At 42.0% G+C, this 60,948-nt stretch overlaps 1 protein-coding gene across 1 annotated transcript; it reads right to left on the bottom strand.

The window, feature by feature from the left end:
• Positions 1-288: 288 nt before the first annotated feature.
• irf7 (interferon regulatory factor 7) lies at positions 289-24,164 on the bottom strand. The gene is made up of 9 exons (XM_060838978.1): positions 23,831-24,164; positions 18,518-18,692; positions 17,314-17,450; positions 15,154-15,214; positions 14,175-14,351; positions 10,249-10,401; positions 5,961-6,329; positions 5,044-5,156; positions 289-4,243 (listed from the first exon to the last, which is right to left on the bottom strand). Exons 1-9 carry the CDS (start codon positions 23,993-23,995, stop codon positions 4,073-4,075), a joined length of 1,521 nt encoding a protein of 506 aa, XP_060694961.1. The 5' UTR covers positions 23,996-24,164; the 3' UTR covers positions 289-4,072.
• Positions 24,165-60,948: the final 36,784 nt, after the last annotated feature.

Here is a 60,948-nt window from a genome sequence, read left to right as displayed (position 1 = left end):
AAAACAACTTGGGGGCAGCCTGAGAAAGTGTCATGATGGGTCTGCAGATAACTGTAGGGGTGGAAATCTACTAGAAACACTCCCAGAGCAGGCTGCACTGTCAGAGGACTCGCCGCACTTGGGGACAACTGGACATGGTTCACAGGTTCTGTCAACACGTGTTCAAAATAGAAACAGTGCAGCTTAAATGATACGGGTGTTACTGAAAATGAATTGAATCCAAGAAAACACAGGAATTGCAATTTGTCTCTATATTTTAATAAACTTTAAGAAAATTTTAAACAGCAAATTTATAAAATATATAGTTTTAGAAGAATATATACACTTCACTCTTATAACCCCAATAAGACTGTACACGGTTTGCCTAGCTAGGAAAAAGGGTTTTCTTCTCAAAGTGCAGATTGAAGAGGTTTTGCTGGTTTGGGGGGGGGGTATCTAATTGTAGGTACTATCTCCCAAAGGGGTTCTGTGGGTCAACAACATAACAATTGCCCTGGAATGTGCACCTTCTTCATTCTGTTCCCCCCTCCACCCTCTTCAGATCAAAATAAATTGAGTCAGCAGGTCACCTGAAAACACTTCATATACCTGATTACGACGGGTGCCACATATGGATTGAATGTAGATTACTTTAGCACCAAACCTCAGGACCATTCTGATCCTGGAATGAGTACCACAACATTAGTGGTACATTAGATATCTAGAGAATTCAGCATAGCAATTCATCGATGCCCTGATCACATCGCCACACAATAAACTCCTCCCCAAGACATACAATCACTCCATTGCCAAATGAATATCTGCTACCAACATCTGGTAGACCAAGTTAGCTTGTTTTGGGATCTAATGATCCCATGACTAATAAAGAGCAATTCCTATCTCCATTAATAAGTACCCATTCCAATGCTGATTTGGGAATCCTCATCAGATTGATTTCATGGAGTGACAATTTAATTGAATCAGTATCCAATGATTCCCCAATTTTAACTGGGGTCAGATTCTGCCCTTACCAAAGAGTAAAATGCTCAAATACAATCAAATGGCTTTTTCTCAGTGATCTCTGCATTGAAGATCCCCGCTGCTTTGGGCTGAGAACAGGAGTACAACATTCTGCCTGGCCAGCAGGAATGGTATCCCACCACCACACCTCCCCCACCCCGGTCAACAGGGAGAGAAATAAAGTCAGCTGGATCACAGGAAATAAAACCGGGATCTAAAAGATTATTCTGAACTAATCGACAATCGTGAAATGAAAGTGATCTTAAACTTCACTTTTGTACAAATTAACCTCTAGAAATTTACTGAAGTTAAGATGCTCTAGACTGCTTTCACATCATCGCCCTGTGTGATCAGATGAATGCGTGTTGTTCTTAATTCATACTTTAAATGGAAGCCCTTAATCATTCTTGTAAACATTTTCTAACACCATCCTACCAGCGGACCATTGACTCACTGTAACCATCGCTCTCTGAAAACCATGAGTGTGGTTACTATGCCTGAATTCAAACCATCATTGACCAGCACCAGAGAAGCCCTCACTGATGAGATGGATTATCAGGTATTCTGCTTTAACTTTTTTTCAAAGTATAAAAATCAATGACTTACAAAAGGGATTAAAAGTTTCTTGAAGAGGCAGCAGCAATAAAAATACCATACAAAAACAAAATAAATATTTAACAAGCTGGGAGAGTTGTTTCACATTTCCTGACTGTTCATGTTAAATTCTGCCTTGAAGTTAATGAGTATTAGCTTAAAGAAATTTAATGTATTTTTGTGAAAAATTAGTGAAAAATCATAAGAACCACTCCCATATGTTTTCTGTTTAGAGCAGATAAAGGAATTTAACATTAATTAGGCCAGCATTAAACTTTGTTCAGCTCACTGAGTTGACATCTACTTCTTAGAAAGATATCTGAAATTTAGAAATTGATATTTGAAAAGGCGTTTTCAATGCCTGTAGCCTATATCCTCTCTCACTACGGACCCCGAACAGAGTGCAATTCAGACTGGAGTTTAATCAAATAGCTACAGAGGGACATCACCACCCAAAAGATGACTTGCATATTTTTAAGAAAGGAAACAGACATTGGTGGATCTTCCAAGTCATTCTAGAATATTCTGCTGTGCTTAAATTCCAGAATTTGCAGGCCAGCTCCTTTTTAAAATCCCGAATTGAAAATGTGCCAATGTCTGTTTTACACTTCATGATGTCATTAGGTGAAGGAGTGGAATGAGTCCATGTGGGAATTGTGAGTGAGATTATTCACTCCTAGATATTGGGCTGAGTGACATCAAAATAATTAATCTTAAAACGTATAAACTACAGGAAGGAAACTCTGTTACGAGAGGAAACTCTATTATTAGCTTGCTTGCAGTTCTCTCCCTAGGTCTAAGAACAGAATGATCTGCAACAATCATCTCCAATAAATCCTGGAGATTCCAGGACAATCTTTTGAGGAAAGGTATTGTTGGTAACGCATTGAACTACAAAACTGTTGCTGCTGTAGAACCATAGGCAACACCAGCTATTGTGTAATTTCAATTTAGGTTAACCAGACATATGGAAAAAAAGGTGGATTATCTTGTGTTCCACAATAGGTTCTCATTTTCAGTATTCACTGAAACATGGCAAGTTTTTTTTCCCCCAAATGCTTCTAAATTTCAATTAAACAAACAAGTTGGTTTGTTTGTTTTGTCTCAGTATGACTCCAGTATCAGAGAAATAGTTTGACTGCTGCTGTATTAGATCAGAACTCTCTTAAGCTTTAGCCATTGCTGTCCAGTCTCCAATCAGGAAGATTAACTGGGCCTTTGGGAATTCCTTTACCATTGTTTTGAAAATGGGCTCACCTTTTTGAAAGAATTGCAGATAGGTTCTCTTTTGTGGAAATAAAAAACCCATGCAGCAAATTACTTTGCAGAGTTTTTCTTTTAAACAAAAAGCAGTACTTCCATACTCGGGACCCTCACTACCTGTAATGGGCAACACAGGGCAACACCGCTCCCAAGTCACACTCCAAGTCGCATGCTGATGTGGAACTCTATCACTGTTCCTTCACTGTCACTACATCAACAGACTCTTTAACAGCATATTGAGTATCTCAACATTAGGTACGGTGATCAGGGACTTACCTCAAACTTCTCATCAGCAAAGGGGGATGAGCAATGAATGCTGGCCTTGCCAACTGAGGCAAGCATCCTAAGACTGATGAGAAAGGATTTACAAACTGATATCAGATCAGGACAGTGGACTAAAAGTGACTGGAACATCTGTTGAATAGGAGGGACAAAAAAAGGCATTTAAATTTCTAAAGATAGATAACAAAAGTCACAATTCCTCAAATACTTTTTCCCACTTTCAAAAAGAAAGCTTTGTAGTATGCAGGGAAGCAAAAAATATTTGTCCTATGCCAAATGATCTAAATCTGTGGCCCTACAGTATGCTTCATCTGGCCACTACTGTTTGCAAGATCATTCTGTACATCAAATGGCTGCTGTAAATCCAACATTATGAAAAAGTACTTTGAAACATCCTGAAGTTGTGAGAGGAGGCTACAGAAACGGGAGTTGTTGGAATCTTGATTTCCAATTTCCCAACTGAGCAACACACTGTGCAACAGGATGTGTTATTCTTCATGAAGATCAGTCTCTGCTTCTTTTGGACTTTAACTGAATCGGCATGGCAGAGAATTAAAGATGGGTTTGAAGTTTGATCTTCTGTCAATTTTCTTTACTAGCAAGCACCAGCTCAGATGGAAGCAAATTTTGATCCAGCTTCTCAAATGCTTGCAAACAGTCCAAATTCCTTGACTAGCTACTAGAAAGAAGCAAGATGCAATGATCATTCCTCTGAATGCCTAAAAAGATTATACTTAAGATTTGCCCAGAACTGAAATGCACAAAGATTAAAAGACAGTGTTAAGTTCTAGAAGATCCTTCTGGCTAAGCATTGTAGGAACTGGGTCAGAAAACTTTGCAGCTACATGCTCAAGTGTGATTAAGAGGAAGCTTTTGTGACAAGTTGACATTCGTAGGTATTTCAAGCACCCAATGCCTGGGACCAGTGTCTCAACTACTCTAGCTCCATCAGGTTTTCCAATTCATGGATTAAAGCCATCAAGTTCTCCATGGACGAAGTGCTGGAATTGTTAGACATCTGCAGGCTGACATTATCACTGGTCAGCGAGGATGCTCCTTCTTGTTGGGTGTATTCAATCAGACAGATGCAGATTTTAGGAACAATCTGAGGGTTGGAAACAGAAACAAGACAACATTGATGGAATGAGGTTCAGTCACTCAAAAGTGAAAAAAAAACAAACACTAAATTCTGCCAATATGACCAGGCCGTTTGAGTAAAGTTGCCAAAGGCACCCAGGATCAAGCCTTTGCTATCTCTGGTTCTCAGAGTGAAAAGCTTGGGTGGAACTGATATTGTTAGCAAAGGGACGGGTTGAAAGGTCTTAGCATCCCCTCTGCCCAGAAACAGAGTGAAAATACTCCTGTGATAGATTCATAGAATGCTACAGCAAAGAAAGAGTCTATTCAGCCCATTGTGCCTGAGGTAGCTTTTTGAGAGAGAGGATTCAATTGATCCTACTCCCCACAGAGCCTTGAAAAACCATTCTCTTTGAACATTTATCAAATTCTCTTTTGAAAGTTATGCTTGAAAACACCTCACCAACCCTTCAGCTGGTGCATTCTAGGTCACAAAAACTCACTCTACAAAACAAAATTCTCCTCATTTCCCCTCTTAGTTCTTTCACAAATTATCATAAGCTTGTGTCCTCTGCTTACTGAGCCTCCCGTCACAGGAAACACTTTTATTCACATTTTCTGTATGAAAACACTTCAGCCTATCCCACTTCAATACCTTTTCCCCGTTTGATTGCTGTGAAGAACCATCACAGGCAAATCTAAAATGTTATTTTGCTGGTTATGAAATGCTTTGGGACAAGCTAAGGTTTGGAATGGTACTATTTAAAACACAAATCTTTAAAGACATTTCTCCAGAATTATCTGTTGGATTAGTGAAGATCCTCTGACCTTGACCAGGATGAGTTTCTTCTTCTCATTTCCTATCCGGAATTGTTGTCCAAAGCATAGGAAGATGGAGCTTTGTGGCATTCCGCGTTGCTGCTCCATGAACTCCATACATTCTGAAGAAAAAAAAAGGAGACTGTATTTTAATCATTGTATTTTAACTGCATTCAGAGGCTGTGTTTTGAGGCAAATTTTAACAGAGGCAGGGGTTGGGGAAAATGCTGAATAAACAGCCTGCCTTAGTGCAGTGAGGGCTTAAACTCAGCGTTCTCTTTAGTTCCATCCCAAACGGATTGTGCTCAAAGGATTGGAGGTTGAAACCAACGAGGTAAAAACAATGACTGCAGATGCTGGAAACCAGGTTCTGGATCAGTGGTGCTGGAAGAGCACAGCAGTTCAGGTAGCATCCAAAGTGCAGCGAAATTTCGCTGCACTTTGGATGCTGCCTGAACTGCTGTGCTCTTCCAGCATCACTGATCCAGGATTGGAGGTTGTTCCATCATACATCATGGAAAGCGTGATTGCTGTGGCAGCTCTTAATCCTTCACTCTCTTCTTTTGGAAAACATTTGAGGAGTTGTGTTTTTAAGCAGAGGGAATGAGGTGGGTAATAAATACATATATGGATAACCATCAAGAAGCACAATCCCTCCAAAAATTAAATTCCTGAATGACTGAAATAGCTAATTATTTGAAAATGTTGAATGGGAATGGCAATAGGGAAGGAGTATTGGAGCTGCAAGTGTATCAGAGCACACGGACAAAGACATTAGCCTTGTACAGGTGTCTGAGAAGGAGATCAGGCAGTGACAGCAGAAGCACTCCAAGGTGAAGGTGGAAAATATCTCCAATATTCAAGATTTACAAGGAAGCCAGGGCCTTTAAACACCAGCAACAGAAAGCACTGAGCAGGAAACTCACCCATGTAAAAATCTTTCAGGCTGAATAATTTAATCTCCTCATTTCGGTTCAGCTTTTGTGACTCCTCATTCATGGTTGCCCCTGAGCGGGTCCAAAAGACTTGACACTTGCCCAGTCTCTTGGCGAAAAGATCTCCATTTTTATTCTCCAGAAGAAGTCCTCCTGCCATGTTTGACAAGAGATGATTGGTGAACTTTTTCTGTTGATGATCCTTTATCTCCTCTGTACTTGGGAACCTGATGTGATGTAGCTGAGCGAATCTTTCATTCTCTTCATCATGATACAAGCGGCAGCCATTAGCATTGCTAACCGTGCTCTGAAAGACCTTTTTGCCACGGTAGTAAATGGTAATGTCAAAATCTCTTAGAACTGCACAAAGAGAAAGAGAGGTTTAATCACCAGACAGCTTTTGATTTTGCCTTGCAATAATTTGTAATGTTTAAGCAGATCTAGTAATCAGATACCAAGGATAACAAAAAAGGGTAGAATTCTGAGGATGATTAGACTGCATGTGTACTTACTTGAATGTAGGGAATTTAAAAAGTAATCTCATTTAAATGAAAGAATTTGATAGAGTGGTTATAAAGAAAGAATTTTCTGAGGTGGGAGAGTCAGCACAAGAGGGTGTAACCTTAAAATTGGACCTCAGACACTTCTGGAGTGAGGTTGTGATGTCAGGAAGCACTTCTTCACACAAAAAGTAGTGGATTCTGGAACATTCTACTCAAAACGCTACTGAGGCTAGGGTTCAACTGAAAAATTATAGATTTTTGCAGGGTAAGGGTATTAAAAGATATGGAATAATAATTTCTTCTACTAGTTACTATCTCAAGAAACTCCAGTGGGTTTGTCAAACATAATTTCCCTTCGTAAATCTATTTTGACTGTCTAAATCCAATGATATTTCCTAAGTGTCCTGTTGTCACATCCTTTACAATAGATTCTAGCAATTCCCACAGTGATAATACTCTCATACTGTCAGAGAGTCATAAACACAGAAACAGACTCTTCGGTCCAACTCATCCATGGCAATCAGATATTCTAAATTAATCTAGTCCCATTTGTCAGCATTTGGCCCACATTCCTCTAAACCCTTCCTATTCATGTACCCATCCAGATGCCTTTTAAATGTTGTATTAAACCAGTCTCCACCACTTCCTCGAGAGCTCACTCCATTATGCATCACCCTATGCGTGAAAATGTTACCCCATGGGTCCCTTTTAAATCTTTCCCCTCTCACCTTAAACCTACACCCTCTAGTTTTGGACTCCCCTACCCTGGGAAAAAAAGACCTTGAATATTTACCCTATCATGCCCCTCATGATTTTTATAAATATCGACAAGGTCAGCCCTCAGCCTCCAACACTTCTGGGAAAACAGCCCCAGCTGATTCAGCCTCGCCCTATAGCTCAAACTGTCCAACCCTGGCAACATCTTTGTAAATCTTTTCTGAACCCTTTCAAGTTTCACAACATCTTGCCTGTAGCAGAGAGACAAATGCAGTATTCTGAAAGTGACCCAATCGTTGCCACAACGGGACATCCCAACTTTTGCACTGACCAATAAAAGCAAGCATATCAAACACCTTCTTCACTACACTGTCCACCTGCGACTCCACTTTCAAGGAACTATAAACCTGCACCCCAAGGCTGTGTTGTTGGATCTCCAGTATTTGAGGATGTGCCACATTATGGGAGGGAAAAGACAGAGGATGTACGGCACTAGTGCCATCTTTTGAATGACACATTAAAACTAATGCCCTATCTGTCCTCTCAGCTGGATGTAAAGACCTCATGGCTCTATCTTAGCGAGAGTAAGGGATTTCTTCCCAGTGTCTTTTCCAATGTTCATCCCTACACCAAACCACACAAGACAGATTATTTTGGTAATATCCAAGAAGGAATCATATAATGTTGCTAGAAAAGATAACAAGTCTGAGGATTGGGAGTAGTCTAGAATACAGCAAATGAAGATGAGGAGATTAATGAAGAGAGAGAAAAAGAAAAAGAATGAGACCAAAGTTAGTTGCAAGGTACATAAAAATGGACTGTGAAAGCTTTACAACTATGTCAAAAGAGAAAGATTAGTGAAGATAAACCTTGGTCTCTTATTAAGATAAAATAAAAACAGAAAATGCTGGAGAAACTCAAAAAAAAACTTTAAAACCTCTATGTCCTCAAAAAAGAAAGTACTTTTGGATTCAAAAAGATAATTATGTTTCACCCTCCGCAAATGCTGGCAGACTTGCTGAGTTTCTCTGGAACTTTATATTTTTATTTCAGATCTCCAGCATCTGCAATATTTGACATTTATTCATAGGTGTTTTAACAGCAGAGAACAAGGAAATGACACAGAATTAAACGACTATTTTAGTTCTGTCTTCATAGACAACAACACAAAATACTTCTGAGAACTGCTGGGGAATCAAGCTCAACTGAGAAGGGGAAATTGTATTAGTGAAAAAAAGTACTGGAGTGATTAACTGTACTGAAAGCTGATAAATGCCCAACCTTTGACAATCTACATTCCAAGGTATTACAAAAAAGAGATAAAAGGTGGATGCATTGATTGTCATCTTCCAAATTTTTGCAGATTCTGGAATTCTACTGCCTGATTGGAGTGTGGTGCCCTAATCCTAGCCTAAAATCAATATTAGGGGAAATGCTAGAGTCATTATAAAGGATGTGATAATAGGACACTTTGAAAATATCAATGGAATTAGACAAAATCAAAATGAATTTGAGGTAGTAATTAGTAGAATGGACGAAAAAGAACCCAGTGGATGTAGACTATTTTGCTTTACAGATAAAATCCCACCAAAAACAAAAGTGTAAAATTGAAGCAATTGGAATTACACGTCACATTTTGGCATGGATTGAGAATTGGTTAGCTAACAGGAAACAGAGCAGGAATAAATAATCTTTTTCAAACTAATGGCGAACTGTTGGGATCAGTGCTTGGGCCTCAGGTATTCCCATTATCCATCAACATCTAACACTTTCAGGTTTGGCACTGAAAGTGACAATGAGGATGCAAAGAGGCTTGGAGGTAATTCAGACAATTTGAAGGAATGAATAAATGCATAGAAGATGCAATACAATGTGGATAAGTGTGATGTTATCCACTGACATAGAAAGAAAACCAGAATGGCAGAGTATTATCTAAGTGGTGACACATTGGGAAATGGTGATGTACAAAAGGGACCTAGGTATCCTTTTGCAACAGTCGCAAAGCAAACATGCAGATGCAGCAAGCAATTAGGAAAGCAAATGGTGTGTTGGTCTTTGTTGCAAGAGGGTTTTAGTGGAGGAGCAAAGGAACCCTACTGCAGTTATACAGAGCCTTGATGAGACCACACCTGGAGTATTATATGCAGTTTTGGTCTCCTTAAGAAAGGATATACTTGCCAGTGTAGAGGGAGTGCAGCGAAGGTTCAGAAGGCTGAATCATAGGATGGCAGAATTATTGTGTAAGGAGAGACTGGGTCAGCTGGAGACTGCATTCACTGCAGTTTAGATGACTGAGAACAATTTCATTGAAACATATAAAAAGCTGCTTGAACAGGCTGGATGTATCCCCAGGGGTGGAGGTCAAAAACAAAGGGCCCCAGTCTCAGGATACAGGATTTAGGATTGAGATGAGAAATTTCTATACTCAGAAGGTGATGATCCTGTGGAATTGTCTACAACAGAAGACAATGAATGACAAGTCATTTAATATATTTGCAAAAGAAATAGGTAGATTTCTAGACATTAAAGATGTCAAGGCACATGGGGTGAGAGGAATGTGGTATTGCGAAGGAGGGTCAGCCATGATCAGGCTGAATGGTGAAATTGGCTTGATGAACAGCAAATAGCCTACTGTTTACTCTTATTTTCCATGTTTTTATCACACTGCTGTTTATAGGATCTTGCTTTCCACAAAGTACAGTATCTGGACAATTTTGTATAAATGAACTGTAACAAAACTTCAAGAGTATTTGAATTCTGACCATTCTGAAGGAGGGTCACTGGATCTGAAACATTAACTCTGCTTTCATTCCACACATGCTGCCAGATCTGTTGAGTTTTTGTTTTAGTTTCTGATTTCCAGCATCCACAGTTCTTCAATCTTTTTATTCATTGGTTGTCAATCATTTTGGGTGTTCTGAATTTCTGATGAGCGCTTTAGAAATGCAAGTTTTTCTGTTTTGTCTAAATGTTCCATTTAAAAAATTTACTTTGAAATAGAAAGGGCAACGATTGGGCGAGCTCGGACAAGAGTTCATCTGTTTCGCAGCTTGACATACCTTGTGGGAGTTGAGTTACAGTTGGAATTTCAACCTGTGTTCCTGGAGCTGGATTCAGAGGGACATCTGAAGCAGGATAGTGTACTGGTATCTCCTGGGTCACATTCTCCATTACATGAAATGTTGGAACAAGCAGAGGCTCACAAGTTTGGTCTAATATTAGGAACATAAAACACTGATTTTACTGCTTAAAGACATCAACTTAGCATGCACCATTTTTCAGCACTCTCCTCAAATAATGTCACATGGATTTGACCCCAAATGGATCCCAAGTGCATATCAATGGGACCTGGGTCTAGAGTGTGATCAAAGGACCCTTCCTCTCCTTCAGACTGCTGCATCTAGAGTTGAGGTCAAAGAAGTCATGATTCACAGCCTCACTAGTTTTGCTGAACAGGGCAACATGCCCAGTGTCTCAAGCCAAATAGGAGATTGTATTATTTCCTCCTCTGCCTATTGCCGGATTATGTGCTGTGTGATAAGAATTAACACAACCTGCTTTGTGTTTCTTGGCCTGGTGAAAAAGAGGGCCAACACCCCATGGCCATACCTTGGGATCTCTGGAGGTTATTCCTACAAAGCTCAGCCCTACGAACTGCCTGGTGACAAGGCCAGGGGGTAGGTTTCTGCCTCGTATCTCTCATCTGTACGGAAAAGGTAGCCATTTGGTCCATCCAAGGTTGCTAACATTCCAGAAATTGAGAAAGAATGTTGAGGGCACAACTGGACCAGCAATTCTCAGAGAAGAATCAAAGGAACATTAAAAAAAATCTTTAAAATCATTTTCTTTGAACACTCCTCTTTGCCAGACGACATTATATATAAAATCAAAGAGACTATTCAACACTCAAGAATCATCTAATTGTGTATGTATTATTTTCACATTCTAATTAGCATTAGGCAGCCATAAGTCGGAAGGACAGATATACCAATGGTAAAGGCCACTGTCATAGAGTCATAAAGATGTACAGCACAGAAACAGACCCTTTAGTCCAGTCATCCATGCCGACCAGATATCCCAATCCAATCTAGTCCCACCTGCCAGCACCTGACCCATATCCCTCTAAACCTTCCTATTCATATACCCATCCGGATGCCTTTTAAATGCTATAATTGTACGAGCCTCCATCACTTCCTCTGGCAGCTCATTCCACACACATGCACCACCCTCTGTGTGACAAAGGTGCCCATTAGGTCCCTTTTATATCTTTTCCCTCTCACTCTAAACCTATGCCCTCTAGTTCTGGACACCTCCACTCCAGGGAAAAGACTGTCTATTTATCCTATCCATACCCTTTATAATTTTGTAAACCTCTATAACGTCACCATTCAGCCTCTCCCTATAGCTCAAATCCTCCAACCCTAACAACATCCTTGTAATTTTTTTCTGGACCCTTTCAAGTTTCACAACATTTTTCCGACAGGAAGGAGACCAGAATTGCATGCAATATTCCAAAAGTGGCCTAACCAATGTCTTGTACAGCCGCAACATGACCTTCCAACTCCTGTACTCAATACTTTGACCAATAAAGGAAAGCATACCAAATGCCTTCTTCACTATCCTATCTACCTACGACTCCACTTTCAAGCAGCTATGAACCTGCACTCCAAGGTCTCTTTATCCAGCAACATTCTCCAGAACCTTACCATTAAGTGTATAAGTCCTGCTCTTATTTGCTTTTCCTAAGGCAGCACTTCACAATTATCTAAATTAAACTCCATCTGCCACTCCTCAGACCACTGACCCATCTGATCAAGATCCTGTTGTACTCTAAGGTAAGCCTCTTCGCTGCCCATTAAACCTTCAACTTTGGTGTCATCTGCAGACTTACCAACAATACCTCCTATGTTCACGTCCAAATCACTTTTATAAGTGATAAAAAGTAGAGGACCCAGCACCAATTCTTGTGGCACTCCACTGGTCACAGGCCTTGAGTCTGAAAAACAACCCTCCACCTCCCTCTGTCTTCTACCTTTGAGCTAGTTCTGTATCCAAATGGCCAGGTCTTCCTGTATTCCATGAAATCTAACCTTGCTAACCAGTCTACCATGAGGAACCTTGTTGAATGCCTTACTGAAGTCCATATAGATCATGTCTACTGTTTTGCCCTCATCAATCCTCTTTGTTACTTCTTCAAAAAACCCAATCAAGTTCATGAGACATTACTTCCCACGCACAAAGCCACGTTGACTACCCCTAATCAGTCCTTGCCTTTCCAAATACATGTATATCATGTCCCTCAGGATTCCCTCCCCTTGCCCACCACCAATGTCAGGCTCGCGGTCTATTGTTCCCTGGCTTTTCCTTACCATCTTTCTTAGTGGCACCACATTAGCCAACCTCCAGTCTTCTGGCACCTCACCTGTGACTATCAATGATACGAATACCTCAGCAAGAAGCCCAGCAAACACTTCCCTAGCTTCCCAAAGAGTTCTAAGGCACACCTGATCAGGTCCTGGGGACTTTTACACTTTTATCAGTTTCAAGACATCCAACATCTCTTCCTCTGTAATATGGACATTTTTCAAGATGTGACCATTTATTTCACCACATTCTACATCTTCCATGCCCTTTTCCACAGTAAACACTGATGCAAAATACTTGTTTAGTATCTCCCCCATCTCCTGCAATCCACACATAGGCCACCTTGCTGATCTTTGAGGGGCCCTATTCTTTCCCTAGTTATCCTTTTGTCCTTAATGTATTTATAAAATCCTTTTGGATTCTCCTTAACTCTACTTGCCAAAGCTATCTCAAATCCCCTTTTTGCCCTCCTGATTTCCCTCTTAAGTATACTCCTTCTGCCTTTATACTCTAAGGATTAACTCAGTCTCTCCTGTCTATACCTGACATATGCTTCCTTTTTTTCTTAACCAAACCTTCAATTTCTTTCGTCATCCAGTATTCCCTCCACCTACCAGCCTTTCCTTTCACCTTAACAGGAATGTACTGTCTCTGGACTCTAGTTATCTCATTTTTGAAGGCTTCCCATTTTCCAGCCATCTCTTTACCTGCGAACATCTGCGCCCAATCAGCTTTTGAAAGTACTTGCCTAATACTGTCAAAATTGGCCTTCCTCCAATTTAAAACTTCAACTTTTAGATCTGGTCTATCCTTTTTCATCACTATTTTAAACCAAACAGAATTATGGTTACTGGCCCCAAAGTGCTCCCCTACTGACACCTCAGTCACCTGCCCTGCCTTATTTCCCAAGACTAGGTCAGGTTTTGTACCTTCTCTCATAGGTCCATCCACGTAGTGAATCAGAAAATTTTCTTGTACACAGTTAACAAATTCCTCTCCATCTAAACCCTTAACACTATGGCAGTCCCAGTCTATGTTTGGACTACTGTAAAGTTAAAATCCCCTACCATAACCACCCTATTGTTCTTACAGATAACTGAGATCTCCTTATAAATTGGTTTCTCAATTTCCTGCTGACTATTAGGGGGTCTATAATACAATCCTAATGAAGTGAACATCCCTTTTTTATTTCTTAGTTCCACTCAAATAACTTCCCTGGATGTATTCCCATGAGTATTGCTATCCCTTATCAAAAACACCACTCTCCCTCCTCTCATGTCCCTCTTTCTATCCTTCCTATAGCATTTGTATTCTGGAACATTAAGTTGCCTGTCCTGTCTATCCCTGATGCATGGGACCCAAGATACAAACTTTTACCCTTCAGGGAACTGCATCCAGCAAGGCCTGGAGCGGCAGAGAGAAGGTCCCATTGTACATCTGGATAGTAATGGCTACCCTTTGGTCTCCATGTTCCGGGTAAGTTCCATATTAGACACCCCTTTTGAGGTAATGATTGCAGCCTTTACCTACGGTTACCAGGTGACAAATGAATCACACTTGATATTTTACTAAATGCCCTTCAGCCCTCAAGCTATCCCCTGGTTCTGGTTCCAGCAATTACCTGCATTGTATGTTTGACTTGGCAGCTCTCTGTACTCATCAGTGGGCACCACTTGGGCTGGTGACACATTGAAAACTTCCTGGGGAGGAGTGCCAGGAGGCACCTGGAAATTGTAGATTCCGTTCACGTCTGAGTTATAGATGTTTGCTGGATTGAACAGGCCAGGAGCCATTTGGTCTTTAATTAAAGAACAAAAAGGAAGTTTTTTTTTTCTTGCATTAATCACACATTTCCCAACATTCCAAAGCACACTGCAATCAGTGAAACACTTCTGCAAGTGTTGCCACTTTCATTTTGTCTACTGTAAGCTCCCATAAACCTTCAAGCTGCTGCATCATTCTGGCGAACATATGCTGTGCCCCCTCTGAAATCAAACTCTCCTTTCTGTGCTCCAGGTGAGAACATGACTAATCGCTCTCTATAAATGAAGCATTGCTTTAGGTCAAGAACTGGGAACTGGGGGATCGAAGGAAACAACTCTCAACATGTTGGCCTGGGTATCGTCCAGGCAGGGTCGTAAAGGGGAGTTTCCAGGTCTTAAAGAAAGTCTTCCAGGTCTTCAGGGAGTTTCAGTAGAATGAAGTTTCAAGTGGGAAACCTGATTTCCTTGTGAAGAAGTTTTAATGCCTCGTTGCAAGTGAGTCTTTTCTCATCAACAGATTCTCCACCTGGAGTCACCTGATATTTCAGTTGGTGGGGGAGGAGCAGGGGGAGGAGCTCTCAGAACAGGCAAGTGATGGTGGTGGGGCAAGGTGGAGGTAGAGTTGGTTAGTTTGAGGGGTTATGCTTGGCTGCACGCATTCCCACTTCTCCCAGCCCACAGACAGTTCTAATAAGGCTTCCTGATTCACCTCCCCATAGCTGCTAGCTGCGAATGACTAGCTGTGTACCCTGGTGGATTCTCCATGTCAGGATTTCCATGCAGCCCAAAAAATCACCAAGGTAACACCCATACAATATCGAGGAATAAATTACTAACCTTCAGCACTGTCCGACAGATTCATTAACTCAAAATCTGGAATCCATTCTTCTAACTGTCCCTGATTGAATAGAACCAAGGGGAGACATCTGTACTTTAGACTGTTAGCATTCCCAAACCACAAAGCTCTTCATCCGTTCCTGTCACATTCAGCTCAGAAACGGATTATACATACAGTCATTGGTCATTAATGAATGTTTTTATCAAGTAGTTTAATTATTACATAAGTGGAAAGGTCACTGATTCCCTTGTTATAAAGGGGATGATGTGAGGGGTTAGCTTTGTCTCCCTTGAGATCGCACTCATTTTCGTTCATTTGAGTCAGAAGGCTGTGGGATCAGGATCTACTCAACAGTCCCTGAGCACATCACCCCACACTACTGTAGGGCTAGTACTTGAGCACAGCACTCTTAGTGCTGAGGGAGCACTGCACTGCTGGAGGGCTAGTACTGAGGGAGCACTGCACTGTTAGAGAGTCAGTACTGAAGGTGTGCTGCACTGTTGGAGGGTCAGTACTGAGGGAGTGCTGCACTGTTGGAGGATCAGTACTGAGGGAGCCTGAAATGACATAGGTGTGCCTTTCACATATGAAATAATGCAAGACCCTGCATGCCTGGAAACCTGCTGTATGCTTACTGGCTGTTGTGTATCCGACACTGGAACAGTGGCTACATTTCAAAAGTTATTTCATTGGTTGTAAAATGCTAATGAAAACATTAAAGGTTGTGAATGGTGCTATTGAAATACAAGTCTAAATTTTTTTCCTACTCAAAACAAAAAACTCCATAACACAACAAAAACTAAAAGTGCTAGAGAAACCTAGTCAGGATTTATGGAGAGTGAAACAGAGTTAGCAAGTTTAATTAACAGGTTTTTCAGGACACGAACTCTGCTGCAATAAGATAGCTCAATATCAGACACTCGATATAGTTTCAGGTGACTGGAGAATGTCATGGAATTTATTTATCAGTAAGTGAGCACTTAATGTCAGAGTAAGGATGGAGCTTCTGCAATAAACAAAATGGCAGTTCCTAATTCCTTACTTTGCTTCAACATTGGAAATAATCATAGATCCTGTCAAAGGCCAATCTTCGGTGTAACATGACAGGTTTCATCCGAAAACTAGAAATAGAACTGAAGTGTTTGCAATTTGTTTTGTGAAACTGTTTTCTTGCTATCCTTGTTCTGGACACTCACTGTTCCTTGCTATTTCGTTGTAATTGTTTAATTTACAAGTAAAGCTGATTGCTGGTTTTAACCTGTTAGATTCTGCCACACTCACAGCACAGAACATAAAACAAGACGTGAATTTCTATAATGATTTTCCCAACCCTCAAGATGACTCAAAGCCTTCTGCAGCCAAGTAACATCGTTTTGAAGGGTATTCCTTGTTATAATGCAGCAGCTATTGTCTCCAGCAAAACCCCACAAATAACAACATGATAAATGACTGGCATTCCTTTTTTTCAGTGATGTTGGTTGAGTGACCTTGAACTCTTATGCTTTCTAAAAATATATTGCAATGGCATCTTTAACATCCATTTGCACGGGGAAACAGGTTAAGATCTCTCCAGAAAGACAGCACAGGCATCCCTTAGTACTGCTCCTCTGACAATGCAGTGTAGCCTTTGTATTGCTCTTCCCACAGTGTATTGCTTCCTTAATATTTGATTCTGTATATTCAATATCTGAAGTGGGATTTCAACCCACCGCATTCTGACTTAGAGTGCTGCCCACTTTAAGGCAAAGCTGTGACAACACTGATGAGCAATCAGAAAAACTGTCTTCTGTTCAACAGACATAAAGTTTGAGTGTTCTGGTCAAAGTCTTTAAAATTATGACACAGATCAAGAATACATTTTCCCTTCAGTTGAGGAATCCTGAATAAGGAAGCCAGATATATAAATTGTGTTAAAGCAGGTTAACAGTGCATCTTGATATTAAACAAACTTAAATGGTAAGAACTTGAAATATTCCCCATAGTTATGGATCCAAAATAATTTACAAAGGGACAGCTCTGGAGAAGCAGAATGAAGTTTCCTGGTGCTTTGTAGAGGTCTCAAAGCCACATCCTTGTTTCCTGGGTTTGTGAAATTCTATTATCATGGGTTTCCTGATGATTGAAAGTTCAGTGAAACGGAATCCCTGATCCCAACATACCTCATTGTGAAACATTGCAGAGGACTGCTGGGGATCATAGAGTGCAAAGTTAGGCTGTTCCAGGTTAGTCTCAGGACTGATGTGCAGTTGTGATTCGAGATTATCATCTTCCTGCAGAGTTCCATCCATGTTTGGATCTGAAATCACAGCAAAGAGAATTTTAAAAATGTAACCTTTTTTTGTTTTAAATTGTTTTTTCACAATTACTTCAAATCAAGGAATATGATGCAGCACAGAATGAGGCCATTCAATCCATTGAGCCTCTGATGGCTGTTTGAAAGAATGATCCAGTTAGTCACATTTCCCTGCTTGCCCCATACTCTAGGCTCATTTGCCTTTCCATATGCAGTATTTATTATTGAATTTGCTTCTGTCATCTTATTGGGCACAGTTCCTTCCAGACCATACAGTGGTTCACAAAAATATTCTCATCAATCTTCTGTTCTTTTGCCAACTGTCTTAAATCTGTATCCTTCGGTTACTGACCCTTCCATCACTGGAAACAATTTCTCCTTATATCAAAATAATCCAGAATTTTGAACGCCTCTGTTAAATCTCTTTCAGACCTTTTCTGCTGCAGGGGACAGCAACCTCAGTTTCTCTCATCTCCCCACATTAACTTAGGTCCACTTGGCAACTACCTAGACCCAGCACTGGTTATCCAATCCATGAGCCCCACAGCCAATCAGAAAGGAAACTGACTCTTCGCTAATCAATTGCACCACATGGACTGCAGCAGTTCAAGATGGTAGTTCGTGACCTTATCAAGGACTATAAGAGATGGAGATTAAATGCTTGCCTTGCCAGCAGAACCCAAAACTCATGAGCAAATAAAAATGTCTAAAAGCTTTCCTCCACAAGTTCAAATCTGTTTCACAATAAAAACAAAGAAGTTCATCAAGATTTTCAGCAATGTTCAGGATTTTAACGATCACTGCAGATAGTCTTGTATTGCCATTTGCTATTTGGATTAGGTTGCAACCACAATAAAACAATTATACTGAGTCCATTTAGGTAGAGATTTCCAAACACTAGCACACACAGACAAGCAAATGAACTGTGTAGGGGCAGAGGGGAGAACGTGTGGCCTTTCTAATCTGTTCTATGAGACCATGGCTGATTTGTCACTAAGTGCCAGACATCTCAGTCCTTGAAATGGAACACTTAAGCTACAGTTATGTCTCAGATCACAAGTGAAACATACCAAGCGCTGAATTGACCTTGTCGTTAGTAATGACATAAATTTTATGTGGATCCGTTGATTCCTTCGAGTTGTCCTCCAGCAAAGTGAATGAGTCAATGTTGTTGAGGGCACATCGGAAGTTAGTTTTCCATTTGGGTGGACCATCAGTACATTTCCCACTCACTGTTGCCCAACCCTGGAGAAGAAACAGCAAGATTCTTTAGCAATTGACTGCAATGAACAGTACCAGAATGGTGACAATACAGTGCAGTGTTCCCTCAATACTGTCCCTCTAACACTGCAGTGCTCCCTCAGTACTGACCCTCACACCGCATAGTGCTCCCACAGTACTGTCCCTTTGATGGTATAGCACTCCCTCAGTACTGCCTCTGAAATAGTGCAGCACTCTTTTTGCCCTGCATTGAGAATGCCAGCTATGGTTATAGACCAAAATCCCTGGAGTGGTTCTTGAAGCCACAACATTATGGCTGATAGGTGGTAAAGTTACCGACTTAAACATGAGTGGACACTGGCAACTATCTTTCCTTCTATTCAAAGAAGAACAGTAGAGTTAAGATTAAGAGAATGTGGTATCCAAAATATATTCTCTAGCTATCATCGATAATAACAGTTTGCCTGATCATCACCTCATTGCTGTTTGTGGGATCTTTATATACAAATTAGCTGCCACTTTTGCCTATATGAGTTCCAACACTTCGTAAGTGCTACACTAGTTGTGATGTTCACTTCATATGCAAAGATGAGAAAGATGCAACAGGAATACTCCATTAATCACGTGAGAAACATTGAAATCAGAAGATCATGAATTCGCAGAATGGTCTCCCAAAGTAGAATGATTAATTGACATGTCAAGACCACTATGTACCTTTAGAGTTTCTGTCCAGTGATCCTAGAGCATGTGCTTGTGTTTCACCTCACTGATGGAATGGGCGCAATGGGCTAGTGGTGTGTCCACTGCATAAACTGCTGGGAACTCACCTCAGTCAGTTGGTTCTGACCCTCACTGCACAGCACAGTGGAGTTTCTGGACAGCCTTTGATTCATGTACGTGTTACAACTGCATGGTCTGGAACTATAGCACTGTTCCTGCACTGTTACCACGTCAAAATCCTGGATCTCTCTCCTTAACAGCATTCACGGACTATCTACACCAAATGGACAGTAGCAGTTCAAGAACTCAGCTCACCATCACCTTCTTAAGAGCAATTAAGGATGGGAAAAATGCTGACCTAACCAGTGACATTCTTATTCCACGAACAAACAAAAAGGTAGCAGAGGTAATAGGACTTAGTGCAAAACAAATGAGCAAACTCCAGTGCTGAAAACAAAAAGCAAATGCTGGAGATCACAGTCAGGCAGCGTCCATGAAGAGAGAGCGAGCTAATGTTTTGAATTGAGATGAGTCTTCATCACAACTAACATGAAGTCCTCATGGCATTTCACATCAGCACTGATGAAGAGTCATCTAGACTTGGCATGTCACTTGGGAGGAGAAAGTGAGGTCTGCAGATGCTGGAGATCAGAGTTGAAAATGTGTTGCTGGAAAAGCACAGCAGGTCAGGCAGCATCCAAGGAACAGGAATTTCCTGTTCCTTGGATGCTGCCTGACCTGCTGCGCTTTTCCAGCAACACATTTTCAGCTCAGCATGTCACTTGCTTTATTTCCATGGATGCTGTCTGACCTGCTGTGCTCTCCAGCATTTTTTGTTTTCAGCACAGATTCCAGCATTTGCAGTAATTTTCTCCAACCATGAGCAAACTCCAGTGTTCTTCTTGAAGCCAGCTCCACAAGCAATATCATCGATGGTGGGCTGCACACTGTGGCTCAATGACTGAAAAGGCTCAGCATTCCAAAAGAAAACAAAGAAAATGCTACAAAAGACCCAACCACCAGCAAGCAGGAAAGCATAGATGGGGAAAAGCTGTTTCTGCTCCAAAAAGCAAAAAGAACAAGAGGGCACAACTTTAAAGTGATGTGCAAAAGAAACAGGTGGTAATGTGAGAAAACAACTTTTTCACACAGTCAGGTCTAGAATGCACTGCCTGGAAATATGGTGGAGCCACATTCAATTGACCACACTGGCTGATGATTTGGATAGAAATACTTTGCAGGGATGTGGAAGAAAAATCAGGACATTAGTAATGCCGCTCATTGGAGGATCGACATCTCAAATAGTCTCCTTCAGCACCGTAACAATTCTGTAACTCTATCAAAGCACTCAGAAATTCTCCATGAAGCACAGCAGTGTTGACAACAATGACTGGTTGGAGCCTATTACCCATTATCCAAAATGGTGATATCTCGTCCATTAAGCTGCAATATGATTTGAATCTAATTGCTTTAACGATGATAGAGATTGGCAGTAGAGAAAGAAGGTCAAGAATGCAAATCCTGCACATTGGATCCCATTATCCATGCCCCATGTGTAAAAAGATATGCAGGTTGAGGATTGGCCTGGTTAAATCACATAAAGACCCTCAAAGAAACTCATAATTCTGGGGAGACAGAATCCCCAACTTGAAGACATCCAATGACCACAATGGTAGTGGGAGAGTGCTAGTATCACACATATTGTATTAGACAGTGTTAGGTTATCAGTATTTCCATGTTAGTTATTACTGGCCCAAATAACACTGAAATATTCTAAACTTCCGTGTATTCTAGGACAGGCACATTGTCTTTCCATTGTATCAGCCTCCATTCTGAGAGCGAGAAACCATTGATTTAGAGTTATAGAGTTGTACAACAAAGGAAATAGACCCTTCAGTCTAACCTGTCCATGCTGACCAGACATCCCAATATGACCTCCTCTAATATCCCATTTGGCCCATATCCCTCTGAAACCTTTCCTTTTCATATACCTATCCAGATGCCTTTTAAATGTTGTACCAGCCTCCACCACTTCCTCTGGCAGCTCATTTCATACACGTATCACCCTTTGCATGAAACAGTTATCTTTCAGGTCCTTTTTAAATCTTTCTCCTCTCACCTTAAACTTATGTCTTCTAGTTTTTGACTCCACCACCTTGGGGAAAAAAACTTTGATTATTCACCCTATCCATACTCCTCATGATTTAATAAAACTCTATAAGGTCATCAGAGGTCATAACCTCTGATGCTCCAGGAAAAAAAGCCCCAACCTATTTAAGCCCTCCACTCTTGGCAACATCTTTGTAAATCTTTCCTGTGCCCTCTCTAGTTTAGCAACATCCTCTGACAGAAAGACGACCAGAACTGTACGCAGTACTTTAAAAGTGGCCTAAACAATATCCTATGCAGCTGCAACATGATGTCCAAACTCCTGTACTCAGTGTTCTGACCAATGAGGACAAGCCTGCAAACACCTTCTTCACCACCCTGTCTACCTGTACCTCTATTTTCAAGGAACTATATATCTACACTACTAGGTCTCTTTGTTTGGCAACACTCCCCAGGGCCCTACCATTAACTGTAGAAGTTCTAGGAAAAAGTGAGGTCTGCAGATGCTGGAGATCAGAGCTGAAAATGTGTTGCTGGAAAAGCGCAGCAGGTCAGGCAGCATCCAAGGAACAGGAAATTCGACGTTTCGGGCACAACCTTTTATCTTAGCCTGCTGGACACACTTTCCTCATTCCTGATGAAGGGTTTGTGCCCGAAACGTCGAATTTCCTGTTCTTTGGATGCTGCCTGACCTGCTGCGCTTTTCCAGCAACACATTTTCAGCACTGTAGAAGTTCTGCCTTGGTTCACCTTAACAAAACGCAACACCTCACATTTATCTAAATTAAACTCCATCTGCCATTCCTCAGCCCATTTGCCCACCTGATTAAGGTCCTGTTCTATTCTGAAAGAGTCTTCTTCACTGCTCATTGCACTACATATTTTGGTGTCATCTGCAACCTTACTAAATATCCAAATCATTTATGTAAATGACAAAAAAACTGTGGATCTAGCACCAATCCTTGTGGCACACCACTGGTCACAGACCTCCAGTCCAAAAAGCAACCCTCCACTACTACAGTCTGTCTAGAAGGGGCAGCAAAGTGACACTTAATGTATTGAGACACTCAGACAATAACAGCTAGAGAAAGTCTGCTGCTTGAGATTTCAAATGGGTAAAAATCACCCATCAAATCATTGCTTAGAAGGTTCATATTTCCACACAGAGACACATGTGCATCAACAGGCCCACATAGTCCTAGTGGAACCAAAGAGCCACCATCTCACCACAACTGATGATGTTCGAACCTGAGGGTCACTGCACCTCACGTGAGGGGAGAGGTTGAGATGGAGAATCCTTCAGGAACCTCAGCTGGTACAGGAGTTGAAGCCACATTGTTGGCAACAATCTGCATCACAAACCAACTGTCCAGTCAATTGGGCTAACTGCCTTCTCAATACATATACAAAGACAAAAGGCAGCTACTCACTGACCCAAAACTGAATATTTCATTAAACCCCGTTAACAACAAGATCCACATCCTCAACTGCCCCATCACACAATGCAGTACCAAGTGATCTTGAAGATGTGGCTGAATTAATCTCCCATTTGAAAGAATAGGCCATTATAACTTTCCACTGCGCCAGCAGAGGGAGCAGTGACCAGGGACCATGTTTACAAGTGCATGCACATCAGATAAACACCATCTGTACCACGGGAGCGAAGGATCCAATGTTTTTATTTGATGTTTGGCATATGGAGCAAATACAAACTTAACTAACTGTGGATTCCATACATTGGACAGTCTCTGATGAGATTTGCTGATTAGCCTCACTTTACACTAAGCCACAGACTTTCTGTGCGATAGATCAAACACTAAACAAGAATCCATTGAAGTGGACAGCTAGCCGTCCTTTTTCAATTTCTCAGAACCAAAACATTTCAAAAGGAATCCCTACAGAGACAAAGTATAAAGCACCTGCATTGACTTAGCACTTTGTAGGATCATCAGACATTTCAACGTGTTTGACAGGCAAGTAAGTAGTTTTGAAGTTGGTTGTATTATTGGAATAAAAACAATCGGTTTGAGAACAGCAAGCTCCCACCAGCAGTAGTGAGACAGTTACCAGTTACCAATCACTTAACTCATTGGTTTTGACAAAACAGCAGAGCAGACTCTCCTGCTCTTCTTCAAATTAATGCCAGAGTCTTTACATCCACCATGGCCTGAGGTTCTGAGCGGCGCTTCCTCATTGCTGCCAATCTCCGGCAAATTATTAGGATCGGACTTTGTGATTCGGACATGAGCTCGCTCAGCCGCCTCAGCCTTCCAGGGACACCGCGCTGACTCTAGAAACGGCATTCATTCTCGCAAACCGCTGCAAGTCCCTACCTTGAAGATGCTGTAATCATTCTCACAGAGGTCCTGCCTGCTGGCGTGTTTCCAGGGAATTCGGAACATGGTCTTTCCGTGGTCCAGCCAGCGCAGCCCATGATAACTACCGCTGTTAACCTGAGCGATTAACCAGGATCGGAACTGCGGTTTCTGGTTGTTCATTCTGCAAACAATTAAGGACAGCGCTCTGTGTGTTTGAAATGCAGTGCAGAGCAAAGGGAGACCGTGAATTCTGCAGTGGTACACGGTGCAAATTAGACACAAAGACTTGCCACCGTCAAGTACATTTCTCCAGTCACCTCTGCTTGCCCATTGCAGGCACTGCAAACATTAAAACATCACTGCTTTCAATTCAGCGCCTCCTGGCTCTCCAAAGTTCTTATATGCAGATCTGGGGCACCCAATGACGTCACATGCTGACAAGGAGCTCAGCCAATCCTTAAACCACCCCCACCCCATCTACCTCCCTCAGCTACCAGCCTCTCTCCTCAACACTAGGTGTGAAAACTGCCGTTTTCCAAATATGGCCATCCGGTTTCCTTTCCCCGAAATTACGTGGAATCCAGTCGAGTTTGTGAGCTCTAATTTATTTCTAAGTTTCGCTTTCTATTGTTGCACCCGAAATTGGCGCCAATCTTGTACATAGCCAATGCTGATCAAGAAGGGGACGTTCAGATTTACAAAAAAAAGGGACAGCCCTTTCATTTTGCAAGGTTTTGGAAAGTTTTTCTTTACCAGCCAACATTATCAGCAAATAATTCGAAGGCCATGGAAATCCACACGCTGCCAGTTCCCAAGCCCTGGGAGTAATTCCTTATCCCCGCACACCATCCATGGACAGCAGTTTCTGCAGACCAGTGTGTGCAAGTTGTACTTGAGTGACTCATCAAATTGCCTCCAACCTTCCAAATCCATGACCTGGAAAAGACAAGGGCAGCGGACACATGGGCACACCACCAAACAACTTCAAGTGCTCATCTTAGAGACTAAAAAAAAAGTGCAGATGCTGCAATCCAAAATAGGCAGGAGGCTGGAAGAACACAGCAGGTTAGGCAGCATCAGGAGGCAATGAAGTCAACATTTCAGGTGTTAAATGTTCTTCAGCACTGGATCCTGACAAGGTCAGAAGTGGAGATGTTAATTGATGCTTGGAACCATTTTCAGCATCACTTGTGATGCTTTAGATCCTGAAGCAGTCTTTGTCCATAGCAGCTCAGCCTGGGTAACATTCAATCCAGGGCTCATCAATATCCTATAAAAGTAACATGTGCCCCTCGAGTGCCAGGCAATGATCATGTTGCAACAAAACCGAATCTCCGTTTGATATTCAAGAGCAACACCATTTCTAAACTCTAAGTCAGGAAGTGGAGATCCAGTTGCAGAGGGCCAAACAAGACCTTAAGTAAAACAATCTAGGATACATTCCAGTGAAGTACTGAGGGACCACTGCACTGTTGGAAGGTCAGTGCTGAGGCAACACCACTGTTGGACGGTCAGTGCTGAGGAAACACTGCACTGTTGGAAGGTCAGTGCTGAGGCAACACCACTGTTGGAGGGTCAGTGCTGAGGAAACACTGCACTGTTGGAGGGTCAGTACAGAGGGAAAGGCTGCATTGATGGAAAGGCAGCATTGAGTGAACATTAATGTTGGAGATTCCATCTTGAAGGGTCACTATACTGTTGGAGGGTCAATACTGAGTGAACACTACATTGTTGGAGGGTCAGTACTAATGGAGTACTGCACAATTAGAGGATCAATACCTAGGAAACACTGAACTATTGAAGGGTCAGTACAATGAGACACTGCATTTTTGGAGGTTCAGTACTTTGGGAGTCCTGCACTGTCAGAGGGTCAGTTCTGTGGGAGTGCTGCATTGTTGGAGTGTCACTACTGTTGGAGTTCTGCGCTTTTGGAGGATCAGTACTGAGGGACAGATGGAGTGAAAGTTGCACAGAACTGAAGGAGTGCTGCATTATTGGAGGATCAGTACTGTAGGAGTGCTGCATTGTTAGAAGAGCTGTACTGAGGGAGCACTGCACTGTAAGATGTGCAATACTGAGGGTGCATTGCACTGTCAGTGGTGCAGTTCTGAGTGAGTACAGCACTCTTGATAGGGCAAAATGGAGGGAATTTTACACTGTTGAAGCAGCTATCTTTCATTGAATCATTAAACTGAGGCCTTCTCTGGAGGATACAAAAGCTTCCATGGCACTATCTTAAAGAGCCAGCATATACCCCCAATATCCTGGTTAGCATTTGTTACTCAATCAACACCATTAAATTATCTGGTCATTATCACATTGCTATTTGTGGGATCTTACTGGTTAAAAATTGGCTGCTGCATTTCCTGTGTTGTAACAGTGGCTGCAAAGTTCTTTGAGACATCCAATGGTGCTGAAAGGAACTACTGAATTGCAGTGTCTGTTCTACGTTTTGACAGAGACCCTGCCCTGCGTGCTATTTATTTTCTCACCCTGTCACTTGGAATCAATGCTGTATGTTCTACATTACATAACAACAGAAAACACCAAAAGTGAAAGAAATAGATTTTCCAGTGCAGCAGATGAACAGAAATTACTACCATTTTCCCTGTCATTTGTACTTTAAGAATGATAAAAAAAGAATGTTGAAGAATGCTGCAGTTACCTCAGAAAAGGAGAACTAACAGAAGTTTCAGGTCACTGTAGGAATTCCCTTCCACACAAAGCCAGTGGTAGCACTGAGTGTCAGAACTTAATGCTAGAACCCAGTGTCATCTTGTAACATCAATGTCCAGTGCCAGTACCCAGTTGTGGTGTCCAGTGTCAATGCCTGAGTCAGTGTCCACTATCAGCATCCGGTGCCAGTGCCTAGTACCCAGTGTCGACATCAATAATCTTCAAGAAAGGTTGTGTTGGTTACTAATGATAGCACTGAACCTAGAATTTTCAGTATGAACAAGGACTCTGCTTTCAGAAAAACATTGAAATATAGTAACAATTGCCCAAACCGGGACTCTAACCAACTGCCTGTCTCATTCCTGCGAGGTCAGGAAGGCTAATATCAACCCTTTGCTTCTTAATGGAGTCACTGGGTAGGATCTAATAATCTGAGAGCAGATAGTTTAGAGCCAGTTGCTGCGACTGGGTACCTGTGCACTGAAGCAAGATCCCCTAGTCAGAACCCCAGGATCAATAAAAGTGCATTACTCATCCTAACTACTGCTTTGGCTCCATGCCCTATATTCAATGGCATCAGGTGTTCTCCAGTGCATAAACAATGGTATTGTTGTTCTGTGCATAATGTAACAAGAAACCTTCCTCATTCTACCCTGGCTTCTCTCTGTCAATTTCTGCTAACAAAACATCAGCCAATGCTAAATGTTCCATTATGTACCTCTATAAATATGATTTTACAATCAGATAAAGAATCTGCTGCTAGTTTCAGTCCATCATGGACAAATAAATAATCAAGGTATTTTTCAATGTATAATTTCAGTTACATCACACTGTAAACTTTTGCTCTAAATTCTGTAGGCAGAAGTGAGGACTGCAGATGCTGGAAACTATAGTCGAGATTAGAGTGGTGCTGCAAAAGCACAGCAGGTCAAGCAGCATCCAAGGAGCAGGAAAATCAATGTTTTGGTCAAAAGCCCTTCATCAGGAATGGAGGCCTTTCCAAAAATACCTTGATTGTTTGTTAAGTCTCTCATCTGTTAGAATGGCCATGTTGAGTTTCACACTGTAAACTTTTGCTATAAATTCTGTGAGTTACAATCTTATTCTCCACAACCACCTGATGAAGGAGCAGCGCTCCAAAAGCTAGTGCTTCTGAATAAACCTGTTGGACTATAACCTGGTGTTGTGTGATTTTTAACTTTGAATTTTCCGCAGGTAACTAGGACAGAGATTGAGGGTAATGCACTTGCTGATCTCCAGCATCTGCAGTCCTCACTTTCTCCCAGAGATTAAAGGGTGTCAGGTTTCAAGGACAAGTGGAAAGTAAGATCCATAAGTACTGAGCACAGAAGGTAATGGTTGAATGGTGTTGTAACTAGAAGGCTGTCTTTGGAGGGGACTTGCAATAATGGGTCCCCTGGTTATTTTTGAGGCATGTGTATATAATTTATATTATGTATCTCTTTCTCCTTGGGGAAGGAAGAGGCCAAAGGAGTACTAATTGGAATAGTCGGAGGTTACGCACTTTTGTAGGAAAAGCAGAGGCATAGACTATTTTATAAATATGGAAAGGCTTTGGAAATATGGAGCACAATGGGACTTGGGTGTCCTAGTTCAGGATTTTCTTAAGGTTAACTTGAAGGTTCAATTGGCAGTAAGGACTGCAAATGCAATGTTCATATTCATTTCAAGAGGGCTAGAACACAAGAGCAGAGATGTGCTGCTGAGGCTGTGTAAGTCTCTGGTCAGACTGCATTTGGAATATAGTGAGCAGTTCTGGGCCTCATTTCTAAGGAAGGATGTGCTGGCCATGAAGGTGTCCAGAGGAGATTTACAGGAATGATTCTGGGGTTGAAGTCCCATGAGGAGCAGTTGAGGACATGGAGTTTAGAAGAGTGGAGGTGAATCTTATTTAACTTTACAGGAGACTGAAAGGCCTACATAAAGGGGATGAAAGTGAGGACTGCAGATGCTGGAGCACAGAGTCGAGAGTATGGTGCTGTGAAAGCACAGCAGGTCAGGCAGCTTTCGCGAAACAGGAGAACGACGTTTTGGACATAAGCCCTTCATCAGGAATGAAGTTTGTGAGTCGGGCAGACAGATAAATGGGAGGGGGGGTGAGATTAGAGGGAAGGTAGCTGAGAAAGCGACAGGTGGATTAAGGTGAGGGAGAAGGAGATAGGTCAGAGGGGAGTGTTGGACAGGTCAGGAGGGCGGTGCCAAGTTGGAGGATTGGGACTGGGATAATGTGGGGGGGAGGGGAAATGAGGAAAGTGTTGGAATTTGCATTTATCCCATGTTGTTGCAGGGTCCCAACATGGAATATGAGGCGTTCCTCCTCCAGGCGTCAGGTGGTAACGATTTGGCGGTGGAGGAGGCCCAGGACCTGCATGTCCTTGACGGAGTGGGAGGGGGAGTTGAAGTGTTCAGCCATGGAGTGGTGGGGTTGGTGGGTGTGGGTGTACCAGAGATGTTCTCTGAAACGTTCTGCAAGAAGGTGTCCTGTCTCCCCGATGTAGAGGAGACCACACAGGGTGCAATGGATGCAGTAGATGACATTGGTAGAGGTACAGGTAAATTTCTGATGGATGTGGAAGAATCCCTTGGGGCCTTGGATGGAGGTGAGGGGAGTGGTGTGGATGCAGGTTTTGCACTTCCTGTGGTGACAGGGAAAGGTGCCAGCAGTGGGGTGTGGCCTTGTGGGAGGTGTGGACCTGACAAGGGAGTCACAGAGGGAATGCTCTTTTCAGAATGCTGTTAGGGGTGGGCAGGGAAATATATCTCTGGTGGTGGGGATCCGTTTGGAGGTGGAGGAGCTAGCAAAGGATGATGCGTTGTATGTGGAGGTTAGTCAGGTGGAAGGTGAAGACCAGAGAGATTATGTTCTTGTTGCGTTGGGAGGGGTGGGGTTCAAGGGCGATGGTGAGTGAAGTGGAGGAGATGCGTTGGAAGTCTTCGTCAATCACGTGGAAAGGGAAGTTGCGATCTTGGAAGAAGGAGGCCATCTGGGACTTGCTGAGGTGAAATTGCAAATCATGGGAACAGATGCGGCGGAGGTGGAGGAATTGGAAATATATCCGTTGCACTCGATGTGGTCTCTACATTGGGGAAACAGGATGCCTCCTTGTGGATCGTTTCAGAGAACATCTCTAGGACACCTGCATCCACCAACCCCACCACCCTGTGGCTGAACACTTCAACTCTCCCTCCCACTCCGTCAAGGACATGCAGGTCCTGGGCCTCCTCCACCGTCGAACTGTTACCACCTGACGCCTGGAGGAGGAACGCATCATATTCCGCCTTGGGACCCTACAACCACACGGGATAAATGTGGATTTCAACAGCTTCCTCATTTCCCACCCCCCGACATTATCCCAGTCCCCAGCCTCCAACTCAGCGCCATCGTCTGGACCCATCCATCACTGCCCCCTCTGACCTATCACCTATTCCCTCCCCTTCATCCACCTATCGCTTTCCCAGTTACCTCCCCACAACCCCACCTCCCCCTCCCATTTATCTCTCAGCCCCGACCCATAAGCCTCATTTCTGATGAAGGGCTTATGCCCGAAATGTTGATTCTCCTGCTCCAAGGATGCTGCCTGACCTGCTATGCTTTTCCAGCACCACATTCTCGACACTAGATAGAGTGGATGTGGAGAAGATGTTTCCACTAATTGGAGACACTAGGACCCAAGGGCACAACCCTTGAAATGAGGAGAAATTCCTTCAGCCAGAGTGTCATCTATGAACTGAGTGCTGCAGAAGCCTACCGAGGCCAATTCATAACATGTATTTAGAGATAGATACATTATGGGGAGAAGGTTGGAGAATGGGGTTGAGAAACATATCAGCCATTATTGAATGGCAGAGCACTCTCGATGGGCCAAATGGCCTAATTCTGCATCTAGGTCTGATGATCTAATAGACCTCTACCATTCTGAAGAAAAAGTGTTGCAAACGCCTGGGAACATTATCGTATACAAGTTCCCCTCTAATTCACACATTATTTTGACTTAAGATTTTATGAGTAATCAGTCACTGTGTCTGCGTCATACAGTGATAGTGAGTCATAGAGTCATACAGTATGGAAATAGATCTCAGACTAACTAGTTCACACTGACCATGTTCCCAACTAAACTAGTTCTATGTATTCATGTACTTATCCAAACGTTGTAATTGAACCACTTCCTCTTGCCATTCATTCCACACACTAACTACTCTCTGTGTACAAAATGTTGCCCCTCATGTCCTTTTTAAATATTTCTCCTCTCACCTTTAAATATGCCCCCTAGTTTTGAACTCCCCACCTTAGGGAAAAAGAAACCTTTGCTATTCACCTTACCTATACCCCTCATGATTTCATAAGCCTCTATAAGGTCATCATTCAACCTCCTACGTTCCAGTGAAAAAGGTGCCAGCCTAACCTTCTAACTCAGCCTAACCCAGTCCAAGCAACATCCTGGAAAATCTTTTCTGGATCCTCTTCAGTTTACTAAACCAGAACTGCACACAGTATCTGGAAGAGGCTTCGAAACCCTCTATAACCTCAACATGACATCCCAAATCCTAAACTCAAAGGACTGAGCAATGAAGGCAAGTGAGTTAAATGCCTTCTTAAACCCACTCTGTCTCTATGACAAAATTTTCAAATATGTACCTGAACGCTAGGGATTTGAGACAGTCCGGGGCTATCTTATGGTCTCAGATCTGTAAACCTCTCTCTCTCTTGGTTCGTCCCAGAGATTGTACTCTTTGGAAGTTTGAAATAAGAAACCTCTTACAGACAGATTAGTTTAGCAGGTCACTCCGCTGTACTGATACAAAGTGGCTTCCTTTATGCAAAAGTTTACAAAAACATTGCATATTCTTAATTAGACAGATAACAGTGAAAGATAATAATTCATGAGGAAGAAAAGTTAATTGACAGGTCCGTGTACGCTTGACTAATCACTCCTGCAGGCCTCAAGCCAATCATCAGGTGGGAAAAACATTTCCAGCCGAGTTAGGTGCCTGCTAGTGAGATACACTCCTATTATAAAGAGGTATCAGTCTGCGCTAATTGGAGAGCTCATAAGGCAACTTTGCACAGCTCACGTGTCTGATACAGTTGTTTTACAAAATGGTTTCTTAGCAAGGAGGGCAAACTTTTGGACATAAAATGGCTTCCTTACATATTATGCCGGAATCTCTTCTATATTAGGCCTAGAATAATTTCTAAGCTAGGAGCAGACTCCTGCTTTTTAAGCCCTGAATCATTCTGTACCTGAGACTGAGATGTTACCATAAGGTTGTATTTAAACTGATTAATTAGTCTTCGAATTAAACATGCTTTCTTTTCAGAATTGTGATTCAAATTCAAATGAGACATAAGATTGGATTGGTTAGAATTGACAGTGCGGCAGTCTATAAGGGCTCTAGAGTGGTCTGCAAAAACACCAAGTAAGTTAAAGCTTCATCAATATTACCTTTTAAAACATTTGTATTTAATAACTGGTAATGTCTACTCAATATCATCATAAAATCCCAAAATGTAATTAAAGTCAATCCATAGCAGGTAAGCACTAAGAGTTAATTTTCTACTGGCTTCAACAGCCTCAGCACTAAAATGGTCTCTCTCTCTAATGTCCTTTTGAACTCTCAAGTCAGGGTCTTGTAACAGCAAAGATGTTTTTTCTCTGTGTCTGCCCTGCTTGCAAGAGTAATAAGAGCCCAATATAGTGTGTATACTTCAATGCCAGAAGTATAAGAAATAAGGTAGGTGAACTTGCAGCGTGGGTTGGTACCTGGGACTTCGATGTTGTGGCCATTACACAGACGTGGGTAGAACAGGGGCAGGAATGGCTGTTGCAGGTTCCAGGGTTTAAATGTTTTAGCAGGGTCAGAGATGGGGGTAAAAGAGGGGGTGGTGTGGCATTGCTTGTCAAGGATAGTATTACAGCGGTGGAAAGGACGATGGAGGAAGACTTGCCATGTGAGGTAGTTTGGGCTGAGGTTAGAAATACGAAAGGTGAGGTCACCCTGTTAGGAGTTTTCTACAGGCCTCCCAATAGTCCGAGAGAAGTAGAGGAAAGTATTGTGAGGATGATTCAGGAGAAGAGTGAAAGTAGCAGGGTGGTTGTTATGGGGGACTTTAACTTCCCAGATATTGACTGGGAAAGCTATAGCTTGAGTTCGTTAGATGGGTCGGTGTTTGTCCAATGTGTGCAGGAGGGTTTCCTGACACAATATGTAGAGAGGCCAACAAGAGGTGAGGCTATACTGTATTTGGTTCTAGGTAATGAACCAGGCCAGGTGTTAGACTTGGACGTAGGTGAGTACTTCGGGGACAGTGACCACAACTCGGTGACTTTTACTTTAGTGATGGAGAGGGATAAGTGTGCACTGCAGGGCAAGAGTTATAGCTGGGGGCAGGGAAATTATGATGCGGTGAGGCATGACTTAGGATGCGTGGATTGGAAAAATAGGCTTCAAGGGAAGAACACAAATGATATGTGGAGATTGTTCAAGGAACAGCTATTGGGTGTCCTTGATAAGTATGTACCAGTCAGGCAGGGAGTAAAGGGTCTTGTGAGGGAGCCGTGGTTTAATAAGGAATTGGAATCCCTTGTGAAAGGGAAGAGGGCGGCCTATGTAAAGATGAGGCGTGAAGGTTCAGTTGGGGCGATTGAGAGTTATAAGGTAGCCAGGAAGGATCTAAAGAGAGAGCTAAGAGCAACGAGAAGAGGACATGAAAAGTCCTTAGTTGGTAGGATTAGGGAAAACCCAAAGGCTTTCTATAGGTATGTCAGGAATAAAAGGATGACTAGGGTAGGTATCGGCCCAGTCAAGGATAGTAGTGGGAAGTTGTGCGTGGAGGCGGAGGAGATTGGAGAGACACTAAATCAATACTTTTCGTCAGTATTCACTCAGGAACAGGACACTATTGCTGATGTGGATATTGAGTCACAAGTGATTAGAATGGATGGCCTTGAGGTATGTAGGGAAGAGGTCTGGGGAATACTGGAAAGGATGAAAATAGATAAGTCCCCTGGGCCTGATGGCATTTATCCTAGGATCCTCTGGGAAGCTAGGGAGGAGATAGCAGAGCCATTGGCCTTGATTTTTATGTCGTCATTGTCTACGGGAATAGTGCCAGAAGACTGGAGGATAGCGAATGTGGTCCCCTTGTTCAAGAAGGGGAGTAGGGATAGCCCGAGTAACTATAGGCCAGTGAGTCTCACTTCTGTTGTGGGCAAAGTCTTAGAGAGAATTGTAAGGGATAGGATTTATGAACATCTGGATAGGAATAATGTGATCAAGGATAGTCAGCATGGTTTTGTGAAGGGCAGGTCGTGCCTCACAAACCTTATTGAGTTCTTTGAGAAGGTGACTAAGGAGGTGGACGGGTAAAGCAGTAGATGTGGTGTATATGGAGTTTGGCAAGGCGTTCGATAAAGTACCCCATGGTAGGCTAATGCAAAAACTACGGAGGTATGGCATTGAGGGTGCATTAGAGGTTTGGATTAGGAATTGGCTGGCTGGAAGTAGACAGAGGGTAGTAGTAGGAGACAGAGGGTAGGATGGAATAGGTTCATCTTGGAGTGCAGTTACTAGCGGTGTTCCACAAGGATCTGTTTTGGGACCATTGCTGTTTGTCATCTTTATAAATGATCTAGAGGAGGGGCTTGAAAGCTGGGTGAGCAAGTTTGCGGATGACACGAAAGTCGGTGGAATTGTGGACAGCGAAGAAGGATGTGGCAGGTTACAGCGGGATATAGATAAGTTGTAGAGCTGGGCAGAAAGGTGGCAAATGGAGTTCAATGTAGCTAAGTGTGAAGTCATTCACTTTGGTAGGAGTAACAAGAAGATGGATTACTGGGCTAATGGTAGGCTACTTGGTAGTGTGGATGAGCAGAGGGATCTTGGTGTCCATGTACACAGATCTCTGAAAGTTGCCACCCAGGTAAATAGTGCTGTGAAGAAGGCATGTGGTGTACTGGGCTTTATTGGTAGAGGAATTGAGTTCCAGAGTCCTGAGGTCATGTTGCAGTTGTATAAGACTCTGGTGCGGCCTCATCTGGAGTATTGTGTGTAGTTTTGGTCGCCATACTATAGGAAGGATGTGGAGGCATTGGAACGAGTGCAGAGGAAGTTTACCATGAGGTTGCCTGGCATGGTAGGAAGATCGTATGAGGAAAGGCCGAGGCACTTGGGGCTGTTCTCATTGGAGAAAAGAAGGTTTAGGGGAGATTTGATAGAGGTGTACAAGATGATTAGGGGTTTAGATAGGGTAGACACTGAGAACCTTTTTCTGTTAATGGAGTCAGCTGTCACTAGGGGACACAGCTTTAAATTAAGGGGTGGTAGGTATAGGACAGATGTTAGGGGTAGATTCTTTACTCAGCGGGTTGTGAGTTCATGGAATGCCCTGCCAGTAGCAGTGGTGAACTCTCCCTCTTTATGGTCATTTAAGCGGGCATTGGATAAGCATATGGAGGTTATTGGGCTAGTGTAGGTTAGGTAGACTTTGGTCGGTGCAACATCGAGGGCCGAAGGGCCTGTACTGCGCTGTATTTTTCTATGTTCTATAATTGATAGGACCTGACCATCAATTACAAGGCTTTTGATCGTACCGTGTTTTGTTTCAGGGTCAGAATCAAACACTGTCTTTAATTTCACAAGGGAACGGCCGTAAATGTTATCACTTCGTGTCCTGTTTAGATAGATTCACTGATGCTAAGGCACGTGTTCTTATTTGTCTTAGGACATCCTGTTATCACTTGGTGAGCACTGATGTCCCTAAATTATGCATCCCTTGATTTCCCCACTTTTTCTGAGCCTTTCTGCCTGTCTATTTTCTAGTGCAGCAAATGTAATTCAACATTGCATTATAGTCTAAATGTTTAAAGACAAGTTTTAAGGCCATAGACTTTCTCAAGGGTATCTCTGTTTGACAACACTAGACAAGGCCCTACCATCAATTGTATCAGTCCTGCATTTGTGTGTTTTACCAAACTGCAGCACCTCGCATTTATCCAAAGTAAACTCCATCTGCCACTCCTTAGCCCATTGACCCAATTGATCAAGATCTCTTTATATTCTTACATAACCTGCTTCACTGCCCACCAATTTTGGTGTCATCCACAAACTTTTTAACCACGCCTCCTTTATTCTCATCCAAATCGTTTCTCTAAATGACAACCAAAAGTGGACCCAGTACTGATCCCTGTGGGTCACCGGCCTCCAGTCTGAAAAACAACCCTCCACCACCACTCTCTGTTTCTCTTGTAAAACCTTATCTATTTTTATTCTGGATTAGTGGTGCTGGAAGAGCACAGCAGTTCAGGCAGCATCCAAGGAGCAGTAAAAGTGATATTTCAGGCAAAAACTCTTCATCAGGAATACAGCTATTTTTACCCTATTCATGCCCCTTCTGATGTTGTAAACCTCTATACGGTCACCCCTCAATCTTCAATGCTCAAGGGAAAACAGCCCCAGGCCTATTTACCTCTCCCTGTCGATCAAATTCTCCAACCCTGGCAATCCTTGTAAATCTTTTGATCAGGTCCCAAAGATTTATCCACCTTCGTGTTTTCTAAGACCTTCAGCACTTCCTCTTCTGTAATATGTACTGTTTTCAAAACATCAGTGTTCATTTCCCTGAGTTCTCTAGTCTCCATTTCTTTCTCTACAGTAAAACCTTTAGCAAAATATTTACTTAATATCCCTCCATCTCCTGAGGTTCAACACAAAGGTGACCTTGTTGATCTTTAAGGGGCCCTATTCTGTCTCTAGTTGTTCTTTTGCTCTTAATGTACTTGTAGGATCTCTTTGGTTTATTCTTAATCTTGTCTGCTAAGGCTATTTCCTATGCTGTCTTTGCCTTCCTGATTTCCCTGTGCTCTTTATACTCTTCAAGAGAGTCATTTTATCCCAGTCATCTATATTTAATATATTATTCCTTTTTATTCTTGACCAGAACCTCCATATCTATATTCATCCATTGTTCCCAAATCTTACCAGCCTTACCTTTCACTGTAACAGGAATATGATGAACTCTTTGTTATCATACTTTCGAAAGTCTCGAACTTGTCAAATCTGTGAACAGTCTACTTCAATCAACTTTTGAAATTCCTTGTCTCATACCATTAAAATGTGCCTTACTCTAATTAAGAACTTTAAGTTTTATCCTGTTCCATAACCACAGGTCGTTTGGCTATGGCAGACATTTCATTAATGCAAATTCACTATAACATGATTGATGAATTGAGGACACTGCTTCTAAAGCACAAACCTTCAAAGCATGTGTTGGTTATATCATGATTCTGGTACCATTAGTTTAAATGGTGCTGCTATTATGCAAGTTTCTGATAACATGGGGTTGCACAAGAATGGAATTACAAGAACCAACTGTATTCTAAAACTAATAGAATTATGGACACTAGTGCCAAAGTGTTCCCCGACCAACACTTCAGTCACTGCCCCTGTCGTATGTTTTCCAAGAGAAGGTCAAGTTATGTTCCTTCTCAATAGGAATGTTTACATGTTGATAAAAAAACATTTTCTCAAACATAACAAATTCCTCACCACCCAACCCTTTAACATTATCGGTCAAAACGTACTCTTCCCTAAATAGCACTGTGGGCATACTTATACCACACATTGACTGTGGTATACCATTGGTAGACCATTGGCATCTACCTATGGTCCAAATGTGTTCATATCAAGAGAATAAATTAGATAACATTTGCGTAAAACAATAATATGTGAATGACACATTTCAGCATATCCAAGCATCACAAGGCAATCAGGCACTTGGCAAGCTTGGTACGTTCCACTGGCAGAATGTAACCACCCCTTGCAAGACCCTTAAACAAAAGCAATGAACTGTAAATGCTGGAAACTTTCAAGAAAAACAAAGTGATCAGAAGGTCAACAGCATCTCCTTCAGAAAATTTAGATTGGATTTGCAACATTAACTCTTTTTCCTTCTACGCACCTGCGCTCGACCTGCTGAATTTCTGTTTTTATTCCTGACAAGACTCTAATGAGCTCGGGATTGAGCATGCTGCGGGATCCTTGCACATGGATCCATATTTCTGATTATCTCGCTGTTTGCCTTGTTAAGGGATGAGGTTCTGCTCCTTTCAAGACATGAATGAAATTCCTGGAAACCAAGAACACTTGGTCTGTTGAGGTCCCAGATACCATCCTCGGGTTCTGTACATGTCATACTGACAGGATATAACAGCAATAAGATTGTACTGCTTTAATGTTGTAACACATCCCACCATGTTTCACAAAATCATTGTAAAATGTGGTGTCCAAGTATGTGTCTTTTACAGGATCATCCCATAATTTTGCTCCTGGATGCATGTCCTTGTTTGTTGCTCAGCGGTGTCTTCTTTTACCACTGAAACAAATACAGAGAATACTGGGGAAGCTCAGCAGGTTTGCCAGCGTCTGTGGAGAGAAACATGTTTCAGATCTGTATACCTTCTTCAGAACTAAAAGATTAATTTTGCTGTTGTTCTTTTGTCACTGACCTGGTATCTGTGCATTTTGTGACTGTGCTTTGTGTTCCTGCACCCACACGATGCTGTCAGCCTGCTTCACCATGAGAAGGTGAGGAGAAGGACTCCAAGCTAGCACTGGAGGACAGACTATCTGAAAGAAAATATTAAAACCCTGAAGTTCGTCTGTTTTTTGCAGAAGAATTCCAAAATTAACTCGCAAAATTATCCTTATCATCATTCAGCTTGATGTTCCTTGTTTAATTTGAATTTAAGCTTACTTCACATTTGTTTCTGTTTACCCTCCTCTGGCTCAGCTCCTGAAGTAACCAAACTGTAGCATTCCGACTGAGAGTCAGGACTGGACCCTGCTGGCTAGACTCAAGCTGGCTAGACCCAGCTCCAGTGGGAATGCATTGTAGTAGGTTTTCATCATTTTCCGTGGCTGCTTTGCAAAGCTTACTTGGCAACTGATCCAGAGTTTTAAAGCCTTCAAATGCTGCTTTTGCATTTACTCAGGAATGGTCGCTACACGTATCAGTCAGTTATCTGAATTGAAGGACTTTGATTTAAGAGCTTGCACACACATGTCTTCATACCTCTTCGGTTGTTTGCAGAATGAACCAGCCGTAGTTGGCATTGCTTGTTTGCCATTAGATGACACCCCTGCGCACAGCCAAGATCTCCAAATCCAAATCCTGTTCAGGATCCAGAACCTCTCTTTCTCAGTTGATATCAATTGCTTCAAAGTCTGTATCCACATGGAACTGATGAACTTATTTCCCTCAAGATTTTTCCTCCTGAATGATATCCTCTTTCTCAGGCTCCTGATGTTTGTAGAGAACTTTGGACAGATATACATCTGGTTTCATCCTTTACCTGATTCAGTGGCAGTCAGAGTTGCCGCTTCCTTAGTGGGTGAACAATCCACCGTTTGGTGATTTGGCTTCACAATGATAGGAAGAGCCAACATCGAAGGATCAAAAAGTGGCGTCACTATGAACGCTTGGCTATAACTGTTTATAATCAACTAGGTAAATACAAGACCTCAATTCCTGATGAAGGGCTTTTGCCCGAAACATCGATTTTCCTGCCCCTTGGATGCTGCCTGACCTGCTGTGCTTTCCACGACCACTCTAATCAATAACTGTTTATAACCTATTAGCCATTGCTCACAGTCTATACCTATTATCCAGTCCCAGAGTGGACCCTGCCTGAGTCACTGTTACCAAGGTCAGAATGGGGTAGAAGAATTGAACCTTGCAGTTGGGACAGAGTATGCCGCAATTCTGCCAATAATCCCTGATGAATATGAGTATGCAGAACTAGTCACTCAACAATGACTTGAACCAACACTTGTCCAATATCTGATGGAGCAGCGACCTTTTTGTTTCCTGGAGTAGGGGGTGAGGTAGGATGAAGGTGGTAAAGAGAATGGTAATGAACTTTCTCTCTGTTTGAGTTGGCTCCATGATGGAGCAAAAGGTGTGTCAGAATTAATGAGTTTAACTCTGATCAAGCAGAAACATTCTATTCCAGGGTAATAACAACGATTGACCAGCCCATCCCGGCTCGTCAATGAAAGTTGGAGTGACAGACCTGCCTCAGATGCCTTGACATTCTAATTGCACCCTATTTCAGTAAGGTACTTGACAAGGCTCCCCATGGGAGACTGATTAGCAAGGTTAGATCTCACGGAACACAGGGAGAGCTAGCCATTTGGATACAGAACTGGTTGAAAGGTAAAAGACAGAGGGTGGTGGTGGAAGGCTGTTTTTCAGACTGGAGGCCTGTGACCAGTGGAGTGTCACAAGGATCGGTGCTGAGCCCTCTATTTTTTTGTCATTTACGTAAATGATTTGGATGCGAGCGTACGAGGTACAGTTAGTAAGTTTGCAGATGACACCAAGATTGGAGGTGTAATGGACAGCGAAGAGGGTTACCTCAGGTTACAACGGGATCTTGACCAGATGGGTCAATGGGCTGAGAAGTGGCAGATGGAGTTTAATTCAGTTAAATGCGGGGTGCTGCATTTTGGGAAAGCAAATCTAAGCAGGACTTATACACTTAATGGTAAGGTCCTAGGGAGTGTTGCTGAGCAAAGACACCTTGGAATGCAGGTTCATAGCTCCTTGAAAGTGGAGTCGCAGGTAGATAGGTTAGTGAAGAAGGCGTTTGGTATGCTTTTCTTTATTGGTCAGAGTATTGAGTACAGGAGTTGGGAGGTCATGTTGCGGCAGTACAGGACATTGGTTAGGTCACTGTTGGAATATTGTGTGCAATTCTGATCTCCTTCCTATCGGAAAGATGTTGTGAAACTTGAAAGGGTTCAAGAAAGATTTACAAGGATGTTGCCAGGGATGGAGTATTTGAGCTATAGGGAGAGGCTGAACAGGCTGGAGCTATTTTCCCTGGAGCGTTGGAGGCTGAGTGGTGACCTCATAGAAGTTTATAAAATTATGAGGGGCATGAATAGGATAAATAGACAAAGTCTTTTCCCTGGGTCGGGGAGTCCAGAACTAGAGGACATAGGTTTAGGGTGAGAGGGGAAAGATATAAAAGGGACCTAAGGGACAATTTTTCCATGCAGAGGGTGGTACGTGTATGGAATAAGCTGCCAGAGCAAGTGGTGGGGGCTGGTACAATTGCAATATTTAAAAGGCATCAGGATGCGTGTATGAATAGGAATAGTTTGGAGAGATATAGACCAGGTGCTGGCAGGTGGGACTAGATTGGGTTGGGATATTTGGTTGGCATGAATGAGTTGGACCGATGGGTTTGTTTCCATGCTGTACATCTCTATGACTCTATGGTTTAATTTATTCCTCTTTTTCATAATAGTGATAGCATATTTCCCCTACACCTTCCATTTATGGACCCTGACTTTTTCAGAATTGCAATTACACTGCAGTAAAGTTAAACCAGATGTAGGATCTAATTCACAAATTCTTAGTTTGAGATAAATAATTTGTAACACAGAAAAATATGTTGCAAACATATGAGGCGTTAGAGTCAGAAAGCATGAAGAGATCAAGTTACTAGCAAAACAAGTACAAAACAACCAAGAGTTACCAGTTTAACAATATCCTTGCTCTTAAGATGTCATTAAAATGGCACTGTATTATGGCGACACACACATCTCACTGTATTTTCATAGATACAAGTGACAATAAATTGCTATCCTACCGAAGACACTAAAGTCATTCCAAAATTACTAAATAATCGAGGGGCAAAGGAAGGAGAGGCAATAAGTACAGTCACTGCTACTGGAGAAAAAGTGCTGGGGAAACTAATAGGGCTAGTGTTCCCTCTGAGCTGTGTGTTTGAGTGCATGCAGCTGCTCAATGATCCATGCATGGTATTACTTAAACACTAAAGTTGAAACATGAACAGAAGAAAGCAGAATTTAGAATAACTTAACTATTGGAAAACTTAACTGATCTGATGCAGTAACTATCACAAATTAACTGTTCTAATACAGTAACATCCCATAAACATACTCCTTGGCTAAAAAGCTAAATTCAAACACAGATTCTTACAGACAGGAGGAAACAACATCCAGAGAGAGGTTTCGGAGCAAGTCAGAGGAAACCTGTGCGGAAGCTTGGACTCTGGACTCCAACATCTTGTGACTGCTACAGCTTAAAACAAAACTAGAAAAAATCTGAACTGGCAAAACTGGCCACTCCCCTTCCATTGTTAAACTGTTAAATACCCTAGACTCCTCGGCCCTTCCTCCTTTACGACCTCTTAAAAAAACCCAAGGACAAAATAACCTTTTTAAAGTGACAGCATTTTCACAACACCTCTATGACTCTGCCTCCACTTCCCTCCTGTATGCATTCAGGTGAATATTTTGAACAAATGCCAATAGTTGGAGCAGCATCAGTTGGGCTTAGGCACATATCGATACATTGTAGACAAGACCTTCTTGATCATAGGCAGGATCCAAGGTTGATTTTAGAGAGGCTTAGCTTCAAATAATGATTGGGTCCAATCTTCTTCAAAACGCATTCCATTTTTCTGCTTTTATCCAAGCAAGGTATGTCATTTTGAGCAAATTAAGGTCTGTTTTGTATTTAAACAGGGTTTGTCTCAATCAATCTCTCAGCTTGATAGTCTGCTAAATATAGTATAATGCTGTATACAGTTATGAAATAGAGGTAGAATTCCCTAGACATTGGCAGTTTATCTTAAGTCCCATGGGCCAGGAAGCTTGGCACAGAGTCACTTACTCAGTCGTTATTAACTATATAAACAAATTTTTTGGCAACAGATAAAGTGAAGGCTTAGTCAGAGCAGGTCTAGAGAAGCATGCATGGACACTCAATACTGCTCTTGCAAAAAAAGTACAACAAACGGCAGATGCTGGAAATCAGAAACGAATATACAAAATTGCTGGGAAAACTCAGCAGGTCTGACAGCATCTGTGGAGAGAAAGCAGAGTTGACTTTTTGGCTCCAGTGACCCTTCTTTTAATAAACTGGCTGAGCACACAGGAGTAACATTCTTGTTATCTGAAGAGAAAAAAGTGCTACAAGCTGCATTGTACCCTCAGTATTATTAAGGAGTAGCGAAACCAGACATAGAAATATGCCTAGATCCAATAGATCTCAATGAAGAGATCTCAGTAACCATAGCCAACCGCTGAAGATATTTTGCCAAACCTGTCATGGCTGTCCTCGTGCAAGGGAAGTTTATTTGTAAGTGAAGCTGGATGGAAACAACAGTTTTCTGTCTAGATTCTGGACACTATTTGGGGGATACAGGTCTTTTGCATGCTAATTGGCACATCCACTGCTTTGGAATAGGGTCAACGTAGACAGCATAATATAGCCAATGATCGTCCTAGATTAAAAACCATTGTGGATGATTTGTTAGCCTGTGGAAGCCACTACAGGCCAAGGTCTAGTGTGACGACTATAGAGAGCTTGTCAAATGAACCCGAAGCTGAATGACAAAAAGAATTATTTGAACAGAACTTGCTGGAACAGCTCAGCAAGCCTGGCAGCATCTGTGGAGAGAAATCAGAGTTAATGTTTCAGGTCAAATGAACCTTTCTCAGTTCTCTCTGCAGATGCTGCCAGACCTGCTGAGCTTTTCCAGCAATTTCTGTTTTTGTTTCTGATTTACAGCATCCGCAGTTCTTTTGGTTTTTTTTTAGAAGTAATTGAAGATGCCTGAAGTCAAGTAATCAGTCATGTACTGACAGCAAGTACTCTGCTTAGACCCTAACAGGTTGAGAACTGTAATAGAAATGCAGCAACCAATGGATGGGAAAGTAGTGCAACAATTTGTTAGATTCATGACCCATCTAGCAAATATCTTGCCAAATTTGTCATTAGAGTATGAACATCTACATAATCTCACTGTTTTGGATGTGCACCTATTGTAACACAGAATAAGAAGCAACTTTAACTTGAATCAAAGAATTAGAAATAATAGCTCGATTTTCTCTGAAAGGCATCAACCCAACAGTGACATTGAATCAGAAAGACAAGTGTTTTGTTCTGATTAAACACTCGTCATGGGAATGATACTGCCCAAGGAAGAATCATTGCTTCAAGAAGAGTTATTGCTTCAGGAATGAGCAGATACCAAACAAACTGGTAACTGCAACCCACCCACAAATCATTAAAAGACCTAAGTGCTTTAGGGATAATGGATGAAATGTATGTGCAGAAACTGACAAAAGTGGGACAGACTAGAATTTTCACAATTTTGGTCTAAATTAAAGTGGTGCTGGAAAAGCAAAGCAGGTCAGGCAGCATCCGAGGAGCAGGAAAATCGACATTTCGGACAAAAGCCCTTCATTAGGACTGATGAAGGGCTTTTGCCCGAAACATCAATTTTCCTGCTCCTCAGATGCTGCCTGAATTGCTGTGCTTTTCCAGCACCACTGTAATTTAAACTCTGATTTCCAGCATCAGCAGTCCTCACTTTTGCCTAGTTGATTTTCACAATTTTGGTCAGGAATGATAGTTTTTCTGTATTGGCCAATATACAAATATTGGGTAACTTGAGTGGCTTGTAACAATAAATGATGGTGCATGCAATTTTTTTTAACATATTTAACATACTAGCTGGATCTCTGTAGTCAAATAATCTCTACCGCTGCTGTTATTTATTTTTGCTTAAGTTTGTGGCAGCCACTAGACATTTCACTTGAAAGACATTTGAGGGACGTTTTCAGTGAAAATTGAAGAAAGATCTTGAATGTACGTAGCGCTTTTCATGATTCAGGATGTTTTGAACCATTTACAATAATTTAAATAATATTTTTAAAATGCAGTCAATTTGAAAACAGAAATATTGCTCAAACTGTAATGATATACAGACCAGTTAACATGCTTTTTCCTGCTATTGTTTGCAAGTAAACATTGGTTCAATATTGGGAATATTTCTTCTGCTCTTCTTTGAATGCTGTGCTTTAGGATCTTTAATGTTCACTTGGAGGTGGAGTTGATTGGGAATAGGTGTATGGTTCAGTTGTGAACCCTTTGTTTAAAGTCCGATTGGAAAGATGTTGTTTCCCTCCGTACTGATTCTCCAACAGTGCAGCACCCCTCCACCATTGCTCATGAAAAGTACAATATTCCCACAGTGCTGCTCTTGTGACTGTTATGCAATATTCTAGAACTGTTCCTCTGACAATGTCACTGTCCCTTTGGCATTGTAATTCTCCCCTTATTTAAACCCCAACACTGCACCCTTCACTTTGCCCTTTCCCTAGCATTGTGCTTCCTCAGTGTTTCTGCTCCAGTCCTTGTATCAATATACAAAGGTTCAAGAGGAAGTATCACCAGCACCATCTGAAGGGATTCTGAGAGATGGGCAATAAATGATAACCTTGCCAGTATGTGGCAGATGCATCTTGCAAATGAGCAAACAGGATAATGCCGCAGTGAAAGTAAGATTAGAAATCCGTGTCAACCTTCAGCAAAGTTTGTAAATACAATGTTTATCCGAAACAAAGTTAAAAATCACACACCACCAAGTTATAGTCGAGCAGATTTATTTGAAAGCACTAGCTTTCGGAGCCCAGTCCAACACCGGCGCCTCCAAATCATGACTATCCAAAACAAAATAGTTAACAACAGATAGGAATATCCAGCGTTCACCCATTACCCTACACATACTTCTGTCTTACAAAATCTTCATTTTAAAATTCTCGTCCTAGTTTTTAAATCCCTCCGTTATCTTGCCTTGCTTTTAATCATCTCTAATCCCTCAACCTTGACAATATCTGCACTTCTCTAATTGTGGACATTTTGAGCATCTCTGATTTGAAGTGTTCCCCCATTGGTGCTCAGTTACCCAGGCAATAGCCACTGCTTCTTTTGCCTCTGTGATCCATTACAAGGCTTGAAAATTGTTCTGACCCTGGAGTGAGAGCTGTGAGAATGGGGGATTATTAGAGCAGGAGAATGGCTGTTGTAACTTGGCTTAAACTTTATATCTCAGATCTGAAGTGCAAAGTGACTTGGGAGTTCTAGTCCAGGATTCTCTCAAGATAAAGTTTCAGGTTGAGTCAGTAGTTAGGAAGGCAAATGCAATGATGGCATTTGGCCTTGAATATAAAAGCAGGCTCTACAAAGCTGTGGTCAGACCACATTTGGAGTATTGTGCACAGTTTTGGGCCCCATATCTAGGAAGGATGTACTGGCCCTGGAGCATGTTCAGAGGAGGTTCACGAGGATGATCCCAGGAATGAAAAACTTTAACATATGAGGAATGTTTGAGGACTCTGGGTTTATACTCCATGGCGTTTAGAAGGATGGGGGGGGGGGAATCTAATTGAAACATGCAGAATACTGAATGGCCTGGATAGAGTGAATGTTGGGAAAATGTTTCCATTGGTAGGAGAGACAAGGACCCGAGGGCATAGCCTTAGAATAAAGGGCAGACGATTTAGAATAAAGGTAAGGAGAAACTTCTTCAGCCAGAGAGTGTTGAATCTATAGAATTCATTACCACAGAAGGCTGTGGAGGCTGGGTCGTTCAGTATATTTAAAACTGAGATGGATAGGTTATTGGGTATCAAGGTGATCAAGGGTTATGTGTGGAGAAAGCGGGAGAATGGTGTTGAAAATCTTATCAGCCATGATTGAGTGGTGAAGCAGACTTGATGGGCTGAATAGCCTAATTTCTGCTCCTGTGTCTTATGGTCTTGTGGTCTTATTTCACTACTTCAAAACTTTAGCCCATGACCTCACATGGGGTCTCAAATCCAACTTTGAGAAATTCTGCCCTAAGCTCTGGCATTCCTTCTGCAAACGTCTCTATCTCTCCCCTTCTATAAGATATTTATTGAAACCTTCCTCTTTGATTATCTGCCCTAATGTCTCTATATAGTTCAATGTCAAGATTGGCAATGCTCCTGTGAATCAGCCAGATTCCATTGTTCCTTTGATTGAAATAACTAGCAGGCCCCAGGTGGACAGAGGAAATCTGTCAGTGATACCCTCAATGCCTCACTGCAGAACTGCAGCATTCCCACTGACACTTGGGAATCACCGGTCCAAGGAGGAGTATTTGGGAAGGTGTCAAGTACCTTAAGACTCGCTGATGGGAAAAAGTGGAAGACAGGCGGAAACAACGCAAGGAGCTTGCTGTTACATCAATGCCCTATCCAAGCCATTCCCACCACCATCCTTTGCTCTAAGTGTGGCAGAGTCTATAGAAGCTGCATCGGTCTGTACAGCTACCCACGAACTCACCCTGAGAGTGGAAGAGAGTCATCCTGCGAGGGTCCGCCAACGATGATGGTGACGATTGGGTTGAGTGTGCAAGTTGATGTTGTTCACCAGTTGTACAGCTCCAGTGTCATATCTGGTGAAATCCTGACCAATGCTCTTCAGCTGGTTTATTGACCCTGGCCAGAGGGGATGTAATATTGAGCACGATGGAAAAGGATTTGCTCTTTGTACAGATTTGGCAATGGATTTGAGCCAGCTGCTGGATGTCGGAAGGCATTTGTTCCTCCTTGGGATTTAGAGGAAATCGTGACAGGAACTGAATTACAATGTCTGCTATTGCCATTTGATGTATTGCGGTGCATTGCGGTGCTGTGAATCAGTTCCAATTCTTGCCTTGACTCACTTTGACATATTTCGTTCTTTCCATCAGAGAATCCCCAACCTGTCAGCCTGCCACATTATAGTGTGATTTATGGGAAAAAGGTAGGCAAGCTTTTGTTCACAGTTTGCAATCAATGTTTCTTTTATACCTTTCATTAATAAATGCAATAGTGAATTCAGGAGAACTGTCTATACTTAACTCAAGGGATTCTGGATTAGATTAGAGTGGTCCACAGAGGATTGCAGATATTTCTCTCCATTAAAGCCAGGGACAATTCATTTTAAATGTATCTTCTTTCTTTGTCAAGTTTTGTTGGGCTGTACAAAGAGACTTGTCAGGAGGTTATGCCCTGTCTTCAGAACGTACTGTAATTAGGGCTGGACAGAATAACCACAATGATTGCAACTCCAAGTCAATCAGCTTTCAATCCTACCAGCAGGGGTGCCCAGTAACAGGCTGTGGCTAGCACTGTGTTATTACATGAGCAGGTCTTGCTTGATAATGCCAAGACCTCACTGATATAACCTCCTGCTACATTTGAGGTGGAGCAACAAGAGCCAGGAGGCACAGTGCTAGAGAAGTTACAAACAGAGCTCAGTTACCAAATGTGGAAGTGAACCAGTGTGGATGTGATCAGGGATGAACCTGGGTGAAAGTGGAGTCGGTATGGACTGGGCCTAGGTAAAGTCACTTAGAGTCATAGAGATGTACAGCATAGAAACAGACCTTTCGGTCCAACCGAGCATGCCGACCAGATATCCTAACCCAATCTAGTTCCACCTGCCAGCACTTAGCCTATATCCCTCCAAACGCTTCTTAATCATATACCCATCCAAATACCTTTTAAATGTTGCAATTGTACCAGCCTCCACCACTTCCTCTGGCAGCTCATTCCATACAAGTACCACCCTCTGCATGAAAAAGTTGCACCTTAGGTCTCTTTTATATCTGTTCCCTCTCACCCTAAACCTATGCCCTCTAGCTCTGGACTCCCCGACCCCAGGGAAGAGACTTTGTCAATTTATCCTATCCACGCCCCTCATGATTTTATAAACCCATATAAGATCACCCCCCAGCCTCTGACGCTCCAGGGAAAACAGCCCAAGCCTGGTCAACCTCTTCCGATAGCTCAAATCCTCCAATCCTGGAATATTCTTGAAAATCTTTTCTGAACTCTTTAAAGTTTCACAACATCCTTCTGATAGGATGGAGACCAGAATTGTATGCAGTATTCCAACAGTGGCCTAACCTAACATGACCTCCCAACTGCTATACTCAATATTCTGACCAATAAAGGAAAGCATACCAAATGCCTTCTTCCCTATCCTATCTGCCTGCAATTCCACTGTCAAGGAGCTGTGAACCTGCATTCCAAGGTCTCTTTGTTCAGCAACACTCCCTAGGACCTTACCATTAAGCGTATAAGTCCTGCTAAGATTTGCTTTCCCAGAATGCAGCACCTCTCATTTATCTGAATTAAACTCCATCTGCCACTCCTCAGCCCATTGGCCCATCTGGTCCAGATCCTGTTGTAAACTGAGGTAACCCTCTTCACTGTCCACTACACCTCCAATTTTGGTGTCATCTGCAAACTTACTAACTATCCCTCTTATGCTCACATTCAATTCATTTATGTAAATGACGAAAAGTAGAGGACCCAGCACCGATCCTTCTGGCACTCCACTGGTCACAGGCCTCCAGTCTGAAAACAATCCTCCACCACCACCCTCTGTCTTCCACCTTTGAGCCAGTTCTGTATCCAAATGGCTAGTTCACCCTGTATTCCATGAGATCTAACCTTGCTAATAAGTCCCCAATGGGGAACCTTGTTGAATGCCTTACTGAAGTCCATATAGATCACATCCACTGCTCTGCCCTCATCAATCCTCTTTGTTACTTCTTCAAAAAACTCAATCAAGTTTGTGAGACATGATTTCCCATGCACAGTGGTGCAGCGCTGAGGCCAGAAACCTGTTGTGACGTGGTCCCTGCATTGGCAATGTGCTGGCGACAAGGTTGTGCCTAAGCTTTCCAGACACTGTTACTTCAAATCTCTGTCACTTTACAACACACAACTTACAGTGAATGAGCTGGGAAGAATCTGTTTCCAATATGTCTAATGCAGCATCTCAACAGCTCAGTATCCCAACAAAAGTTGTTGGGGTGGTCACCAGCTAGATTAGATTTGTTCTGCTTTTTGCAGACCGGACATTTCTGGGTGATCTTCCACTTTCCCAGATAGATATTTGCACAGTTGGTTTGGAGTATTTTAGTCATGAGCATGGCCGGTTCTGAAGCACGAGTCTTCAGTAATACAGCTGGAATTGTCACAGCACCTAACACTTGCTTTATTCAGTCAGCCACTTCTTGATGTTAGATGGAGTGAAATAAATTAGTTGAAGTGTTTCTGAGGACCCCAGGAGAAGGTTTAAATATATCAGCAACTTGACTTGCTGAAGATGGTCACAAATGGTTCAGCCATGTGTTTTGTTCAGATGTTCTGGGTTCACTAATCATTGAGGATGGGGATATTTGTAGACACCTCTCCAATTAGCAGCTTATTTGTCCACCACTGTTCACGACTGGACATGACAGGACTGTAGAGGTTAGGTCTGCTCCATTGGTTGTGGGAGTGCTTAGAGCTGGCTATCACATGCTGCATTTGGGGTTTAGCAAGCCTGTAGTCCTAGCTTGTAGTTTTACCAGGTTGGCACTTTATTCTCTGGGGTTCCTAGTGTTGGTCCTGGCATGTTTTCATGCACTCCTCATAAATCAGGGCTGGTCCTTCAGCTCTTGTTGCGCCTCATGAATGCCTGCTTTGTGCGTGTGCGTGTGTGTGTGTGTGTCTGTGTGTGTGTGTGTGTGCCTGTGTGTGTGTGTGTGTGTGTGTGTGTATAGGCTCTGATGGGATTAGTATGAATTTAAATGAGGGATCAGGCATGAAGTGAGCAATGAACATCGATCTGAATGAGATCAGTAAGAGGTACAGATGCTATAATATATTGGACTACAATGTCTTTGTTTAAGTGGCTGGCCAAAGATCCTTATACAGCCCCACCTTGAATCCCATAAAAGAAGCTTCCATGGTAATTTGGTTGACTGAAGAATTGCAATTGGAAAGGAATGGTCAAGGTTAAGCCGATTTCATCTTGGAAAAGCAAAAGGGGTGACATGAATGGTCGTCATGTTCCTAGGCTAGTCAAATGTTTAACCAGTATTTGTAGACTAAGTAATTATGGACCTGAATGGGCAGTCTTCTGGTGAGGTCAAACCCAGATTTAATTACATTGTTTCAACTCCCTGTCACTCAGTGCCCCTGGCTGTTGCCATTTAATTGCATGCATTTCAGTGGATTTTGGTTCATGTTAGAGGCAGGTGGAAACCTCAGTAAAGTCATGCATATTGGGGTTAGTTGACACAGTGAGTGTCATGACAGTCAGCCAGGTTTATTGCAGGCAGTAATGGATAGAGCAAAACATGCATTTCCTCCTCAGAGCCTGTCTGCACTACAATGCATCCCTCACCATTTCAGGCAGTTCATTGCAGAACGTTCTGTTTGTGTGCTGTAAACTTCCTACATTTCAACACAACAACTTGCTGTATATGATGTAGCTCACCACTGGATTCCTGCAGAAGCCCTCAAGTCCCAACAACCACACCAACAAATATTGATAATATTGTTGAAGTCATGTCATAGGTTCACCCATAAAATCTGAGAAAAACTGAATTACCCTGCAAATATATAAAATTATTTCGAAACTTGCTCTGCTGACACTTGTGGAGAAAATACAAGAAGAGTGTCTGCTCACAAAAGGATGTGTCAGCATTGCTGATATTTATCTGTTAGTTCCTTTTCTCTCGAGGAGAAATGTTCTCTGACTCTCAAAATCCCCTGACTCTCCAAAATCACCATGCAGCAGAACTGAATGACAACGACACAGCCTCAACGCCACGTCAGCTCGCCCTTCACCACTGACCCTCAACTGAACCATTTCCAACACAGTGACCTGGTCAGAGCTGGCTTCCAACAGGTGGCTACGAGCTTCAACTCCACTTTGGAGCACAGCTGGTCACAGCAAAGTGTCAACACAACCTCCAGCCAATCACTAAGGTTTCAGTGAGGAAGACAATCAGCTGGGGGAATGGAATAAAGTGGTGTAAAGGAGATGGGACAGTTAGGTGGCATACGGGGTTAGTACTTTATCTTTTGCTTTAAGTAAATGCTGCTCCCTGGACATTGAGATATCAGTATGGAATATGTCTGAGCTGTGGGTGCCTGCTCCTGCACTATCCCTGAGGCAGCTTGCTCCTTATCATTAAGTAACACTCTTAGAGTTGTAGAGATTTATGGCACAGACAAAGGCCCCTCAGTCCAATGTGTCCACACCAGTTAAAAACAACCACCTAACTATTCTAATCCTGTTTTCCAGCACTTGGGCCTTGCACATTCAAGCATTTATTAAGGGTTGTGAGGATTTGTACAGACAGTGAGTTTGAGATTCACATCATCCTCTGGTTATAAAAAAGATTTTCCTCACATCCCTTCTAATCATTTACCCCTTAGTTTATATCTATGCCCCTGGGTCATTGATCTGTCCTTCAAGAGGAAAGGTTTCTTCTTGTCTATCCCTATCTGTGCCCCTCATAGTTTTGTACATCTCAATCATATTCCCCCCTCAGCCTCTTCTGCTCCAAGGAAAACTGCTCCAATCTGTCTTCATAACTAAAACTGCCCAGCTGAGGGAACATCCTGGTAAATTGCCTCTGCACCCTCTTCAATGTTATCACATCCCTCCGATAAAATGGTTTGCAGAACTGCACACTATTCGCAGCTGTGGCCTAACCAACGTTTTAAACACTTCCAGCCTAACCTCCCTGCTCCGAACCTCTATGCCTCAGCTAATTAAGGCAAGTATCCCATATGCCTTCTTAATCACTTTACCTACATGTCCTGATACCTCAAGAAACCAGTGAACATGCACACCAAGGTCCCTCTGATCATCAGTGCTTCCCAGGGTGCTGCTGTTCACCACCTATCCCCTTGTATTGTTCTTCCTGCCCAAATGCTTCACCTTACGTTTATCTGGATTAAAAACAATTTGCCACTGACCTCCCTATCTGACCAGCCCATTTAAGACTATCCTCCTTTCAATTTACCATCCTACCAATTTTTGTGTGAGTTGTGAACTTACTCATCAATTTCTTTTTTTTCTTAAAACTGTTTCACTCCTTCATTTAAATATGTGCACAAGTTCTCAAATACTGTATAGCATTCCAGTTAGTGCTTAAGACCTCTCCCTTCACATGCCCATTCGAAACTGCTCTCTTATCAATATCAGAATTCTATTATCAATTGCACCATCATTATTGACCAAAATCTCATTATACCACATCTACCCTCAGGTTTCTCTCTCTTCTTGGTCAACATTAGTTCAGAAGTTTACTGTGGCCTACTTACATAGTATTTGTAATGATTAGTATCATTATTACCATTATCAATCTCCCCCTCAAAATTCAAACCATACAACTTGAGACAATTTGGAACTCTAAACTGGATATCCTGATCCAGTTGCTTTATTGTTATTCATTTTTGGGACATGGATGTTGTTGGTTGGGCTAGCATTTATTGCCTGTTCCTAATTTCCCTTGAGAAGGTGGTGATGAGCTGCCTTCTTGAACTGCTGCACTCTGTGTGCTGTGAGTGGACCCACAATGCAGTTAGTGATGGAATTGCAGAATTTTGACCCAGTGACATTGAAGGAACTGTGGTAGATTTCCAAGTTGGGATGGTGAAGGTCTTGGAGGGGAACTTGCAAATGGGTGGTGTTCCCATCTATCTGTCACCCTTGTCCTTCTAGATAGTAATCATCATGGTGTGGAAAATGTTGTCTATGGATATTTGGAGCATTTTTGCACTGCACTTGTAGATGGTGCACAGTGCAGCTACTGAGCGTCAATGGTAAAGTAAATGGATTTTTGTAGAATTTTGAGTTCAACACTAGAGTGATGATGTGGTTCCATGTCTGCAATACAGTGAAATTGGAATTAGTTGAATCACCTGCCAATTCCTTAAATGGAGCTTGAGATAATCAAAGTCATCTCACGTAATCTGATTTATCAACACGCTCTATGCCGATAAAAATTCCAAATGAAAACACATAATATGAGGAGAGTGTCTCTGTTTACAACTTTTTTCACACCTCACAATGTTCTGACATTGTACCGTAAAACACAAACAAGAAATGCTTGGAGTTAGTTCCTCAAAATCACTGCTTATCATGCTGTCTTTGGAGGAGTTGTCAATGCAGAGAAACATAGTTTCTATGCTGCTCTACGGTATCCTGGTAAAGCTCTCCAGCCTTTGCAGTTACTGCTGTGGAATCATAACACTATAAGGCATAGGAGTGGAAGTAAGGTCATTCAGCCCATCAAGTCTACTCGCCATTCAATCATGGCTGATGGACATTTCAATGCCACTTAACTGCACTCTCCCATATCCCTTAATTCCTTGCGAAATTAAGAATTTATCAATCTCTGCCTTATAGACATTTAACTTCCTGGCTTCAACTGCGCTCCGTGGCAGTGAATTCCCCAGGTCCACCACTCTCTGGCTGAAGAAATGTCTCCTCATTTCTGTTCTAAACTGACCCCCTTTAATTCTAAGACTGTGCCCACGAGTCCTAGTATCCCCGTCTGACAGAAACAATTTCCCAGCGTCCACCCTTTCTAAGTCAGGCATTATCTTGTAAGTTTCTATTAGATCTCCCCTCAACCTTCTAAACTCTGATGAATACAAAGCCAGGATCCTCAGCCATTCATTGTATGTTAGGCCTACCATTCCAGGGATCATCCATGTGAATCTCCACTAGACACGCTCCAGTGCCAGTATATCCTTCCTGAGATGTGTGGCCCAAAACTGGACACTGTATTCTAAATGGGGCCTAACCAGAGCTTTATAAAGTCTCTGTAGCACAGCACTGTTTTTACCTTCCAACCCTCTTGAGATATATGACATCATTACATTTGCTTTCCTAACCATGGACTCAACCAGCAAATCAACCTTTAGAGAATCCTAAACTAGCACTCCCAGATCCTTTTGTACTTTGGCTTTATGAATTTTCTCACCGTTTGTAAAAATATTCCATGCCTCTGTTCTTTTTTCCAAAGTGCAAGACCTCGCATTTGCTCACATTGAATTTCATTAGCCATTTCTCAGACCATTCTACTAAACGTCTAAATCTTTCTGTAGCCTCCCCACCTCCTCAGAACTACCTGCTGCTCCACCTAACTTTGTATCATCAGCGAACTTCGCCAGGATGCTCCCAGTCTCTTCATCCAGATCATCCAGAGTGAAGAACTGCGGCCTGAACACTGACCCTGTGGGACACCACTTGTCACCAGCTACCATTCTGAAAAAGAACCTGTTATCCCAACACTCTGCCTTCTGTCAGCTCACCTCGAACACCAGGGCTCTCATCTTACTCAGCAGTCTCCCGTGGTGTACCTTATCAAAGGCCTTTTGGAAATCTAGATAAATAACATCCACTGGGTTTCCCTGGTCTAACCTACTTGTTACCTCTTCAAAGAATCCTAACAGGTTTGTCAGGCACGACCTCCCCTTACTAAATCCATGCTGACTTGTTCTAATTTGATCCTGCACTTCCAAGAATGTAGAAATCTCATCCTTAACGATGGATTCTAGAATTTTACCTACAATCGAGGTTAGGCTAATCAGCCTATAATTTTCCATCTTTTGCTTTGATCCTTTCTTGAACAAGTGGGTTACAATAGCGAATTTCCAATCATCTGGGACTTTCTCTGACTCCAGTGATTTTTGAAAGATTACAACCAATGCCTCCGCTATTTCTTCAGCCACCTTCCTCAGAACTCCATGATGTAGCCCGTCACGGCCAAGAGATTTATCAATATTTAGACCTTTTAGCTTATCAAGTACTTTCTCCTTTGTAATGGCCACCATACTCAACTCTGCCCCTTGACTCTCCTTAATTATTGGGATTTTATTCATGTCTTCCACTGTGAAGACTGACACAAAGTATTTATTAAATTCTTCAGCTATTTCCTTATCTCCCATCACTAGCCTTCCTGCATCAATTTGGAGCAGCCCAATCTCTACTATTGCTTCTCGTTCATTTCTTATGTATTGAAAGAAACTTCTACTACCATTTCTAGTATTACTTTCATATTTGATCCTCTCCTTCCTTATTCCTCTCTGTTGTTGTAGTCTTCCCAATCTTCTGATTTCCCAGTGCTCTTGGCCACTTTATAGACTCTCTCTTTTTCTATGATACATTTCCTGAGTTCTTCTGTCAGTCATGGTTGTCTAATTCATCCCCCTCCCCAACCCTGGGTAATCTTTCTTTTGTTTGGGATGTACCTCTGTACTGTGTCCTCAATTACACCCAGAAACTCCTGCCATTGTTGCTGTACTGTCTTCTCCACTAGGCTCTGCTTCCAGTCAATTTTTACCAGTTCCTCTCTCATGCCCTGTAATTACCTTTATTTAACTGTAATACCATAACATTCAACTTTTGCCTTCTCTCTTTCACACTGCAGACTGAACTCTACCATATTATGATCACAGCCTCCTAAGTGTTCTCTGACTTTAAGATCTTATAGAAGTCTGGCTCATGACATAGCACTAAGTCCAGAATAGCCTGCTCCCTTGTGGGCTCCATCACAAGCTGTTCCAAAAAGCCATCCTGTAAGCATTCCATGAATTCCCTTCCTTTGGATCCACCGGCAACATAATTCACCCAATCATTTGCATATTGAAGTTCCCCATGATCACAGTGAACTCATCTTTCTGACATGCCCTATCTATTTCCTGGTACATCTTGCTCACCTGTTCCTGACCACTCCCTGACCACATAATTCCCATTCTGGTTTTTTTGCCTTTGTGGTTCCTCAACTCCACCCACACAGACTCCACATCATCTCACCCTGTCATTTAGTGCCATATATTTAACTTCATTCTTAACTAACAAGCCAACCCGCCCCCTCTGCCCACCTCCCTGTCTTTTTGATAAGTTGTAAATCCTTGGATTTTTAACTGCCAGTCCCGAACCCCCTGCAACCACGTTTCTACGATACCCACCACATCATAATCATTCACGATGATTTGTGCTATTAATTCATCTACTTTGTTTCAAATGCTTCAAGCATTCAGGTAAAGCACCTTAATGCTAATTTTCTTACCCTCATGATTTCTATCACCTCTACCTGTTATTCTTCCTTTTTGCTTCATTCCTAGTCAGTCTTGAACTTAAACCCTGCACACATTTTAAAACATGCTAACCTGCTGCTTATCTTTCTACTTGACTCCATATTCCCTGTTGCTTTCCCTTTCCCTTCCCCACGACTCACAGGTTTAAAGTCCTAGTGACCACCCTATTTATCCTTTTCGCCAGAACCCTGGTTCCAGATTGGTTCAGGTGGAGACCATTCCATTGGTACAGATCTCCCCGGTTCCGGAACAGATGCCAATGTCCCATGAAATGAAAACCAGGCAGGTAAGTGAGTGGGCATTTAGACAACAGCCTTTTCTTTTGAAGAACATGCAGTATCTTTAATTACCTCATCTGTCAGTTATATTGTGCATGGTGTCATCCACTTCAGTATGTTTCAACTGATGTCTTTGCTCAAATTTTCATGCTGGCCTTTTGAAGGCAAGGGCAAAGAGCCTCGTCATCAAATTGGCTGGCCTTATTGTGCTTACCCTCAGCATCTGGTTCAGCAATTACTTGTTGGACACTCCATGGTAGAGACAATTGGTGAATGTGGCTTCTTCAGAACTTTAGTTAGAGTTGAAAAGTGCGGCACTAGAAAAGCAGCCCTTCTGATGAAGGGATTATGCCCAAACTGTCAACCCTCCTGCTCCTTGGATGCTGCCTCACCTGCTCTGCTTTCCCAGTGCCACACTTTCCAGCATTTGTAGTTCCTCACTTTCTCCGAGAACTTTAGTGAGGCCAGATATGGAATATCATGCGTAGTTCTGGTCACCACACTATAAATAATGCTTTGGAGAGGGTTTGGAAACAATTTATTAGGATGTTGCCTGGTTTGATGGGTAAGAGTCATGAGGGAAGATTGAACAAATTTGGTATGTTTTCATTTGAAAGTTGAAGAATGGTAGAGAAGCTGATTGAAGTTTACATAATTATGAGCGTAGATAGAATGGATAGTGGGAATCTTTTTCACAGGATAGAAATGTCAGTTACCAGGGAACATAGGTTTAAGATAAAAGGGGATAAATTTAAAGGAGATGTGAGAAGCACATAATTGTTTTACATAGAGCCTGGACTGTGCTGCCAGAGGAGGTGGGGGAGCCAGATTTATTGGGCAACATTCAAGAAAGATCTGAACAGCTGTATGAATAGGCAGTGAATAGAGGCATACAGGCAGTGTAGAGGCAAAAGGTGTTTAATTTAAAAGGCATCATGTGTCAGTACAGTCTTGGTGGGCTTAAGGGCCTGTTCCTGTGTTGTACTGTTCTTTGTTTGGCATGAACATAACATCTCAGACATTTGTGATATACTCCTGCATGTTAATGCTGGCCTTGATAATCTGAGCAGTAACTGATTTTGGGTGTTCAGTCTTAATCACAGCCTGGTCTATTGACAAGAACCTGACCATTATGTTAGGAGGCTGGAAGGTCTTGCCATATGAGGCCAGCAATGTCAGGGTCACTCAGGACAGTTGCCTGTAATGATGTAAATCTTCCCTTTCTTTCATTGCCTCAGTTTATCCAGGTACCTCCTCATACATGAGTTTTCTCTTAAAATTCACAAACGAAAGTGGCTGCCTGGATTTTTCAGTCACAAGGCAGAAGCAGGAGAGCAGTTTGAGATGCCTGGAACTAAATTAGTTGCTCCAACCTCATTTTAATTTGCTTTTATATCCCTTGATTTCTCTTAGAAATGCCGCATAGTGTCCACTCACTACAACAATGACCCTCAGTATGAGGTCTAAGTATTTTTCTTACTTTTTGCTTTCCCAGCCTGTGAATCTGCAACTAAATTAGTTGCTCCAACGCAGTTACAAGTTATGTCAGGTACTGATGAACTGTAGAACTGGTCCCATGCTTGGGGTTCACCTGGACAGCAAACAGAAAACAGAAGCTCTTTCAGTAAAATTTAATTCCATAGAGGCAAGGGAAATCATTTAAAAATGTTGCAGATTCACAGGCTGGGAAAGCAAAAAGTAAGAAAAATACTTAGGCCTCATATTGAGGGTCATTGTTGTAGTGAGTGGTCACTATGAGGCATTTCTGAGAGAAATCTAGGGATATAAAAGCAAATTAAAATGGGTTGCTGGTCTGAAAACACTGTGAATCCAGGATTAAAACAAAAAGGAGCATTTTAGAAACCTTAGAAGATGAGGTCTCATGGAAGAAGAAAGTAGGGTTCTACTGAGGGAGAACCATTTTTAAAAACATGGTACAAGAGGGAAGCATTTTATTCAGATTATAGACAGTGGTGAACACCATTGAAAAGTGTTAAACGAATGGGATTTAATAATTTATTCATGCAACAATTAGTGGTATTCATCCAGAAAAACAGTAAAAAGGCATGAATACTCCATTTTACTCACAAAAGTTGGAGATCCTCCATCTACTTTCAAAAGACTGGAATTTTCTATTTTAACCATGGAAATTAGGGAAAACCTTCTAATGTTGCAATATATAGCAGCATCATTGGGATATTGCAAAACATTGGTTGTCTAACCAAAATAAAAATCAAATTAGGAAGATATGACATTAGAAACAATGAAGTTCAGACTTGGGCCAAATAAAATGCAGAATTGGACATCTTGGAGAAAACAATTATTGTGAAATGTAAAATATTAAATCAGAATCTGTACAGTTTCATAAACTTATATCTACAATTGGGGTATAGCTCACTAAGATGTAAAAGAAGCAACAGTTGCTTTTGAAGAAGTATTAAAAGTCTTCTTGAAAGAGTAAAATATGGTAGAAATGTTCAATGCCCAAGAGAATGCATAGATAATTGCATTGCTAATTGCTATAGATTTGTGGTAAAATAAAGTTGTGGAGATATAAAGTCAGAATTTATAAGGATCAGAATTGTTGTTGAAATTGTGAATGAGTCTTAGTCAGATTTATTACGGTCAAAAGAAGATTTGACTATAAAGAAAACTAGTTAAATTGTGAATGAAGCAGAGGTTTGAAAGCAACACAAATCAATCCTGAAAGGAGAAGATGAAATGTATCATGGGAGATCAGCAGCACACATTCAATTCTTTAGGTACAACAGTCCAAAAGTCACATGTGAGAGAGACGTACAATGAATAGGACAGTAATAGTCAGTGTTGTGGAGCAGGGAAAGCTCAAAGGCATGAACAGTGCAGAGCCGTTAAAATAAAGAATGTGTTATTTATAAATAGATCATTTCAGAAAATGTTTCAAGTAGGGCACAGTTACAGACAAATAGCTATTCACATAAAGAAGGCTATAAAATAGGAAAAGCCAAAGATATTCGTGGGGTAAATACGTGATCCAGGTCTAGCTTTTTGGCAAGATGAGATTATGTCAATGGACACCTCACCAATTTTAAACTTGATATAGGTGTCACTGTATTATTAAATTATGCATCATGTTGACAAAATGCTGTATGTGACTGACAACATTGTAATGATATGATGTGGGAGGTATGGTACTTGAAATTTAAAGTATGTTACAAGTGACTCCTTAATGTAAAGGGGCTTCAAATAATAGAGACTTTAAATATACATCGCAGTAAAGAATTTTCATTCTAGAGCATGACTTGACCACAAATGCCTTTAAATTGTGGAAGTAGTCAGAATCTTATATTTCTTTGGTGAGTTATAGAGTCATAGAGATATACAGCACTGAAACAAACCTTTTGGTCCAACTTGTTCATGCCGACCGGATATCCCAAAAAATCTAATCCCATTTGACAGCATTTGGCCCATATCCATCGAAAACTTTCCTATTCATATACCCATCCAGATACCTTTTAAATGTTATAATTGTACCAGCCTCTACCACTTCATCTGGCAGTCCATTCCATACATGCACCACCCTCCGTGTGAAAATATTGCCCCTTAGGTCCCTTATAAATCTTTCGCCTCTCACCTTAAACCTGTGGCCTCTGGCTTTGCACTCACCCATTCTGGGGAAAAGACCTTGACTATTTACCTTCTCCATGCCCCTCATGTTTTTATAAACCTCTCTAAGGCCACCCCTCAGTCTCCAATGCTCCAAATAGCCCCGGTCTATTCAGCCTATAGTTCAAACCTTCCAACCCTGGCAACATCCTTTAAATCATTTCTGAACTCTTTCAAGTTTCACATCATCCTTCCTATAGCAGGAAGACTAGAATTGCATGCAGTTTTCCCATAGTGGCCTAACCAGTGTCCTGTACTGTCACAACATGACCTCCTAACTCCTAAACGCAATGCACTGACCAATAAGGGCAATGATACCAAATGCCTTCTTCACGATCCTATCCATCTGTTTTTCCATCTTCAAGGAACTATGAACCTGCACTCCAAGGTCTCTTTGTTCAGCAACACTCACCAGGACCTTACCATTAAGTCCTGCCTTGATTTACCTTTCCAAAATGCACCTCACATTTATCTAAATTAAACTCCATCTGCCACTCCTCAGTCCCTTGGCCCATCTGATCAAGGTCCTGTTGTAACCTTCTTCACTGTCCAGCGCACCTCCAATTTTGGTGTCATCTGCAAACTTACAAACCATACCTCCTATGTTTACATCCAAATCGTTGAAAAAGTGACAAAAAGCAATGGCCCCAGTGTTGATCCTTGTGGCACACTGCTGGTCACAGCCGTCAGTCTGAAAGGCAACCCTCTACCACCACC

This window comes from Hemiscyllium ocellatum, chromosome 18, assembly GCF_020745735.1.
Source record: "Hemiscyllium ocellatum isolate sHemOce1 chromosome 18, sHemOce1.pat.X.cur, whole genome shotgun sequence".
NCBI classification, from domain to species: domain Eukaryota; kingdom Metazoa; phylum Chordata; class Chondrichthyes; order Orectolobiformes; family Hemiscylliidae; genus Hemiscyllium; species Hemiscyllium ocellatum.
Note: the sequence above shows the minus strand (reverse complement) of the source record. Positions and strands in the feature narration are given on the sequence as shown.

What these genes read in the sequence shown, in the direction of transcription:
- irf7 (XM_060838978.1), bottom strand. Translation starts at nt 23,995, where the DNA reads ATGAACAACCAGAAACCGCAGTTCCGATCCTGGTTAATCGCTCAGGTT. An exon ending in ATGATTACAGCATCTTCAAG is followed by an intron (nt 18,693 to 23,830) that starts GTAGGGACTTGC and finishes TTTCTTCTCCAG; the next exon opens with GGTTGGGCAACAGTGAGTGG. An exon ending in CTGCAATGTTTCACAATGAG is followed by an intron (nt 15,215 to 17,313) that starts GTATGTTGGGAT and finishes CTATTCAATCAG; the next exon opens with GGACAGTTAGAAGAATGGAT.